The sequence below is a fragment of the Lethenteron reissneri genome, chromosome 16 (assembly GCF_015708825.2).
Source record: "Lethenteron reissneri isolate LAM-NWPU_2019-01 chromosome 16, ASM1570882v1, whole genome shotgun sequence".
NCBI lineage: Eukaryota > Metazoa > Chordata > Hyperoartia > Petromyzontiformes > Petromyzontidae > Lethenteron > Lethenteron reissneri.
The window spans coordinates 14,660,252-14,716,853 of NC_083794.1; the positions used below are offsets into that span (position 1 = coordinate 14,660,252).

The window sequence follows — 56,602 nt, forward strand, 5'->3', positions numbered from 1 at the left end:
CTGCCCCCTGATGCTACCCCGTGGACATCTAAGTCGGGGTCACGGGGTTCATAGCGCAGTGCGCTAACCACTACGCCGCCGCTCCTCCTCCACCGCACAAGTGGGATAGAAGCTGACACCGCAGGGAGGAAGACAGTGTCGGCGACGTCGCTGCCAAGCAGCCGACGTGAGTAGCAATGGCCAAGGAAGAGCTGCCCTGCAAGGTGGACTCAAGACGACGGCATTAGCAGCAGCAGCAGCAGCAGCTGTCCCTCGTGAAGGCGAGGTCACTGCGCAGCGCTATAGCGGACAGCCGGGGACAGACACTCGGCACGTTCGTCAATAACACTGCGTGACCGTAAACGGAAGGTTGTATAATAGGTGTCGTTTCGGGCAATGACCCTTCTTTATATAGCGCGTAAATAAAAATAAGAGTTGTAGACTGCACTTGGTGACAACGTGGGCCTGATAATAATGCACGTACATACAGATACAAAGATCCCCCGTGTAGCCTCCAGGACACAGTCGGAGCAAGTGCTGTTATCGAGCAGCTGTGATGGCCGCCACGGCACACGACCACGCCCCACGGCCTTCGTCTCCACAGTCGTGATGTTCTCCACACCGCACCAGTTGCTCAGTTTATACGGCAGAGCCGACCTAGGGGAGGCCCAGGACTGGTGCAGATAGTTGTCACTTATATTGGGTCCTGAGCGGGAATCGAACTCGGGTCGCCGGATTCGTAGCGCAGTGCGTTAACCACTGCGCCACCGCTCTCCACTTTGCAAAAAAAACAACACGCGCACAGGTAAGTCTGCAGCGCGGGCCATCAGTGCAGGTGAATTCCACCCCCCACCCCCCACCCACCCCCACAGGGTGCATCACCGCTTCCGGCCGCAGCTCATTGGAGGAAAGTTTCTCCGACTGCGGGGTAGGAGGGGGGGTGTGTGGGGGGCGGGGGGCAGAGGAGGCAGGCAGAGGAACTCAGTCTCACATCACCGATGCGCGCACGTGTGAGTGTGAGCGTGCAAAGCGAGCAGTCGGTGCGAGTACACGTGTGTGTGTGTGTACACACGTGTAGTTGAGTACACGTGTGTGTGTGTACACACGTGTAGTTGAGTACACGCGTGCCCTGTGTATGCGTATGCACTCGCGTGTGTATGTGTGTGTGCGTAATAATTGCGTGTTGCATAACTTGAACACACTTTTAAATCAGCGCTCTGACCGCAATAAACCTCAACCACATGCTACGAAGCATTCTAAACGTCAGATCTTGAAGTTACGAGAGAGAAGGGGAGAAGGGGAGAACGCGCGTCACACAAGGCGCACGGGTGGAGGAAGGAGGAGAGGGGATCCATGGACGGGTCCGGGATGGTTCTGACGGGACCCGAACCGATCTTGGCGCAACTGCAGCCCGTCAAGGTCCTGCCAGATGACCTGGCCGGGCTGGCGGGACTGCCCGGCGGGTGTCCGGATGACGCGCCAGTCTTCGAGGAACTGAAGAGCCCCACTGCCAAGATGATGCTTCACGCGAGCGTGGGCGGAGACCTCGCGCAGGTGAGCGGCGCGCGCGATGCGGGCACTGGAACGTGGAGTTGTCTCCGTGTGCCACATTCGCTTGATCCGAACGCACTGGCTCATGCACGCACTCCAACACTCGCTCGTTCACGATCACTCACGTACTCACCCGTTCACCAATCGCGTATTTGCCAAAATCGATCGCTCAATCGTCCAAATCAACTCGCTCACTCGTCCACTCACTCATCCTCTCGCCCGCTCACCAACTCACCCACCAACTCGTTCATCCCAGGGACATCGCGCTTGGTCACACACTATACATGGACGCAAAGATAGAGATGCAACGTGTAGCCTCGCAGACCGTTGAGTCAAGTGCTGTTCACGAGTACCTATTGCACACGCACGCACGGCGCACGAGAGGGCGGGAGGTGGTCTGGGCCAGAACCACGCCCGACCGCCTTTGTTTCATTTGAGGCTGATTCGACCTAGGGGAGGCACAGGACCGATTCTAATATTCGCCACCGTTATCGGTCGTGAGCGGTGAGTCGAACTCGGGTGAGGTTCGTAGCGCAGTGCGCTAACCATTGCGCCACCGCTCCGCGTAAACACACACGTATACGCCTCCACGTGTCCACCGCCTTCCATCATTCGCGTGGTCGAGTTCATGTTGTGCGTCGTTCCATGTCGACCAGGGAGGGATGGTTCTTGATGCCTTCTAACATCTGGCAGGTCACCAGCATTGGGTTGAAGCAGGCCTCTGGCTCTGCTGATGAGCCACTGAAACGTCGAAACCGGTCAAGGGGTTTAAGCTCGTGTCGAAACCACTGCTGCAGGAAGTGTTGCACTCCCGAAAGTAAAACCGTGTGGCTGGTTGATGGGATGTGTAAAAACAAGCATACATATAGGAGAATAGGTTTTCCCCTTTTTTCTGGCAACAAAACAGGTGTTAAGATGTTAAAATAAAAACCTGAAACCTTTTATAAGGAATCATGTCTGCATTAACCACAATACTTGTGGTCAGAATGCAAACAAAAAACACACTCATAATATATGCATTGTCTTTTAAACTGATTGGTCCACACCAAAGACAGCTTTCTTTTGAGCCTCGTCTCAAATGGTGTTCGACCAGAGGACGCCAAAAAGCGTACAGCTCAAAGACAAACAAAAACCACAGGAAAAACCTCTTCTCATATTTTGGTACTGGCAACGGAGGTCCCATGAAGTATACATATTTAAATGTCGTATTTTGTGGGCTTATTCATGTTGTTGCGTACACGATATGATCAACTACCAACAAGTGTGGGCCCTGTTGAGTCCAACCCCGATGAATCGGCGCCACCTTCGGCCTCCGTGAGTTCCCGACCACCCGCGAGACGACTTCTCGCAACGACTCCTCGCTGCGGCCGAGGAGTCGTCGCCAGTCGCGGCGTCGAGCGATGTCTCCATCGCATTCCACGTTCTGAGCCAACGCCGGGGAGCGCTCCGAGTGGGGGGCGACTTCTAAAAATAGCGCCGAGTGCCGATCGTGAGTCGCGGCGCTGCTCAGGGGCGTGAGCGGTGTCGCTCTCTCGCTCTCTCGCTCGCTCGCTCAGCTCACGGGGTATCAGGAAGCGAACTCACCTTGCGTATCTCACGGTGGTGTGCGTGCCCAGGTGTGCTCAGCCAAGGGTTGTACGCGCTCAGCTGTGCGTGCCCAAGTGTGCGTGGGGAGCGGCGGTGTAGCGGTTAGCGCTACGCTGCGCTACGAACACGGCGAGTTCGATTTGCAGCGACGATTATTTGAACTGGTCCTGGGACTGCCCTAGGTCGACTCAGTCTCAAATGAGTACCTGGTGCGGTGCGTAAACATCATCACTGGGGAGATAAAGGCGGCCGAGCGTGGTTGCTGGCAGCCACCCACTCGTGTGCCGTTCTGGCCTTCATAGGTGCTCGCTAACAGCACTCGCCCCAACAGTCTGTTAAGGCTACACGGATTATCTTTGTCTTTGTGCCCAGGTGTGCATTTCCCAGATGTGCACAGACCAGGTGTGCGTGCCCCAGTGTGCATGGCTCAGGTGTGCATAGTCCAGGTGTGCGTGCCCACGTGTGCATGTCCCAAGTGTATATGCCGAGGTGTGTGTGCAGACTCAAGCATTCTACGATCACGTCTACTAGCCAGGCGGGGGTGTGCGTGGCGAGGTTGAGGATGCTCACCGACGCGTGCAGTGCCCGCGGGTGATTGCACAGGTGTGCGTGTGTGCATACCTAGTTGTGTGTGTGTTCGTGTGGGGAGCGGTGGCGCAGTGGTCAGTGCGCTTCGCTCAGAACCGGCGGCGACCCAAGTTCAATTTCTGCTCACAGTGGCAGCGATGATTTGAACCGATCCTCGGCCCCCCCTAGGTGGACTCAGCATTGCAAATGAGTTACCTGACGCGCTCTGTAAAACATCAGCGCTGGGGAGACAAAGGCGGCCGGGCGTGGCGTTGGCCACCCCACCTCCTCGTGTGCCGTGCCGGCTTGCTAAGGGCACTTGCCCAGTCAGTCTGTTAACATCTATACGGGGGATCTTTCTCTTTTATGTGCGCTCAAGTGTGCAAAGATTAGGTGTGCTCGCCCGGCGTGAGTGCACCTTTACAGGTGCGTGTGCACAGTGTAGTTCCGCAGGTGTTATGTTCATGCGTGAGTGTGGTTACCTGGGCATGCACGCCACGACATGCCCATGTGTGCGTACCCAAGGTGTGTATGCTCAGTTGTGTGAGCGTGCATACCCACGTGCTCATACCCACGCGTGTATGTCCGGGTGTGAGTAAGCATACCCAGGTGTGCATGCCCAGGTGTGCGGGGCGCCTCGCGAGGTGCACGCGACACCTGAGTGGAATGTGCCGCTCTGTTGTGGTTCGTGGCTTTAATCTGAGTGGAATGAAGTTGGGGGGGGGGGGTTATTATAGAAGGGGTTTTACGCAACTGGCAACATTGTGCCACCGCGGCCTGTTGCTCGCGCGCACACGTAGTCTCAGATTCGACTTACACACGCACACACGCACAGACAAAGATCCCCCGTGTAGCCTGAACATACTGTTGGGGGAAGTCCTCCTAGCCAGCGGTGTCGGAGGCACGCTGCTGTCAGGAGGTCATGGGACGGACCCAGTTGCCACGGGTTGATTGACTGATGAAACGCACACGCTCACACACACTAACAAGACGAAGGTCCCCCGTGTAGCCGATACAGGCTGCTCTGAGCGAGTGCTGTTTGCGAGCACTTATGAAGGCCGGCGTGGCACACGAGGGGGTGGGTGGTCAGCACCTACGCACGTCCGCCTTTGTCTCCCCAGTGCTGATGTTTTACACACACACCAGGGAATCGAACTTTGGACGCCGGGGTTGTTAGCGAAGTGAGCTAACCGCAACAGTGCCGATCCCCACACACAAATACACCCCGACTCACACACACACACACACACCCCGACTCACACACACACACCGACTCACACACACATAGACACCGACTCACACACACACCAACTCACACACACAAACACACACCGACTCACACACACACACAAACAACACGCACACACACACACCGACTCACACACACACACACCGACTCACACACACCGACTCACACACACACCGACTCACACACACACCGACTCACACACACACCGACTCACACACACACCGACTCACACACACCCCGACTCACACACACAAACGCCCACGCGGCCTTCAAATAAGGGCCACACGCGGGAGTCCGTGCAGGGCTGGCAGGGCTGTTGGAGGGTGGGAGGCGGCGATCTGCCCAACCCCCCCCACTCACCCATCACCCTCCCCTGGCGCTCTCCTCCATCACCCCGCGCGTTTCCCGGCACGCCGAGTTTGCGTGGGGACATGCGTCTGAGAACCGGAGATGGTGCACGGTGTGGGGAACGGGGGGGGGGGGGCAAACCGGGGGGCAGGGGTGCTCGTGTCCGGCTCGCCGCGGTGTCAAAAGCCAAGCGGGAAGGCGCGCGAGGGCGCACGCGCATTCCCGCACGCAGACGCGGGGCCAGAGAGAGACACGCGAACAGGGGGGGGGGGGCAGTGCTAGAAGGTAGTGAGCCGGGGGGGGGGGGGCGAGGGAAAGAACGCAGAGGTTTTTTCATCCGTGAGACAGACAACTCGTGCTCCCCCCCCCCCCTTTCTCTCCCGCCCGACCCCCCTCCCGCGCCCCGGTGAGCCAAGATGCGCGGGCCGCTGTCTTTCACAGGGTCATCCAGAATGTGGAGCGTGAGAGCTGTTAGCACGAGCCTGGCAGAGCACAAGCTCCGCGTCCACGCGCCACGCGTGCGGCCTCACGGCCACGGGGATGAGGCCCACTCGCTCACTCACTCACCCACTCGCTCACTCACTCACTCACCCACTCCTCCATCACTCACTCACTCACTCCATCACTCACTCACTCACTCACCCACTCGCTCTATCACTCACCCACTCGCTCCATCACTCACCCACTCGCTCACTCACTCACTCGCTCACCCACTCGCTCACTCACATACCTATCCGCTCAACCATCCTAACACTCACTGACTCACTCAACCCCGCAAATACCCACGTACTCACCCTCTCACCGCCTCTCACTCACCCAACCACACACTCACCCACCCACACAGCCTCTCACCCACACACTCACTCACCCACACACACACTCACCCACCCACACACTCACCCACCCACCCACTCACTCACTCATTCACTCACCCACCCACACACTCACACACTCACTCACTCACTCACCCACCCACACACTCACCCACCTACCCACCCTCTCACTCACTCACTCACCCACCCACACACTCACCCACCCACACACTCACCCACCCACACACTCACCCACCCACAAACTCACCCACCTACCCACCCTTTCACTCACTCACTCACCCACCCACAAACTCACTCACCCACACACCCACCTACACAGCTTCTCACTCACTCGACCACTCACTCACCCACACACTCACACACCTACCCACCCTCTCACTCACCCACCCACACACTCACTCACCCACCCTTTAACTCACCCACCCACCCACACACTCACCCACCAACACAGCCTCTCACTCACTCGACCACTCACTCACTCACTCACCCACACACTCACACACCTACCCACTCTCTCACTCACTCACCCACCCTCTCACTCACGCACCTACCCACCCACTCACTCACTCACTCACCCACCCACACACTCACACACCTACCCACCCTCTCACTCACTCACCCACCATCTCACTCACACATCTACCCACCCTCTCACTCACTCACCCACCCATACACTCACCCACCTACCCACCCTCTCACTCACTCACCCACCCACACACTCACCCACCTACCCATCCTTTCACTCACTCACCCACCCACACACTCACCCACCTACCCACCCTTTCACTCACCCACCCACACACTCACCCACCTACCCACCCTCTCACTCACCCACTCACACACTCACCCACCTACACACCCTCTCACTCACTCACCCACCCACACACTCACCCACCCTCTCACTCACACACCTACCCACCCACCCTCTCACTCACCCACCCACACACTCACCCACCTACCCACCCACCCTCTCACTCACTCACCCACCCACACACTCACCCACCTACACACCCTCTCACTCACTCACTCACCCGTGCACCCGGCCCGCAGTGGGCGCTGGCTCAGCGCACGGAGCCCGCCACCCGATCCCCGCTATTAATGTCGCCGAGGCTTTAACCCCGCGCCTCTGCGCGCCTCCGCTCGGCGCCTCCGATTACCTCTAAAGCTGCGCCAAGTGCCGCGCCGTGGGGCGCGTGTGCATGGGGGGGCAGGGGGCGATTGCCGAGAAGGGAACGGGGGGGGGGCATGAGCTAAAATCACAGTGCTGAATCTCGATCACGGTGAACACCAGGGGGTGGGGGGCAACATCAACCTATGGGGGTCCCCGTACCCAGCACGCTCAGCGTAAGAGCGTCCCAGGTGTCGCCGCAGTGGAATCTGGCAGCAGGAAGGAAGCGATGGCGACGTGCCACCGGTGGCTTCGACGACTCTGCTTGGGCGTGAGGATATCTTCTTCAATTCGACCTCGAACGTCTCTGGCATCCACGCCGAGGAGCTGCTTGTAGATTGGGAGGGGGTTCGTGAAAATGGGGGGGGGGGGGCAGAGTGCGTGCCCCCCCCCCCCCCCCCGCCGCCTTCCACAAACCTCTAAAATCGCCCCTGGCGGAGAGAGGGCGTTAGGTATTGGAGCTAAGCTCGCGTTCCCGGCTGGTGAGCCTGAGGATTAGGGTTGGATTCCACTCTGCGGGCGCAGTTCAGACCCCGAGGTTTAATGCAGCCGCGACTCCGCGGAGCGGTGAGCCGCAAGAGCCGCAGAGAGCCGCGGAGCCGGCCCGGAGCGCCGCCCACAGCCCCGGGAACGGCTGTGCTGAGCTCGCGGCCACAGTACGGGCCCCGTAGAAATCCCCGTTATCGCATCATCATCATCATCATCATCGTCATCTGCCATGATCCATCCACCGCTGGATGAAGGCCTCCCCAGGCCGTCGCAAATCTCTTGACAAATCCTGCGATGTGACAGTCACCATGCACGCGAGCTGACTTGCCAAATAAGAGTCGAACTATTATAGTAGTGGGAATTACCAGCGCTGCGTCCTTTATTTAGAGAATACATAGCCCTTGTTGTTGTTGTTGCTGGTCAAGGCAGACCTGTGTAGATCAAGTAGAAGACTTGAAGCCAACCGCGGTAGTCCGCGCTCCTTCGACGGAGGAGGATGAGGAAGAGCCAAACGACGCGAACTCTCCCTCCCTCCCTCCCTCGCTCGCTCGCTCTCCCTCTCCGCTGAAGCATTCTCAACGTGGACAGCAGCCCCCACATTGATATTCAGCTCCTGAACATATTGCTCATGCCATCATTCGGGGGGGGGGGGGGGGGCTTTCATCCAGCAGTGAATAAATCATGACCGGTGTAGCTGCTGCTGATGATGATGTCGATCTGGTAGTGAGCGTGGAAGGAACTCGATTTTTATTTATTGATCAATAAGTTTGGTATATGCATTGTTATTGTTTGTGATGTTGTTTTCTATATAAGCCCACTTGGGTTTCCACCCTCACCTGCACTCCCTTCTATTTGCACTCTTTGTCTTTCGCTTGTTTTTTGTATGCGAATAAGCAAATTAAATATATAAATATATATGTTTGTTCACGGGAACAGTGCCAAGTCGGAGTTGGAGCGTGCGGGGGGGGGGGGGAAGATGGGGCGAACATTTTTTTTAATCTGTTCGTGTTAATTTCCCTCGAAAGTAAAAGCGAATTCATTAGAGAGACGCGAAATTAGCGTCGTGCGCAGAGTCCACGTGGAGGCGTCCATCAGATGTGCCCTAATCAACGACCCTCAACGCGTGGCGCCCCTATGGATGGCCTGGGCCTGGGCCTGGCCGTGGGAATGTGGAAACGAGCGACGTCCCCACAGCTCCCAGTCAGAACGTCGTGCGGAATGCCGGGAGCGCCGACGGCCGACTTGACGCGCGGCGATTCGCGGGCGAGGGAGGGGGGGTCGTCAATTGTTCGCTGCTATTGGTGTGGTGAAGTATGGGTGGGTAAAACAAAAACCACGTGGATCGACCCGCCGTGTTTTTCTTTAGTGATTGTTAAATGTTGTTGTTGTTGTTGTTTTGCTCAAACTCGGCCCGCCGCTTTGTCCCGTCGCCCAAACCAAACGGTGGCCCGATCCTCAAACAGTCGGGGGGCCCGCGCGGGTCGCTCCGTGAGTGCGTGAGCCAATTCCTCATCTCACTCCGAGAGCTGGGCACCTCGGCCGAGAAGAAACGGAGCGCGACTTCTCGGTTAAAGCCCACGCCCCCCCCCTCCCACCACCACCACCGTCCCAGGTCTCACCTCCCACCCCCGCGGTCTCGCCGTGGTCTCCCGAATTCCCAAGACGACAAAGGCTCAGTGCTTAAACAACATTTAGCATCGCTCGAGTTCAAGGGCGGTCGCCTCTTCTGGGCTCCGGCTGAGAGGAGAAGTTCGCTGGGGGGGGGGGGGGGGCGAAGGGGGGGGGGGGCAGACCGCCCATGACGCGAAGTCGTTCAGCTGGGGCGGTGGCTGACGGCGCCCACGAGGCTAGCAGAGACACGGGGAGCGTCGAGAGAGACTCACGGGGAGGGAGTGAGAGAGACAGAGAGAGAGAGGCGGGCAGATAAACACACGCGCAGAAACGGAGGCACCCATACAGAGACGGACACCAAGAAACTGGCCTTTCCCCCGCACCTCCGATTAGCTCGGTTGGCTACGTACGGTGCGACAAAAGTTCAACATACACGCGTCGAGAAACATTGTGAAATCTTGACGGGTCACATGGAGGGCGGACGACAACATAGGCAGAGGGACAGCAACATACAGAGGCAGACACGGACACAAACACGCAGACGAGGAACTGTAAAGAAATACACCGAGAGAGAGAGAGAGACGCGCATTGAACGTGACAGCCAGAGGACGTGGAGAGACAAAGAGACAGAGAGAGAGATAAAGACGACACAGGGGAGAGACAAAGACGACACACGGGAGAGAATGAGATAAGAGACGAACACGGCCACAACCGCCCCGTGTTAATTCCGTCGCTCATGTCGCCCCCACGACAAACGCGACGCGGATCGGAGAGGGGATCGTAGAGACCGCGCAGTGCCCTGGAGTCGTGGGGGGGGGGGGGGCAGGGAGTCGGGAGACTGCAGAGAGAGAGGAGAGAGGAGCAGCGAAGAATCGGGGGAGGCAGGATGCAGCGACATCGGAACATGCAGGGGTGTTGGGGGACATGGGGGGGGGGCTAGGAGGGGGGAGCATGGAGAGGACATGGGGGGGGGGGGGCATGGGGAAACATGGGGGGCATGGGGGGGCATGGGGGGACATGGGGGGGACATGGGGGGGGTTAATTTCTCGCGACATATTTTCCGGGTTGGCTGGTGGACTGGAATAGGCGGACGCACGCCGCTGGCAGCTGCATCCATAGCGAGATATGCATACTAGATGTGGTGTGCCGGGACGTCAATGGCTCTCTTTCCCGGACAGACGCCCGGCTGTGATTGATCTCCTGGTTGGTTACAGCCGTGAGGTTGCAGCGGGTTGGCAGGCAAAGTCGAGCGGAGCGAGCAGAGTTCTGAGGCCAGCAGAAGGAAGCGGTGTGGGATATCGGAGCGGAGAATCGGGGGAGCAGGGAAGGAGGGGATGGTGGTGGGGGGGGGGGGTGCGGGGGCGGCGTTCACGACGGGGTTTGCGGTGCGCAGGGAGAGCTCGGCTTGAGTTGCCACGCGAATGTGGAAATCAATCGCAGCGCTAAATTTACCCGGGCGCCCCAGAATAGATCTCGGTGCGAGCCGCGTGGAGCGAGCGTGGCTGACCCCCCCCACCTCCACTCCCGCAACCCGCGCGCTGGAGATTAAATGAACACGCGACCCAACGACACCCCGAGTGGCTCTTATCTTGTAGCTACTGCTCGTGCAACGAGTCACCCCAACCTCCACCCCCACAACTCCGGTGATACGACGACTTGTCACGATTCTCTCTCTTGGTCTCGTTAGATTGTCTTCAATTACTCCGCAGACTCGCGTTCTCCTACCTCTCCCCTCTCATCTCACTCTACTCCCCTCGACGCACTCTCCTACCTCTCCCCTCTCATCTCACTCTAATCCCCTCCACGCGCTCTCCTGCCTCTCCCTCTCATCTCACTCTAATCCCCTCCACGCGCTCTCCTGCCTCTCCCTCTCATCTCACTCTAATCCCCTCCACGCGCTCTCCTGTCTCTCCCCTCCCATCTCACTCTACTCCCCTCCACGCACTCTCCTACCTCTCCCCTCTCATCTCACTCTACTCCCCTCCACGCACTCTCCTACCTCTCCCCTCTCATCTCACTCTACTCCCCTCCACGCACTCTCCTACCTCTCCCCTCTCATCTCACTCTACTCCCCTCCACGCACTCTCCTACCTCTCCCCTCTCATCTCACTCTACTCCCCTCCACGCACTCTCCTACCTCTCTCCTCTCATCTCACTTTACTCCCCTCCACGCACTCTCCTACCTCTCCCGTCTCATCTCACTCTACTCCCCTCCACGCACTCTCCTGCCTCTCCCCTCTCATCTCACTCTACTCCCCTCCACGCGCTCTCCTACCTCTCATCTCACTCTACTCCCCTCCACGCGCTCTCCTACCTCTCATCTCACTCTACTCCTTTCCACTCTCTCTGCTCCAGCAATCAAGGCTCAGTGGGAGTTGGCTCCTCTCCTGCGCTGCCCCCGTCCCTTAGAACTTTCTTTTCACCCCCCCCCCCCCGCCATCCGTGCTGTCGACTCCCTGCGCCTGTTCGAGTACAGCATCAATCCCATCCTCTCCTCCTATGAGACCCATCATAGCCTCACACAGAGACCCATAGACACACAAAGAGACCCATGACGGACTCACACAGGGACCCATACACTCACAAAGACTATCGAGATGACACAAATACGCACCAACTGTGTCTGCACGGCGTCTTCAGTCGAGGTCTCGTGTAGATGCTCCAGAGACCCACATCGCGTTGTACTCTACTCTCATTTGTTCCATTTCCCAGCGTTAAGTCTCGTTTGTTATTTTGTGTTCGCTCCGATAACCGACACGTGACCAAGCTCCCAGCCCCGCCCCATTCCCCGTTGCTGACGTTGATCTCTGATCGTCACAGTCCGCCGTGGCGATCTCGTCACAGTCCGCCGTGGCGATCTCGTCACAGTCCTCCGTGGCGATCTCGTCTCCCCGTGTCCGTCTCGACTCGCTATCAGAATCGTCCTGGTGCTCTCTTCGTGTACTAGACTCTCAGTGTTCTAGTCGCGCGGCGGTGGCTATGCACGTGGCCTGTGTGGATGGAGTTGAGGTTGGTGGATCACCGCACGAATGTCGTGATAACCCCCTTCATGTTGGGAGTAGAGGAGGCGCCATACCCTTGGCTCGCCAGGAGAAGGCGGCACGGCAAGTGTGACTAATAGCCATCTGTTTCATCTGTACGGGGATAGAGCGTTGTCCCCTCGCGCAATGCGTGGGTGCATTCCGGATGCTCCGCTTGTCTCCAAAACGTATAGACACACTCATCATTATTTGGCTGAAATAAAAATGCAATTAAAACCCCAATGTAGTGGCAAGATTCTTCTGACAAATGGTGGCTCCAGGTGCGTTCCAGACGGCCGTAGAAGCGCACCTGAAAGCGCGTGATGCAGTGACTGCCTCAGAGTATATACACACAACCTCTCGATTCCCACCATCACCACCACCATCAGCACCACCACCACCATCATCACCACCGACGTTGATGTTGTACACCCGCCCCTCCTCTCTCTCTCAGACGAGGACGGAGATGGAGCGCTACCTCTCCCCGGAAGCATTCCTCTTCATCACCACTACCACCACCGCAACCACCGCAGCCACCGCCTCCACCACCGCCATCACCGGCATGGCCGCCGCCGCCGCTGACTGCGCCAACCCGGGCCACAAATACCGGCGCGACAGCGCCTCGGTGGTGGACGAATTCTTCGAGGAACAAACCTGCGACCCCACTGTGGGCCACCACCACCACCAGCATCACCACCACCACCAGCACCACCACCACCAGCACCACCAGCAGCAGCAGCCGCAGTTCTCCTCCAACGTGAGCGTCGCTCAGGACCTGAGGCACCTGCGCATGGGCCTGTACCGCAGCGGGCACCGCTTGCCGGCCACGTCGCCCGTGTCCTCGAAAGGCGGCGGCGGTGGCGGCGGGGTGGTGGTGGCGCCTCCAGGGGCCCCGCCACCCCAGCCGTTGTCCGCTCGCAGCAACAGCGGCGGTGACGGCGACGGCGCGGGCAGCATCGTCAGCAATGGTCACCGACTGCCACAGTTCAGCCAGGTGTTCAGCACTCCGCAAGCGGTGGTGGTGAGCAACACCCTGGGCACCTTCATCAAGCAGGAGCCCGGCGAGGACGTCGCCAAAACCATCACCACCACCAGCAGCAGCAGCAGCGGAATCAACAGCAACGGCGGCATCAGCATCAATAGCAGCATCAGCAGCGGTGTCGGAGGGCATCTGCACGTGAACCTGCTGCCCCTGAGCACGTCCGCGTGCGCGGCACGGGCCCCGCAGAGCCCCCTCGTGCTGACCCCATGCTCCCCGCAACCGCTTCTCTCGTACCCCTCCCTGCACGGCGCCATCGCCACCTCCACCGTGGACGCGTCGGCCCTGGGCGGAGGCTTCCTCACCATCACCGACCTCTCCCCGGGCGGGAGCGGCGGAGTCGGGGGCACTCTGCGTGGCGGCGTCTCCGCGGGCGGGGTGGCGATGACCTCTCACCTGACCCCCGGCTCGCGCTGGCAGCCGCTGCTCTACCCCTACCCGGGGTGCCAGGCCTCGCCCTACCTGCCCCCGTCGCCGCCCAGCTCGCAGCCGGGCAGCCCCGACGGGGTGGCCGCCCTGCCGCCGCAGCCCAAGCAGCCGCACCACCCGGCAGACCTGCGCATCACCGTGCTGTCGTCGGCGCAACCCCCGCCGCCCTACTCGGTGGCGGTGGCCACCAAGGGGGTGCAGCAGCAGCAGCAGGGCGGCTCCGGCGAGGGTGGCGGCTCCTCCTGCTTGTCCTCGACGGCGGCTGGCAGCGATGGGCCAGGTCATAACCAAGTACAACCGCAGGAACAACCCCGAGCTGGAAAAGAGACGCATCCACCACTGTGACTTTCCAGGTGAGCGTGGCGCTAATCGTGAATTGCCATTGTTTAAAAACAAGATGTGTATACATCTATAACGAGTTGTTGTCCTCGTGGTGCGCAGCACGGGAAGGGGGAAATTAGAGTCAAGGATGCAAGGTACGGGGAGAAAGAGAAAGAGACTGGGAGGGGAGACATGGCTCGGACCGACAAATTGGAGGGTAGCAGGAAGACAGAAGGAGCAGCAGTGCAAGAGGGGGAGAAGGACGGGGAGAAGGACGGGGAGAAGGAGGGGGAGAAGAAGGGGAAGAAGGAATAACCGGGCCCAGATAATGTCGGGGATGATGAAGAGTGGCGATGAGAGGGGAGACAAGAGAGAGAAGGAGCCAGCAGAGTTGCACGGAGGAGAAGGAGTGGCGATTGTTTTCACAGGGGGCGGCGGCGAGAGGGGAGGGGCTCAGAGTGGGGGTGGTCACACCGAAGTCACGTGGTTTACGGGAGGCTTGACCTAATTTCGAGAGATTTGTCATCATCCCCCCACCCGTTCCCAATTGGCAATCCCAAGTCTCCTATCGACGCCACGTCACGAGACGGTGTACCTTTTAAGGATCTCTCACACAGAGCAGTGTGGCCCTTCATGTTAGAAAACGGCCCATGGAAGTGGATCTCACTAAACTACCTCTTGTCAAGAGCAAATCCTTAGACTCTTTGTAAAAATAAAACCTTAAAAATTCTAATAATAATAACCTGATGGGTTTGTTTTTAATGTGTGCAGTCACTGGTGACCGAGTTGAGTTCACATGAACGTCGGTTTAATCGTGGGATGGCTTAATCCTGGCATCTAACTCGTGATCCCACCGGTGCCGCTCCAGCGCTCTGATATGGCATCGTCCCACCAAATCGGCCGGCCACCTTTATCTCTCCGCCCAATCTCGACCCACTCGCCTGTGCCAAGATATGTGTGGCATTCAGAACCGCACTGTGAGTGGGCGGTGTTTGTTATGACAGATCGGATGACAACGTTCTACGATGCAGCCCTCAATCTGCACACCGCAGTGACTGGGCGACTACTCTTGACACGAGCTCACAACACGGCCTGCTCATGCAATCATCATCATCATCATGATCAGAAGCGGCAGAGGCAGCCATGGTCTATCCACTACACTGCTGCATTACATCCCTCCCCCCACGCTGTCCTTATCCACACCTCCGATTAACACGGTGGGGGGGGGGGGGTCACAGCGGATAACAGGGGACACCGCCTCCCCCCATACTTGCTGTACGTAGGGGTCGACGTGAATCAGTCTCCACTGCCGAGCCTGCGACTTGCAGCCGCTACGTTTGCATTTTGCGCGGAGCAGAAATATCACTGCCATTTCCATTCCCCGCGTCCTGGACGCGCTCGCTTGAGGGCAAATGTTTGCAGCAGTTTCGAGCGCGAGACGGTTTTGTTCTTGACGCAAATCCGCGCGTTCTCGTGAGAAAAGCTATTAACTGAAAAACATCACATATTCACGTTGTACTAAAGATGCAACGGCCTCTTTCACCACGTAAAATAATAAAGAGCACGTTGGTCCGTCAGCCTGTCGGCCTTTGAACTGCTGGGTCTGAAGATTATCGTTTTTACGCGAGACCCTTTGCCTGCATTGGGATGTTTGGCCAATTCCATTTTCATGGCGATGGCTTTGCGTGGGAGGAAACCGGAAGTGCCCGGAGATAACCCAGGGGCAGATATTCCTCGCTCTGTGCAGGAGTAGCAGCAGTCGTGGTAGTCGATGCGTTCCAAAGAAAGTGGGGGGCGCACAAAGCGAAACCGCGCGAGGACAGATGCGTGTCGAGGAGCGCACACAGCACACAATGTTGTCACACGGCCAACCGCATCACCGCATCTGAGTGAATTCAAACCGCTGAATATGGCGTATTTTGGCCAGAAGTAGGTGAGCCATATACACGGCGCGAAATCGCACAAAGCGACCCCGCGTAAAACGAGGGAAGCCTGTAGACGATGGAGAATATTCAGAGCTCCGCACGAGACGGATTCAAGAACGGGCCGCGTTGCTGCGACTCCGTGGCTACCGTGCGAGGCTCACCGCACAGCCCCCAGGGGAGCCCTTCCATCCAACAAGCACTAGCCAGGCTCAACGCTTGCTTAACTTGCGGACTTCTCATGCCGATGCAGAGCAACGACTGTAACCTTATATTGGGGTGGCTGAATCAGAAAGTAGCGGAGTGGTGTGCATCGCTCTGACGACGACGATGATGCCTCCTCTTTCGTTTTTGTGGATGGGGCGTTGAGTCATTAGACGTCCCATGGTCTCTGTTCGGGGTGATCACAGTCGTCGCACAATGCCCGGAGAGCTAAAACATTTTTATTTGTGCATCCTCATCCTCATCACCATCATCAGCGAGGATAACCCGCATCTGCCGATGCTGCTGCCAGGGCTTGTGCAGTGGATGCGCTTTAGGGTTTTGTGGCCAAGAAGGTTCACGAACGATCCGCCCTAGACTGGGCGCAAACTCTGATCTTGTTGTTGGTAGGAAAGAGCCACGCGGGGCCGTGTGGCACAGCTACCGCGTGTCCAGGTGGTGCGCTGGGGCTGCATGGATGGGAGAGGGGGTAGCAGGGGGGGCCGCGCCAATGCCACGCATCGCCCCAACGTCGGCCACGCAGCACCGTCAGCAGGACACCCCCCCCCGGGTGGGGGGGGGGGGGTGGAGGCGAGCGAGTGACGGGGCCACGATTGAGGCCCCGTGGGCCGCAGAGGAACTGGGGGGGGTCATTTTAAAGGGGCGATTTTTTTCGTTGTTGCTGTTCCTTTGCCGATAATGAAGCCTGCTCGTGTTTTTTTAAAGCTGTTTGGTCAGTCCCTGAAGTCTCGCCGTCCCTCGGGGGGGGGAGGGGGGTGTCACGGCGATCCTCGCTGACCTCGACCATTTCGTGCCCTTTAAGAAGAGGGGAGGGGGTGGGGCGGGGGCTGGGGTAGGGGGGCGGGGCTGTGTGTTTCGCAGGTGTGTCAATTCATCAGTCGGACAGGAATGACATTCGGCCAAATATCTTTTTAGCCGAAGCCAAACAAATGGCCTTAAAAACACACACGCACAAGACAAAAGATCCCCCCCTCCCCCCCCCGTATAGCCTTAACATACCTTGGAGGTGGGTGGCCAGCACTATGCCCGGCCGCCTTTGTCTCCCTGGTGGTGATGGCACTATGTACTTATTTGAGACTGAGTCGACCTAGGGGAGGCCCAAGACCGGTTCAGATAATCGCCGCTGGTGTTGGTGGCCGTGAACGGAAATCGAACTCGGGTGGCCGGGTTCGTAGCGCAGCGGAGCGCTGACCGCTACAACTACCGCGACAACAATTAAACATCGCGTTCGGAACATTTCATCGGATACATTGTGCTGAACACGCTCACACAATCACTCACACGCCCACACACATTCACACGCACTCACATACACACATACACACACGCTCACACACATACACACACACTCACATACACACATACACACGCACATAAACACACGGTCAGACACACACACTCACATACACACATACACACACGCACATAAACACACGGTCAGACACACACTCACAACAACAACCGCTATTCGCCACTAAGTGGCGGTGACGTCACCACGACGCTTGTGCCAGGCTATGTGCACCTTGAGGCCACGTGAAGTGTCACATACACACATTCACACACTCACATACATACACTCACATATATACATACAAACATACACAATTACACACATACACAATTATACAATTACACACATACACCATTATACAATTACACAAATACAACGATCCCCCGTATAGCCTTAGCAGATTGTTGGGGCTGTGGGCACCTATGAAGGCCGGCGCAGCACACGAGGTGGTGGGTGGCCAGCACCACGCCCGGCCGCCTTCACACGTCGCCCCAGGTGCTCATTTTATGCTCAGTCGACCTAGGAGGCGGCACAGGACCGATATTCAGATTTTCGTTGCCGATGTCGTCTGAGAGATGGGAATGGAACTCCTTGCGCAGGGTTCGTACCGCCACCGCTCCCGACACACAAAGACAAAGGTCCCCCGTATAGCCTCCGACAGACAGTTGGGGCAAGTGCCGTAAGCTGTCACACGCGCAGGCGTCAACTTCCCGCACGACAGCGGGCGTACGACGCGTCCTCGTTTGAAAGTCACACGCCACGAAGAAGGACCATTTACCGAAACGTCGCCTATTATACACTTGCTTCTTTGAAGGCTACGCAATGTGTCGAGTTGGTTGTTGTTGGGTTTGCTTGTGTGTATGTGTTGCTTTTGTGTGTTGTATGTGTGTTGTGTGTGTGTGGTGTGTGTGGTGTGTATGTGTGTTGTGTCTGTGTTGTATGTGTGTGTTGTGTATGTGTTGTGTGTCGTGTGTGTGTTGTGTGTGTCTGTGTTGTAAGTGTGTGTCTATGTGTTGTGTGTGTGTTGTGTGTGTGTGTTGTGTGTCTGTGTATTGTGTGTGTTGTGTGTGTGTGTCTGTGTTGTGTGTGTACGTTACAATAGTCAGTGGTTGTGTGTGTTACGTTGTTTTGTCAGTGTGTGTAGGTATGTCAGTGTTGAGTGTGTGTGTGTCTGTGTGTGTAAATGTGATACACGGATAACATCGCAGCTGCAAGTGCTATCGAAACTTACCATAGGGCGGCTTCTCATCAGCCTTAAACGAGTTGCCCGATGCGGTGCGTCTAAACACGAGCATTGGGGAGACAAAGACGGCCGGGGAAGGTTTTAACCACACCACCAATCTCGTGTGGCGTCCCGTCTTCGGGTTAAAGTTCGCGCTCACGGCACTTGCCCCAACAGTCTGTGAAAGGCTTTCCGGTGGATCTTTGTGTGCCCGCATGTTGGCAGGCGAATGCGAATGCGGTGTGAGCATTTAAGCGCCTTTTGTGAGCTTTGTGACGTGTGTGTGTGTGCTAGTGTGTGCGTGTGCTAGTGTGTGTCGTGAGTGTGTGGGGAGCGGTGGCGCAGTGGTTAGCGCTCCGAACCCTGCGACTCGGATGTGTGTCTGTGTCGAACCCGACGACCAGAGTTCGACTCCACTTCACGGTCACACCGGTGACGATTATCTGAATTGGTCCTGGGCCTGCGCTAGGTCGACTCAGCCTCAAATGAGTACCTGGTGCGATGTGTAAACATCACCACTGGGGAGACAAAGGCGGCCAGGCATTGTTCTGGCTACCCCCGCCCCTCATGTCCCGTGCCGGCCTTCATCGGTGCTTCGCTAACAGCACTTTCCCCTAGAAGTCTGTTAAGGCTATACGGGGGATCTTTGTCTTTTTCTTGTATGTACACGCGTGTGTGTAACTATGTGTGCGTGTGATCTTGTGTGTGTGTGTAACTATATGTGTGTGTGTAACTATATGTGTGTGTGTAACTATGTGTGTGTGTGTGTGTAACTACGTGTGTGTGTCACTATATGTGTGTCACTATATGTGTGTGTAACTACGTGTGTGTGTAACTACGTGTGTGTGTAACTACGTGTGTGTGTATCTACGTTTGTGTGTATGTAACTACGTGTGTGTCACTATATGTGCGTGTGTGTCACTATGTGTGTGTCACTATATGTGTGTGTGCGTGTAACTACGTGTGTGTGTAACTACGTATGTGTGTGTGTGTCACTGTATGTGTGTGTGTCACTATATGTGTGTGCGTGTAACTACGTGTGTGCGTGTAACTACGTGTGTGTGTCACTGTATGTGTGTGTGTCACTACATGTGTGTGTGTCACTATATGTGTGTGCGTGTAACTACGTGTGTGTGTGCGTGTGTAACTGTATGTGTGTGTGTCACTACATGTGTGTGTGTGTCACTACATGTGTGTGTGTGTCACTATATGTGTGTGTGTGTGTGTAACTACGTGTGTGTGTGTAACTATATGTGTGTGTGTCACTACATGTGTGTGTGTCACTACATGTGTGTGTGTGTCACTATATGTGTGTGTGTGTAACTACGTGTGTGTGTGCGTGTGTCACTATATGTGTGTGTAACTACGTGTGTGTGTCACTATATATGTGTGTGTGTCACTATGTGTGTGTCACTATATATTTGTGTGTCACTATATGTGTGTGTGTGTCACTATATGTGTGTATGTGTAACTACGTATGTGTGTGTCACTATATGTATGTGTGTGTGTAACTACGTGTGTGTCACTATATGTGTGTGTAACTATATATGTGTGTATGTGTCACTATATGTGTGTGTGTCACTATACGTGTGTGTGTGCCACTATACGTGTGTGCGTGCGTTGTTGGCTGAGCCCTCGAGACAGGAATCTGCTCCGACCTGTTCCCCGCTGATCCCGTGCCAGGGGCGACGTTCGCAGTCTCTTCACGATTCGTGTCGGCAGATCGTCTGCCGACACGGATCGGCCAATGCACCAGGCCTCGCGACCCACCACCACCAACTCGTAATAATCGACTCGTTCTACGCTGCACGCGCCTGATACTTGTTGAACTCGTCCCACGTGACGCCTGCTCAGCAATTATCGCCGTCTGCGTGAGAGAGAGAGATCATTCACATTCAGATTGAGATCTCGGTGTTTGCGCGCGCGCGCGTGTGCGTGTGTGTGCACGTGTTGTGTGTGTGCACGTGTTGCGTGTGTGTGCAAGTGTGCGTGTGTGTGCACGTGTTGCGTGTGTGCACGTGTTGCGTGTGCGCACATGTTGCGTGTGCTCACGTGTAGCGTGTGTGCACGTGTTGCGTGTGTGCACGTGTTGCGTGTGTTCACGTGTGCTGTTCTGCGGCACAATCATCAGGCGCGTGCAGCGAGTTAACGTTATATTTGAATGAGGCGAGTGAATTGGTGAACGCGGACAGACGGAGCGTGGTGGCGTTGGGGCCGCGGGGACTGGAGTGTGGGTACAGCCTGTTAATTAAATGACGACACACACGAAAATGTCCCTTCTTCATAGCATATAAATCAGAAGTTCAGAAGAGAGATGAAGCGAATAATAATAATGATGCAGTGTGAAGACCGCGCTTGCTTTCACGACGGCGCCTGATGTGTATTCAAGTAAAAAAAACACAAGTTTCATGATGATCAACGTGTTTTTAAATGGACGCGATATGAATGATTTGGCAACCCGCGGCTCCTAATGGACTGCTGCGTGACGTTGTTCACAATGCATCGCGGCCCTTGCAGCACTGTTGAGTTGTTCTTACCGAAATCGAAAACAAATGGCTCTGCTTGTTAGTGTTGGTTACCGACCCATGGGTTACACCCACAGAAGCTGTGGACAACCAGGGACGTCCTCACTCATTAACGGCAGCAGTGGGTGTGGAACGTTATATGGGATTACCAGGGTTTACCAGGGTCACCAGGGATTACCAGGGTTACCAGGGTCAAGATCCATTACCAGGGATTACCAGGATTACCAGGGTTACCAGGGTCAAGATCCATTACCAGGGATTACCAGGGTTACCAGGGTTACCAGGAATTGTGGATGAATTTGAGAAATCAAACGTAATTAGCAAAACGTATTTTGAGACAAAAAATAAACGCGCACGTGCGTGCGATGGCATCATCCTGCACGGAGGTCGCAGGCAACTTCACGCAGCAACCTCACGATCAGCAACAGCATTGGCAGCGGAGAGGCATTTCGATTAGAATGCCCAAAGCGAAACGAGAAGTAATTTAACTTAAATAGAAATGTTCATATTTCAATGCTCCGACGTAATAGTGGGGATGGTGAGGCATTGTATTCGGATCTCAGTCAATCAATCAAACTGCGGGCCCTTAAAGGCGCTTTTCATTAAAACCGAAGGCCCCTCCCTCTACCTGCATCATTATCATCCATTAAAGTTGTAAAACCCGTAATTAAAATCAATCTGCCACCGTACATCGTGTAACGTTGCTTTAGTTGTTCTCCGTGAACGCCAGGTCAAACAGGCGGTGCTTTGTAAACCTATTGACGGCCAGGCAGGCAGTCGCCCTCAGTGGGCAGGAGTCGTTGCGAGATGTTGACTACCTCGCCTGGTATACAGGAGGTTCGTGGGTTCGATCCCGACCCTGGCGCCTGCTGTATATTTTGAGTTTGCGGCTGTCTGTCTCCCCGTAGATGCGTGGATTTTTCTCCAGGTCCTCTGGTTTTTCCCTCCACATTTATAATCAACATCACGCGTTTAAAGTATTTGGCTGCTAGACATTTCCACACGGTGATAGGCCGCCTCATTGAGCTATCATTTGTGAAAGCCATGTCGCTTCTGAAAAAGAGATACATAGTTCAGTGGGGCCTAACCTGTTAAAACTAAATAAGTTTGTAATCACTCCATGGGGACGTCGAGCGATTCCTCATCGATGGATAATCGAAGCGGTCGGTGCGTGGCAGCACGAAAAATATCTTGGCATGGTGCACAGCGCCACTTGCTAACGACTGCAACTTCTCTCCCTCCGCAATAGACACACATACCCACGTGTACACACACATACCCACGTGTACACACACATACCCACGTGTACACACACATACCCACGTGTACACACACATACCCACGTGTACACACACATATAAAAAGGGCAAAGATCCCCCGTGTATCCGTAACAGACTGTAGGGGCAAGTGCTGTTAGCGAGCACCTGTGAACACCGGCACAGCACACGAGGGAGTGGGTGGCCAGCACCACGCCTTTGTCCCCCTAGTGGCGATGTTTACACGCTGAGTCGACCTAGGGGAGGCCCAGGACCGGTTTAGATAATCGTCACTGATTTTGGCCGTGAGTGGGAATCGAATTCGGGTCGAAAGGTTCGTAGCGCAGCGCGCTAACCGCTACACTACCGCTCCCCACAACACACATACACACACACGTGTACACATAAATATACACATATTTTGGGGCTGTTGTGGGGCTATGGGGCTGTTTGACGATGTCGGCGAATTGTCAGAGGAGAGAGTTCATTTGATGTCAAGCATCTAATCTGTGCGTGTCTGTCCGTGTGTATGCAGAGTGCACAAAGGTATATACAAAAAGCTCACATCTCAAGGCTCACCAGAGAACCCACACAGGTGAGACGAGCCACCGACAGCTGCCCTGCACACACCTGCCTGCACACACCTGCCCTGCACACACCTGCCCTGCACACACCTGCACACACCTGCCCTGCACACACCTGCCCTGCACACACCTGCCATGCACACACCTGCCCTGCACACACCTGCACACACCTGCCCTGCACACACCTGCCCTGCACACACCTGCCCTGCACACACCTGCACACACCTGCCCTGCACACACCTGCCCTGCACACACCTGCTCTGCACACACCTGCACACACCTGCCCTGCACACACCTGCACACCCCTGCACACACCTGCCCTGCACACACCTGCCCTGCACACACCTGCACACACCTGCCCTGCACACACCTGCCCTGCACACACCTGCCCTGCACACACCTGCTCTGCACACACCTGCACACACCTGCCCTGCACACACCTGCCCTGCACACACCTGCTCTGCACACACCTGCACACACCTGCCCTGCACACCCCTGCCCTGCACACACCTGCCCTGCACACACCTGCCCTGCACACACCTGCCCTGCACACACCTGCTCTGCACACACCTGCCCTGCACACACCTGCTCTGCACACACCTGCACACACCTGCCCTGCACACCCCTGCCCTGCACACACCTGCCCTGCACACACCTGCTCTGCACACACCTGCCCTGCACACACCTGCACACCCCTGCACACACCTGCCCTGCACACACCTGCCCTGCACACACCTGCACATACCTGCCCTGCACACACCTGCCCTGCACACACCTGCCCTGCACACACCTGCTCTGCACACACCTGCACACACCTGCCCTGCACACACCTGCCCTGCACACACCTGCTCTGCACACCCCTGCCCTGCACACACCTGCACACACCTGCCTGCACACACCTGCCTGACACACCTGCCCTGCACTCCCTCGTCTGTATTATTTATCATACAAAGCAATCGAGTGAATGGCGACATCGGTTAGAAAATGAATGCCAAATAATCCGCGATACCGATACCACCATAAGCCACGTCGACCATCATAACAAACATCACCAATACCACCGCTACCATCACCTCCAGTCTCCTCCGTCACGACAACCACCACCACCAACCCCTCCACCACCTCCACCACCACCAACCCCTCCACCACCACCACCTCCACCACCACCAACCCCTCCATCACCACCACCACCAACTCCACCACCACCACCCCCCTCTGCCTCGAGCCTTCATCCCCACCTGTGTGGGCACGTGCGCAGCTATGGAGTGGGGGTTGTGGTGTCACGCAATCAGAACGAAGGCCCAAGCCACTCGCCGCTCCGTATGGCACGCCACAGATGCGTGCACCTGCTTGGGAAATATCCACAGCTTCACGAGCAGATTTGTGAAGAGACGGAGGGGAGGGAGGGGGTGGTGTTGATTCCTCGTAAATTAAACAATGAAGTCACGCGGCAGCCACGATTACACTTGCGCAAGAAAATGTGGCAATCGCTTTCAAATTCTCTCACTTCTCCTTCAAGTTCCGAACGCTCATTAAACAAGGAGGGGGGGGGGCTGGAGGGGGTTTGGTAGAAGGAGCGGTGGATCAATGGTTAGCCCACTGTGGTCACCCACACAGCCGCACGAATTCGACGCGGCGGAGTTGATAGCCGAGCCTGGACTCATCCGAAGTGATCGAGCGTCTGGTTGTGGTGTTTCAGCAGCAGCAGCAGCGAAACTAATGTGCCCGTGCCTGATGCCGACCACAGCGCCTCGCTCGTGCGCCCTGCCGGCCTGTAATAGGTGCTCGCTAACTGCGCCCCCTCCCCCACCGCCGCCTCCACAATCGCGGTGACTGAATTCTTTCGCGGACCCACGGGTGTTTGACGAACACGCAACGCACTTTAGCAGCGTGGTCACGTATGGTCGTGCAACGCCGATAGGCGGCGTGGGAGGGTGGGGGGGAACCTTCATCCAGCAGTGGATTGACAAAGGGCTGTGGATACAAAGACAAAGATCCCTCGTATAGCTTCAACAGACTGTTGGGGCAAGTGGTGCTAGACGGTACCTATGAAGGCCGGCACGGCACACGAGGGGGTGGGTGACCAACACCACGCCAGGCCGCCTTTGTCTCCCCAGTGGTGATGTTTACACACCGCACCAGGTACTCGTTTTGGGCCGAGTCAACCTAGGGGAGGCCCTTGCCCGGTTCAGATAATCGTCACTGGTGTTGGTCGTGAGCGTAGCGCTTCACCGCTGCGCGTGCACTTACCACACTGCCCGGGAGAGCTGCCTCACTTATGGTGGAATTCAATTCGCATCCCATCCGAGCTCCCCTGAGCCGGCTTCCCTTCCACCCCGCACAGCGCCCGCCCGCCCCCGCCACCACCACCCACCTGCCTCCCCCATCGTCCTTCGCACCCCCACAGAAGAGACACTTGAGCTGGCACTGAGTCTCGGCGGCTGCTGCTGCTGCTGCTCTTGCTGCTGCTGCTAGTTGTTGTTGTTGGTGGTGGTGGTGTTGTTGGTGGTGGTGCTGGGATTGATATCTCGGACTTCAAACGCTACCGGGGGTTGTGCCACGGCGCCGATTAAAATCGCCTTCATTACACAAATCACAACACGGGGTGCCCGGTCACGCGGTGGAAGCATCAGCAATACCAGCGCTCTTGGGTCGCGGCCAGCAACAAGCAGCACTCATCTCAAAGCTGTGAGCCGCTGCGCCGGGAGTCCGACCGGGGCGACCGGTTCGCCGGTCTGGTTCGTCTAAGTGCAGCCGCGAAAAGCGCTGCGCCGCCACTCGTCGTGCGGTCTCACACGTGCAGAGGGACACGCACGTACACAGGGCACACACACACAGCGACAGACGCACACAAACAACACGAAGTAAATACAGAGATCCCCCTATCGCCTTGACAGGCTGGCCAGCACCACGCCCGGTCGCCTTCGTCTCCCTAGCGGCGATGTTTACACATGGCACCGGGTGCTAATTTGAGGCTGAGTCGACCTAGGGAAGGCCCAGGACAGGTTGAGATACCCACACACACAGCAACAAAGGCGCATTCCTCTCCTTGGCGGGAGAGGCGGCTCTGTGCCTTGGCTCGGTGGAGCTCGGGGCTGCCTTTCCCCCTCTTGCTTCGTGATTTCCGTTCGCGTTCTTGCAATCACCTTCAATTGTTTATTTGCTGATTCCTTTATCACTTTGTTGTACATTTTACTCCTCGCTCCTGATCTCTATCGAGACCTGGACCTCTCCACTCGGCAGCCATTTGCTCACCCACTCACTTACCCACTCACTCACCCACCCACCCACTCACTTACCCACTCACTCACCCACTCACTTACCCACTCACTCACCCACCTACCCACTCACTTCCACACTCGCTCGCTCAGTCACCCACACACACTCACTTACCCATCCACTCACCCACTCACTCACCCACCCACTCACCCACGCACTCGCTCCCACACTCACTCACCTACTCACCCAGCCACTCAATAACCTCTTAGTCAGTGTTTGCTCTCTTGCCGCTGGGCCCACGCGCGCTTTATGAGCCATCAGTTGCGCAACTACTCGATTTTATCGCTCGCTTTACTTTTGTTGCTTCGAGATTCTTGCATCAAGTTGAACAATTCGATTGCATCGAGTCGTGTAACTCTGTTGCATGCAACTCATCGCCGCGTGTTGCAGAAGTTCGCGGTTCAGTGTCAGCGGCCGCCCTGGTTATTACTGCGGTGTGGCGTTACCGTGGACATTAAAGATCCCGGCGTCAAGGTCCAAATTTGTAAACTTTGAAAATATCACACCGCAAAGTACTCGGATTGGGATCACATACAGCACACACACACACAGCACACACACAGCGCGCACACAGCACACACACAGCACACACACACACAGCACACACACAGCGCACACACACAGCACACACACAGCACACACACACAGCACACACACAGCGCACACAGCACACACACATCACACACAGCACACACACACAGCACACACACACAGCACACATTGCACACACACAGCACACACATACAGCGCACACACAGCACACACAGAGCACACACACAGCGCGCACACAGCACACACACAGCACACACACACAGCACACATAGCACACACACAGCACACACAGCGCACACACACAGCACACACACACACAGCACGCACACAGCACGCACACACACAGCACACACACAGCACACACAGCACACACACAGCAGCAGCGAGCACCGCCCCCTCGTGGCGGACTCTGTTGAGCTGCCATCGGCTCCAATCGCCGCTGTCCACCCAGCAGCACATTTGGGTGCACTCCGGTCAGGTTTTGAGTCTTTGGCTGCTGTAAATTCCGACGTGATAAGCCTATCACTCGTGATAGCCACGTTGCTTCTGCAAAGTAGCTATACAAGCTCAGTGGGCCTTCACTGATAAAATAATAATCGTTTAGTTTTATAGGTTCAAGTCGAGCGGTACAGTCGTGTGAGGTGGGGTGAAGTGTGGGTAACTCCCCACCGAGACGAGGCAACACGCTTTGCCTAGAGCCCCCCCCCCCCCTCCCCCCAACGGGAGTCGCCCTGTCCGCCAGCAGTTGCAGGCCTGCGCCTCTATCCGTCCAGAGCCACGAATTGGGCGTGAGAGTTGATTGTCGTACAACGACCACAACAATCCGTCTCCACAGCAAGGAGCGAGAGCGAAGTGACGACAACGACAACAACAACAACAATCCCCGGGCAGACGCAGTGAGAGCGAAGGTCGACTCAGCAATGAGAGTGGGGAGGCAGCAGCGCCGCAGAGGTCACGCCGAAGGGTCGTTCACGAGCTCCCTGACACGGAACCCCCTCCACCCCCTCCCCTCCGGCTGCCGTTGCGTGCCTCCACACAAAGCAGCTCCCGGGTAGGAACGCGAACCCAAGAATACAACAAAAACCCCAACTGAAAACAGAATTCTCCTGCCTCATTCCTTCCGTCATTCATTGGCTCCTCTTCCTCCAAATTCCCTCGCTTCTCTCCCCCCCCCTCACTCCACCTCCCTTCCTGCCCCCCGCCGCCCGCCCCGTCATCGCACCACTACGATCTTCTTTATTTCTGTCTCTGTCGGTTTTTTTTTACCTCGCACAATCATAAAAAATGAACACTCATTACTTCGACTGAAACAACACAATCATCTTCGTGTGTCGAGCTTGGGGCAGCGTGCAGGTAGCGTCGGCTCAAGCGCGTGAGTTGCGCCTAATTAATAATGTTGCACACTAAATATCAGACAAAACAACACCGACACGGATACAGCGAGCGGAAGAGTCTCCAAACCACACCGGGGTCACCGCGCGTCGAAACGCTGACGCCTCTCCTCCTCTCCCTCGCTCTCCTCTCTCTCTGCATCTCGTCCCGTCGATCCGTTCGAGACGCGCGCATCAGCTGCAATGCGCACGCGGCCGCGTCTCGACCACCAACTCTAAAGGCTACAGCGTTATTTAGTATTATTCTTACTTTAACAGACGACAGCGACGAGACAACTTGTTACATCGGTATAGTTATCTTTGCGCTACGCCATGTGCCCTCTTCACCAAATCGGCGCGATCTCCAAGGGTCCAATCCCAATCCGTCCCAAGCGCGCAATCCATCGCGGTGTTTTCTACCCCGGGCTTATGTTCGGGGGGAGTCAACAACAACAACAGCAGCAGCAGCAGCGGCGGCTTCTGCTGAGTTCCCTAACTCAGGTAGGGAGTGAGGGTGGGAGCGGGTCGAAGGGGGAAGGGGAACGAGGCAGGGAGCGAGTGAGCATTGTCCTTGATGTGTGGTCCAAACTTCACCCCCCGCCCCCACCTCCTCGCTTGCCATTCCACCGCACACAGAAAAATAGCCAGTGTTTAAACAGAACATAAACCGCCTGTTACAGCGCCTTTATTCCCCCGTGAAGTCTCTGAGCCGCCCTTAAACGGTCTCGCGCAGAGGTGAGGGGGGGGGGGGCATAGATCCGTGAACGCGGGGTTCGTGTGTGGACGAAGGGGGTAGGAGAGGGAGACGGGGGGGGGGGCGAGAGGACAGGAGCAGCGATGCATGGCCGCTCTGCAGGTGAGAAAGAAAAATGGGCTTCCATTTGAGTTAATCTGCGCTCATTGTGCAGCTGAGAGTGTCTCACGGGCTGCCCATTATGAAGCAGAGCTGGGAGCGGAGGCTGGTGGGGGGGTGGAGGACGTGGGGAGATGGAGGGGAATCGTGGGTAACGAGGAGGAGGGACGCACACCTGCACCCAGAGACGAGACAATGGATCCCGACGCGCACGAACCGACGCGCGGACTGAATCACGCGCGACACGACACGATGAATGCGCCCCTCGATCGCAACTCTTGAAAGGGATCGACCCGTGAAGACGCGCGCCTCTATAATGAACGCGATTCTGCGGTAAATGCGCCACGTGGCAAATGAATATAATCGTGGCTACGGAGCAAGGGAGGTTCCGAGGGGGGGGGGTCTTTAACAGACGAAATTAAAAATCCTCAACGTCGATGCCCCCCCCCCCCACGTCCTCTCTACCCCCCCTCCCCTCCCCCCCGGAGAAGTCCAGGACGGCGCGGGGTGGGCGGTAGGGGGCAGTTAATCTGTCCGCGGTGCTAACCAACCAGACCGGCTCTCAGCCCTCACCAATTACCTCGCTCAATTAATCATTCCTTCAGAGATAAATGGACCCGGAACCTGACACTGGGCCCTGCGGGGGGGGGGGGGGGGGGGGAGAGAATCGTGTGGGGTTGTGGGTGGGGGGCTGTTAGTGAAGGGGGCTGAGAGCGCGCGCCTCAGGGACATGTTGGAGCTGAATGGCCGCGCTAATCTCAGTGCGAGGCGCACAGAGAGCGAGGGGGTGCAAGCTGAGCACGCTGACCACGCCGTTCCGTTAAAGTACCCTCGATCTGGTGTGTTTTGGTGAGCGCGCACAGTCTTGCTCACACCACCGACTCATTGTGGCCGTGTTATGTTGAAGACCCCAGCAGCAGCAGCAGGACAATGGGACGACTGGAGCCCAGGGTTCATCCTCGCTAGGAACTGCGCCTGTCTCGGCACCCCACCTTCACCAGACGTCATCACACGACACTCTTGTTATTAACCGTGGCCGGGAATCAAACGCGGGTGGACAAGATCGTGTAGCGCAGTGCGCGAACCACTGCGCCACCGCTCCGCCTCCTACTCGCGTACAAAGACAAATATCCCCCGTATAGCCTTGAACAGACTAGTTGGAGCAAGTACTGTGAGCGAGCACCTATGAAGGCTAGGCACGGCACCATAACTCTCAAAGCGTTCAGAGTGGCCGGGAGGAGCGGATGATGACGAAGTTTGCTCGAGTGGATCACAGCACAGAGGAGCGCTGCTCAGCCCCAGCGTGGAGCCGGGAGGGGCGGGGGGGACGGGTAGGGACCAGGTGGGATGCGAGAGGAGGTGGAGGGGGGCTACGGGCAGAGGGAGCTGGTCGCTGGAGATAGAGTCCGGATTAAAGCGTTGGATTAAAGCGCCTTGAGATTGCGCGACTCCCACGCGCATACCTCGCGAAATCTCGGGTTTCTAGAATGTTCCTTAAACAGGTCGGACTCTCTCTCTCTCTCTCGCGCGGCGCTGCCTTGGCCTCGGGAACCTGCCGGGGCAGAGTCATCATTGTCGACGGGGAAGGGGGGGGGGGTTGAGGGGTGGGGGGAGAGGGGTGGGAACCCAGGGCCTGCGGGCCGGATACGACCCGCGACTTCAGTGACAAGGCGGACCCCGCGGCCGCGTCTTCTTAGCCGCACTAATCGGGTGCTAGGGAGCAGCGGGAAAGTATTTTCGAGTTGTTAACAACACAGTGCTTCTAATGATAGTGCGCACGGACAACTTATATTGTCTATTAAGTTGTTCTTCAGCACAGTCGGTGTATCTAGATCCAAGCATGTTTAAAGTTTAGTGACAACCGACAATTTATTTGAAAGTCATATTTCTTAAAGTTCCGCCATGCCTGATTCTACACAGCGACACCAGATATCACTCGGCACTCTTGTTAGCCTTGCCTACGGAATGGAACTCGGCGAATTGAACAAGTTTGTAAGCGTCGTGGGCTCATCACTGTGCCACCGCTGTCCTCACAAATACAAAAAGACAAAAATCCCGTCCCCCCGTATAGCCGTTCACACACTGTTGGAGTAGCATCTGTGAAGGCCGGCACACACTTAGACAAAGACAAAGATCCCCTGTATAGCCTTAACAGACTGTAGGGGCAAGTGTTGTTAGCGAGCACCTATGAAGGCCGGAACGGTACACGAACGAGGGGGTGGGTGGCCAGCACCACGCCCGACCGCCTTTGTCTCCCCAGTGGCGATGTTTACACACCGCACCAGGTGCTCATTTAAGGCTGAGTCGACCTAGGGGAGGCCCAGGACCGGTTCAGATAATCGTCACTGGGTGTTAGCCGTGAGCGGGAATCGAACCCGGGTCGCCAGGTTTATAGCGCAGCGCGTTAACCGCTAAAACTACCGCTCCCCACACTTAGACACACACACACAGACACATACTTAGACACACACACTTAGACACACACAAAGTGCGAGTGCGCTGATGATTAAACCAGAAAAACAAACATCCAGACCCCGCCGCAACTCTTAAAACATTTCTTAAAAGCCGGGAGCTTCCACAAAAACCATTATTACTACCTGACTCGCAGGCTAGGTCGTTAACGTGGCCGGTTTTGTGTTGGGAGGGGGGAGGGAAGGGGGGGAGACGGAGTCGGCGAGATAAAATATCGGCAGGTGAAGGCATAACTGGCAGCCCGGCGCCACACCTGCCCGGGGCCGTGCAGCCCGATCATTACCGCGCGCCTCGACAGATCGACACACACACACGCACACGCGTGTATGGCGTCATATGTCATTTACGAAATCTTTCTTCCGATGACACTCTTTGAAAATAGCTTCTTTCTATATAGCCCCCCCACCGCACCCAGTCCACCCCCTCCCCCCTTCTCTCCAAACGTTGAAATGTTTAAGCGATCGGTCGAGCTGGGATCAGCGGATCCCCACGTTGTGCTCGCGTCTCCTCCGCGTTCCGAAGCTGCCTGCGCACCCCACGGGGGCAGGTTCCACGCCGCGAGACTATCGCGAGAGTTCACTTTGTGCGCGTGTGTGGTGAGCGGTGGCGCAGTGGTTAGCGCGTTGCGATACGAACGAGACGACCCCGATTCTCGCTCACGGCCACCGACACCCGTGACGATCATCTGAAGCAGTCCGGGGTCTCCCCTAGGTAGAGTCGGCCAAAAATGAGTCCAGTCCGTTCTCCTATAACGCAGCGTGCTTGCAGAACGCGAATTGGATACAGCGCGATGCACTATTGGGGGACGCATTTTTATGACGCGGTAGCGAATTGGATATAACGCGGTTGGGAATTGTTTTATAACGCGATTGAGTGAACAGAACGACGTCGCGCGAGTAGGAATACGCGGTTGTGCGGCTGCTTCGGTGATGCGTCACACGAGGCGGGATACTGCTGGATGGCTCTACATGTGCTACTCATGCACGTCAGTCTTTGTTGAGCCAGCATACGCACCTCGCGTGCTATCGCAGACTGCGCTTTAACCGATGTCATTAATTGTACGCGGTGCGGTGTGTGAACGTCAGCACTCGGGATGCAAAGGCGGCCGGGCGCGGTGTTGGCCACCCGCCCCTTCGTGTGCCGTGCTGGCCTGCATAGGTGTTCGCTGACAGCACTTGCCCCAACAGTCTCTTAAAGGCTATACAGGGGACCTTTGTCATTTTGTGTGTGCGTGCGTGTGGCTGTCATCTGTACAAGCTCTATAATTATGATGATTAAAACAGAGCTAATATTAGAGTTTTGACACACCATTGAAACACACAGGCCTATGTAGAAACTTCCCAAGGGGTGGGGGCGAGGGTGGGGGGAAGGGGGGGCGGGGCGGGGGATCTGGCACGAAACGTCAAAGTTTGTTTTAAATAGGGGCCCTACATTATTCAAAAAAATGTCTTCGGATGCATTTCCTCAGTTAATTAGCAATTGAATCCCAATATTCCGGGGTGTCATGGGGGGGGGGGGGGGTGGTGGCCCGCGTCTCTGATGACAGAGATCGCCGCTGGCACCATCACCACGGGACTGGCCGGACCTCCCCCCCCCCCTCTCCTCGAGCAATCACAAGGAGAGGGTTGGCGGGTGGGGTAGTAGCATCGGATCACTCAAGAACGCCTTCATCACTCAGCAAAGGAATGAAGGCGGCTCGCGTAGTAAAGTGTTTTCTGCATCTCACGGCACCTTCGCATCACCCCTCATCCCACGTACTCCAAAGGGCCCCCCCCCCCTCAGCGGCAGCTGCCTCTGTGCCAACACACTATTCTGCTGCAGTATAAATGTTGCAGAACTGAGCGCAAACTCTCAATGTTGAGAGGGATCTAAAATAGCACGAAGCGTAACGACAACAAGGGACAATTACGCCGAGATGCATCCGGGACAGGTTACCGGCCAGATTACAAGGTTCGCGGTGAAGAATGGATGAACTTTGAATCATCTTCAGTCGCTTGAGCTCAGTCACAGGCGCGACATCCCCCCCCCCGCCCTTTCCCCACCTCTCCTTCATTGCCCCCCCTGGGACCCCCTCCCCCACCTCTCCTTCATTGCCCCCCCTGGGACCCCCTTCACCACCTCTCCTTCATTGCCCCCCCTGGGACCCCCTTTCCCCCCCCCCCATTCTCCCCCCCCCGCCCCTGGATTACCCTGTAGCTGATTGGTGGTGGGGGGGAGGAGGGGGAGGGGGCCGGAGCGATCCGTACATCGCGTGCGCGCGAGAATGACACCACAATGACCGAGAGAGACAAATGCGGTCGGAGAGGTGGAAAGCTGCGGTCTTAAGGGTAGGCGGTGTGGCTGTATGTGGGTGTGTGTTGTTGTCAGTGTGTGTGTGTTATTGTTAGTGTGTGTGTGTGCTATTGTTAGTGTATGTGTGTGTTACTGTCAGTGTGTGTGTGTGTTACTGTCAGTGTGTGTGTGTGTTATTGTTAGTGTATGTGTGTGTTATTGTCTGTGTGTGTGTGTTATTGTAAATGTGTGTGTGTGAGTATCGGTTAGCGAGCTGGGCTACGAACCAGGCGACCGGGGTTCAAATCCTGCCCACCGGCTAACATCAGTGGCGAGTGGTATCCAAATCGCCCCTAGGCTCCCTCCTAGTTCGATTGGGCCTTAATTTAAGATTGTACTTTGTGTGGTGTGTACACATCGGCGAGGTGGAAAACTGATGTGTTAAGGGTGTGTGCGCCTGTGTGTGTGTTATTGTCTTTGTGCGGCTTGTAAGTGTGTATGTGGGTAAACATCAGCACTCAAGAGACAAAGGCGGCCGGGCGTGGCGCTGTCCACACCGCCCATTCATCATAGGTGCGCCTTTTAGGCCGTCATAGGTGCGACTCGCTAACAACACTTGCCCGAGCAGTCTGTGAAAGTCTACACAGGGGAACGTTTCCTTAGTCTGAGTTCACCTGTCACTTCATGTGCAAGTGCTTGTGTGTGTGTGTGGGGAGCGGTAGTGTTGTGGTTAGCGCGCTGCGCTACGAACCCGGCCACCCGGTTTCGATTCCCGCTCTTGGCCAATGCCCGTGATATATATTTGAACCGGTCCCTGGCCTCTCATAGGTCAAGTCAGCCTTAAATAAATGTCCGATGCGGTGTGTATCAAACAAAAGCACTGAGGAGACAAAGGCGGTCGAGCGTGGTGTGAGCAACGCACCCCCTCGTGTGCCGTGCCGGCCTTTATAGGTTTCTCGCTGGCAGCACTTGCCCCAAGAGCCTGTTAAAGACTATACGGGAGATCTTTATCTTTGCATCTTTTGAACTCCGTCAAGTCGACAATGGACAACGAGATCTTTTGTCCCCACAATAATCGCATCAACGCGAATTGTGTTGGCCGTACGCATGTCTCGGAATCAAAGCTGTTACAATGCAATCCGCAAGCACGCCCGCCTCCCGCACAATGCACGCGACTGTCGAATCTTAAACTCCTGCGGACTCCACAGATCTCTTGATCCCTCCCCCTCCGCACCCACCACATTGTGTCCCAGACACAATGGGTCTCCGCTGAAAGACGTCGTCTCGCATTCGCGAGTCTCAATCTCAGCCGGAATCTTTACGAATGTCTCCAAATCCGACGTCCTCTGTGCCATTCCGGGATCTGCTCCACAACGCAGCGCGAAAACGCGCAGTGGGCTTTGATGCAGCGTTGCCGCTGTTCGTTGGGTCGAACCGAGGAGCCGTCGTGCAGATCGAATGCTTTCGCCAACCACATCTGGGAAAGCCAGCGGTGATGCTGGCTCAAACAAATGCTGCTATCTTCACATCCGATGCGCGTGAGACCGTGCGTCACGGCCCGCACCTGCCAAGCGGTGCGGGCGGAGATAGACCGGCAGACTTCTCTTGCCGAGGACGTTCTCGGAAAATGACCGTCAATTTACGACATTTCCCCACCCCCCCCCCCCCCCCCCCCCCCCAAATTTCGAAAACTAAAGACCAATACACACCAACATCTTCCAGAAGAGTGGCTCGCCTTTTACAGGTATAGCCGTCCGGAAGATCACCGGATGAATTGCACCTTAGAAATGTAAAGTATTACTTAAACCCGATGTTCAGACGTGACGTCATCGTCCCTGAAGCCACAGGTATTTCTTTGTCGCGGTGACGTCACCCTTTGTGTGGCCCAAGTGATGGCGTCATTGCACTTAACGCCGACCCCTCACGCAACGCGCGCGGATAAGGGCACGGTGGTGACGTCACCCCTGCCCCCACCTCCGCCCCCTCCCCCTGCCGTGGGCATTGGCAAGAGGCAGAGAGAGAAGCTGCCCCGCCACGCGCGTGCGGTGTGAGTGTGGCAGGATGTGTCCCACGTCGAGAGAGAGAGAGCTCGCCCGTGCCGGAAGCCTCTCCAGTTTGCCGGCGAACGCGAAGAGACCAACGGGGTCACGAAACGTTGGGACGCCGTGCCGCAAAATACGCGCGGCACAGCCCACCGGCAACGCTTCAGAACGGCCGAACAGAAATCACGAAGAAGCAACACGCAAGCAGCACGAGTGACGAACACCTCCCCCTCCTACTCCTCGCGAAAGACCAGGTGACGTGGAAGACGCCCCGGCTTCGATCGCCCTGCCGCAAAGCTTCTGGGGAGATTCTATCTGCCTCCGATGAGCACGGTTTGCTACGTACGGTGCGAAAGAAGTTCAACATACCGTACATACATATATACATGCCTCGCCTCGTATGCAGGAGGTCATAGGTTCGATTCCGAGCCTGCCGCCTGTATATTTGGAGTTTGCGTGTTCTCCCCCTGGTCGCTTGGCTTTGTCTCCGGACCCTCTGAGTTTTCCCCTCCACATTTAGAAACACGCGTGCAGAGTATTCGGCTGCTCTACATGTCCACACGATGGAAAGCCACTTTATGAAGCTATCATTTGTGGGCAGATCGCTTCTTAAAAAGAGCTACTACATAGCTCAGTGGGGCTTTGCCTGGCGAAATACAAAAATAGTCTCTAGTTGTTTTGAAAGTTTCTGGGCCACAACCCTTGAGCCGCATCATCCACTGCACCAGCCATGGAAGCGACAGCAGCAGGTGCGGTCATAGCGGCTGATGATCACCACGATGGTGATGCACAAATGGGAAAATGCAATAGCATAAAAAAAAACTCACTGGGCAGTGTGCGGCGACTGGAGTCACCCGAACAGAGACCGCGGAACATGGAACGACTCAATGCCCCGATTCACGAATACGAAGGAGGAGGCATCATCATCAATCATCGCAGCAGCGATGATTCACCACTACGCTGCTCCTGACGCAATCACCTGGCTCATCAACCACCTCGATGCAAATCCACAGCTGTTGCTCGACATCAAAATCAGCCGTGCAAAGCAGCAGCAGAAGCAGCAGCAGCAACAGAAGAAGCAGAAGTAGAAACAGCAGAAGCAGCAGCAGCAACAACAGAGGAAGCAGCAGAAGAAGCAGCAGAAGCAGCAGCAGCAGCAGCAGCGATTGCGCGACCTCTCTCTGAGCGAGGCGTCCACAGGGCTCGAGGTTTCACAACCCCGAGCCCCGTATTTACCGAGGTGTAGGTAACAAAGGTGAGCGCACTCGCCCCCCTCCCTCCCCCCACCACCATCATCATCACTCGTTATTTGTGTTTCAACTTCTCTTTTGCCAACTTGCACCGCCCCCCTTCCGATCGCAATATTTCATCCCGGCTCCTTTTGTTTGTCGCGAGCATTTTTCTCTTTGCGATGGAGTGGGGACCCCCCCCCCTCCTCGTCCAAAATGTCTTTGTGAGGTCGCCCACTCGTCAAACACCGCCCCTCCCTCGCTCCTTCCCCCTCTCCCCCTCTCCTTCCGCCCACCTCCACGGTCTTGCGCAACACAAAGCCAGCAGCAGCAGCAGCTCGCGTCCTCACATCAACCCAACCGTACAGCCACGCATCACTTTCACTCCACAAATAATTGCAGAGAATCCTGCTCATTTCATTATTTGTCCCTCCGCTTATCAAGATGCAACTATTGTTTTGCACGTCCCGTCAGCCACACGGCCTTTCTGAGGAGTGCATGATTTCAGCAGCATTTGTTCAACACAAGCAAACTCTGGACCGGTTTCATCGTGCAGTGTCTCATCGGCAGAGCCCCAGGGGGTTTGCTTGAAGCCGTAGCCCTGACTGAGACCAAGCAGCCGAGCAAGTGTGGTGGTGCCTGCCTGCAAGGCGTTTCTGCAACTTCATTCCTTCAAAGCCAAGATTTGGAAATCGTGGGAGGGAGCGGGGGGGGGAGAGAACCCGGCAAAGAGGGGAGGGGCCAACAAGCCCCCTACCCCGAACTCACCGCGGCCAAAATCTTAAGGGAGTGAGAGGAGGAGGGGTCCTCTCATGTAAACATCTGGGCAGTTCTCCAACGTCTGCCCAAGCAAGCGACTCTGCTGATGTAACACTGAATGTCGATACGGCTCCAGAGCGTCCTTGTGTTGAGCCAACGCTGCATGAGTGGTGCACTCCCAGAAGTCCATGCGGCCGATGGAAGGAGGGGGCCGATTGTCTGCCAAGTAATTTTGTACTCTCGGGGTGGAGCGGTGGCGCAGTGCTTAGCACAAAGCGTTGTGAACACGGCTCGCTGGTGGCGCCTAACATCAGTGGCTACGTTTTGATATCACTTGTCTAGGCGCGGTGTCTAAAACATCGGCCACTCCACCCCCTCGTGTGCCCTCCCGGCCTTAATAGGCGGGACTCGCGAACAGCACGTACCCCAACGGTCGGTGGAGGCTATACGGGGGATCTTTGTCTTTGTGCGATCGCGCGTGGGTGAGAGCGGATGCGGGGGGGTGGAGGTGCGGATTGATGTTGTTATTTATTGATGGAAGAGCGCGCAAGAACATCCGTGTTATGACAGAAGTTAAACTACATACGATTTAAAAAATTTTGTTTCATACCAGGTAAGGCTCACCGATCTGTACAGCTCTTTTTCAGAAGCGACCTGGCCCAACAAATGACAGCTCAACAAAAGTGGCTTATCATGTGGACATTTATAGCAGCCAAATACTCTAAACGCTTGATGTTGATTCTAAATGTGTAGAGGAAAACCGGAGGAGAAAAATCCACGCGACCACGGGGAAAACACGCAAATTACAAATATACAGGTCGGGATCGAACCCACGACCTCCTGTATACCAGGCGAGGTAGTTAACATCTCGCCACCGCGGCGCCCCAATTGCGCTGATCTGCGTTCATACTCGAAGCGGTTGCGAGCAACACCACTGATGTTGCTTGCAGTGAGCACAAGAGCACGATAAAAGCGCCGGACGCACGGGGGAAGATGCGCTAACCACTGCGCCACCGCTCCCTAAACTTTTCAATACCAGTCACAGGACAGACCCAGGTGTCATGGGCTGACTGTAGATGCACCACCTGTGTGCCCCACTCTGTCAACTTTCTGTGTTTTATCTGCCCGGCGCTCTGCTCGTTTGTGAGCGTCGCTCCTCTGTCCTCCGTTGTTGCTGGAGGCCGACTTCCTCCAACTGCCCAATAGCGTCCTTCACGAGCCTCCTCCATAGATGTTGATCTTGACACTGGTCATCGGCAATTCCAATCAACGCCACGTCCTCCTGTACCACATCAGTCCATCCCTTCTCGTGCCCGTGCCGCGCCCGTTTAGCTGGGTCCAGATCTTTCAAGGATCTGTAAGCTCCCAAATCCAGTCTGGTTTAATCCCAGGATGATTTGTAGGCAAGCTAGCTTTAATGTTTAAAACCGATGCAGATGTCCCGTTAAAATGGATCCACGTTTCGCAAGAATAGAGCAGAGAGGGCATAACTGTGGCGGAGAAGACCCGTAACATCGTATGAGAATATAAACCAGGCAGCGTTCACACATCGTTACGTAGAAGGTGAAAACATAATACCGCTCGACTGAGATCTCTCGCTGCCAAACAAACCGGAGCCGGTTATAAGCAACACTGCCAAGGTATGGGAACGCTTGCATCCATCCACTCTCTCCACACCTGCCCCGTGCAGTCATGGGCCAGTTGAGGGTCGGGGGTGTTAGATTGCACGACACACGCAGACTGGCACACACACCGCGCGTCCACAAACGCTCAACAGCCCCACACTCTCAGCCGGGAACACCCAGCACCGAATCGTCAGCAGAGTTGGGGTTTTCTGAGTGGCTGCATTAAGCCCAGTGCAGCTTGTTGGGTCCCAGCAGACACTGGGGGAGGGGGCTAATTGAGGTCATTGTTAGTCCCCTCGGCGCGTCTCGCGTAACCAGCCCACAGCTGGCACCTCGCCGGAGCGCCTCGTGCCAGGGCAGAACACGGTGCCTCTTAAGGCGGTGACACTGTCGTGGTGCCCGGTTTGTTTGCGCGGCTCTAACGAGACAGAAACTCGCCTCGTTCCAAGCGCTCAGTCGCACACGTCACTGGGATTGGCCGCGTGAAGATTAAAGCACCGCGGCTAATGCGATGCCACCACAGGTGCAACCCGATCGAACCGAATTAAATCGAATCAATGATCGATTCATTTGAATCTCATTCTCACGCGCCCTCTCGCAGTGGGCTATTATTATTATCATGTTCGATAAATATAAACCATCAGCAGAGAACCTCCTCTCTCCACATGCCCACTCCTTCACACCCCCCGCTCCCCCATCGCCCTCTGCCCCCTCCCTCCACCCACCCCAGCAGCCCCTCCCCTCTCCAACTCCCCCCGCCCCCCCCGTGTTTACTCAGGGGGGGGGGGGGCAAGGGGGGTGAGTGGAGTCCATTAACCACCTCCTGTGCGGAGTGATGATGGGGAAGGCGATGCCACAGCTCCCGCCCACCACTCACCCCCTACTCCCCACCCCCACCAACTCCCCGTCCGTCTTTGTCTCCCCAGTTCGCGGCGCGGTTTGCGCGGCGTGACTCAACAGGTCGCTACGCGGTGCAGGTTCGCAGCGCGTGTGTGTGGTGATTACACACGCGCGGGTTGTGTGTGTGTGTGGTGATTACACACGCGCGGTGTGTGTGTGTGTGATTGCACACGTGTGTAAATATGCGGGTTGATTGGCGGAGAGTGGTGGTGATGATGGGGGGGGGGGGGTGCGGGGTGGGTGGTGGTTATGTGGAGGGTGGGGGTTGCTGGGGAAGGGGGTTGCTGGGGGGGGGGATGTTGAGGAGGGGGGTGTGAATGATGATGATACTGGGGTTGTGATGCTTAATTACGAACATGGGGACAACGAGGATGATTGTTGAATGATGGTTGTGATGATGGTCAGGATTAATGATCGTGATGGTGACTCATCATGGTAATCAATTCAATTATTCCACCGGAGTAACCCCCCCCCCCTCCCCCGTTGAGATGGACCACGGCCTGGTTGACAGCGAGTGTCCTCGCGATTGAAGCAAACACGCGCTGACACAAACACACGTGCACAGCGACGATACGATGATGCCGATCATCACTACAAAGGTGGAAATGGTCATTAGTGTAATAAAAAAGCAACAGGCTGCAATGCTCTGTGTAATGTCGTAAGCCATTCTACGTCTTCCGGGATGATAGCTGAGTAGAGCAGTCCGCTCCTTTCGGCGGAGAACGCGTGTTTGTATCGGGGTCGCCGAGCGGATATTCGCCAGGTGGTTTGCACCTCCCCACATTCCCGACCTGTTTTTGCGAGTCCGTCAAGGCTGATGGTTGAATGACGACGAGCACGATGAGGATGACCACGACGACGAGTCCCCTACTAACCCCCTCTCCCCTCTGCAGGCGAGAAGCCCTACCGCTGCACGTGGGAGGGCTGCGACTGGCGGTTCGCGCGCTCGGACGAGCTCACGCGGCACTACCGCAAGCACACGGGCGCCAAGCCCTTCCAGTGCCACGTGTGCAGCCGCTCCTTCTCCCGCTCGGACCACCTCGCCCTGCACATGAAGAGACACCAGAACTAGGAGACCCTCTTCTGCTTCACCACCACCACTATTCCTATCGGCGTCATCATGGGTATCATCAGCATTAGCAGCCGCATCGTCGTCACATCTCCCTTCACCGTGATGGTGGTCGTGGTGGTGCCACTGATGGTGATGATGACGATGTCTCGGCTGTCAACTCTACAAACTTTTTCCACCGCGAACTCGCCCCCCCCCTACCCCCTGCCGTCCTGCAAAATGAAAATCGCATCACCAACAACAGCAACAGCAGCAACAGCAGCGCAACAACGGCAGCTGAATACATTTGCCACTCAATTGTCGCCGCTGCGCGCTTGTGCCGAAACAGGCGCGCCATTGCCGCGAGGACGACGGCGACTACAGGGACACTGGCCGACGTGAGCCTCTGATGGGCAGTGACTCCACCGCGGAGCTTGTGCCAGGCTAGGTGCACCTTGCGGGTTGGTTGCATGGTCGTTGCTTTTGGCAGTAGGTCGGTGGGTAGGCAGAAGTAGCACGAGGTGGTGGTCACGGGTCAATGGACGCCGTTCATCGATCGATCACAATAACGATAACAATGACCCCACACACGCAACTATAAACAACCATGCCAGCAGTCGCGCCGGTGAACATGTAAACAATACACACACGAACACCTAAGCAGCGCGGCGACGGGGAGATTTTATTTTGGATCAACCCAAGAGGTCATCGCCTCTCCATCGTATCCTTCTGCCAGATTTCACAGTTGTATATATTTTTTCAACCTTTGAGGTGGTCATAATTATCACTGCCGGATGGTCGCTCCTACAGGGCACCCGGGGGTGGTAGTGGTGGAGCGGAGAGGGGAGGCCGAGGACCCTGCCGGCTCTGCTCGGAATGCGCCGTGGCCTGGAAAGGGCCCAAATTGGGGGGAGTGAGTATGGGTGCTTGGACGTTTTTGTTGCCAAACAAATAGAGAAAAGACATCACACAGAGTTTGTACGACCCTTCGTCTCACACAGTGAGACGGACGCTTTCCAACGGGCGTAAGACAAATATAAATATAGATTCTGACCATTTCAACCATAACCCTGCACGCCATCCCCAGGTGCTTGTCTCGCCGTGGGATTTTGCTCGTTGCGTGGACGCCACGTGGTGGTCACGAACGGGAGTCGCGGCGTGGTGGTGGCGGTGGCGGTGGTCACGGGAAGGACACTCAGGGGGAGAGAAGAGAGAACTTGCTCCGGCAATACAGATACAAAAATTGGAACGTTACAGAGAAGATTAGCATGGCCCCTGCGCAAGGATGACACGCAAATTCGTGAAAGAACTGTGCCACGTCTCGAGTCGCCCAGAGAATCCGAGTGTCGGGTTCGGTGAAGGCGCAGCGGTCCCGCTCCCGTGGGACGACTCGCCACCCCTCGCGGACGCACGCACCAACAGAACAAAGACACAGATCCCCCGGACAGCCTTTAGCAGACTGTCGGGGCAAGAGCTGTCATCGAACACTCGTGAAGATGCTGCACGGCGCACGAGGGGGTGTGGTGTGGTCCTGACCCACGTCCGGCCGCCTTTATCTCCCCAGTGCTGGACCGCTTCAGCTATTCGCCACTAGCCACACACAATCACGCGCACACGTTTTCTCTCGTATGCAAAGTCTCTTTCGCTCTCACGCGTAAACACTCGCACACACACAACATCAACAATCACAGAGATCCCGCGTATAACCTGTATCAGACTGTAGGAGCAAGTGCTGTTAGCGAGCACCCATGAAGGCCGAAACGGCACACGAGGGGGTGGGTGGCCAGCACCACGCCCGGCCGCCTTTGTCTTCCTAGTGGCGATGTTTGCACACAAACATACGTACACATTATCTCAGACATTATCGCAGTAAACACATACTGACACACACTCTCACCCCATTTAGTCACTGATATTTGACTCGTGAGCGTGAATCGAACTCGGGTCGCCGGGTTCATACCGCGAGTGCGTTAACCACTGCGCCCACCGCTCCACACACTCTCTCGCTCTCATCCGTAACACGCGTAGTGGATGTCGCGTGAGATTACGACTGCTTTGTTGAAGTCACTGTAGAACAGAACAGAAGAAGGTGAAACCGACTCTGTGTAAAAAATATAAAAAAATCCCAAAACAAAATCAGTGCCCAAAACGCCACTGTTGGGGTATCAATGACACTTAGTGCCACTCGCGCGCGCGTCGGTGTATATATATGTGCGTGTGTTTTTACTTCTAGATCATTTTTAAATATGTATATAATTCTTACTGGTTGTTATTATTGTTGTTTTGTTATATATTACCCCGCCCGCTCACTCAAAACAACAAGATCTGAGTTCACTTGAAGGCGCATTCAAATGCAGTTCCGTCCCAACGTCATCATGCACCACCACCAACCACCACCCATCACCACCACCACCAACCACCACTACGAACCACCACCAACCACCACCGCCAACCATCACCAACCACCACTATCAACCACCACCATCAACCACCACCAACCACCACCAACCACCACAATAAAACACCACCAACCACCATCACCAACCACCACCAACCACCACTATCAACCACCACCATCAACCACCACCAACCACTACCAACGCCGTCACCGCCGCAGCCGAAGCGTCACTGTCGCCAGATATTTTTTTTTTGGGGGGGGGGGATACAAAAGTCCAGATGTTGACTTTGTTGTTGTTGTTGTCGTTCTTGTGTCCCATGTCCACCAATGGGAAAGTGTAAATACATCGGCCATTTTTCATCAAAATATCATCCACTCCGTCTCCGGAGATTCCCCGCTCTTCATTCATTCAGCCGAATTCACTCCTCGCAAAGAGGGGGAGGCTAGGGATCGGTAAATCTTGGGTAGAAATCAGCCAACCCCCCCCCCCACCCCCCTCCAAACCTATAGCGCGTCCCACGTAAACCCTCTCCTCGATCCAACCTGGCAGCACAACAAGACAGACAGACGAGACGGCAGCCACAATCTCTAGCAGAGAGAAACAAGCCAAGAGGGCCGCGAGCCAGCAGCTCGACACGCCGGAGACGCGTTATGCAACTCAGCGCAACCGCTGGGGGTTTTACGAATGGCGGTGGGGGTTCGTGTGTGCGTGTGACTCTGTGTGTGTGTGACTGTGTATGTGACTGTGTGTGTGTCTGTGTGTGTGTCTGTGTGTGTATACGCGCGTGGTAGTGCAAAAGTTAGCGCGCTGTGCTATGAACCCCCGCTGGGCCTCTCCTAGGTCGACTCAGCCTCGAATGATTATCTGGTACGGTGTGTAAACATCACTACTGGGGAGAAAAAGGCGGTCGGGCGTGGTGTGCCGTGCAGGCCTTCATAGGTGCTCGCTAACAGCACTTGCCCCAAAATCCTGTTAAGGCTACACGGGGGATCGTTGTCTTTGTTCGTGTGCGCGTATAATGTGGGAGCGGTGGCCCAGCGGTTAGCGCGTTGCGCTACCAAACCCAGCGACCCGAGTTTGATTTTCGCTCACGGCCACCAACACCAGTGACGATTATCCGAACCGGTCCTGGTCCTCCCCTAGGTTGACTTGGCCTCAAATGAGTACCTGTGTGCGTGTGTAAACATCGCCACTAGGGAGGCAAAGGCGGCCGGGCGTGGTGCTGGCCACCCACGCCTTCGTGTGCCATGCGGGCCTTCATAGGTGCTCGCTAACAGCACTTGCCCCAACTCTATGTTAAAGTTATACGGGGGATCTTTGTCTTTGTGTATATATGCGTGCGTGTGAATGTTCTGACGGTTTGCGTAAGATGCTACTTCGTGTATATACGGTTATTTGTATAAGACACTAACGTTGTCACACATTTTATTTGATCTTATCATGGGTGTTTACGGATTTATAGAGTATTTTTTTAAATATACTTTTTGTTGTTGTTGCATGGTTAATTAAATCAGTTTAAAAGGTTCTCACTTCATGATTTTTTTGTGCGTGAAATGTAATTTTAATCGCCATCAACTAATGCCCGTGATGATGGGTGTCAAAGTTGTTGTTGTGTAACTGGGAGCGAGTATGCCCGGTACTCGCGTGCGTACCCCCGGTACATGCTGTATATGTTACTTAATTAACCCCTAGTGGCCCCATTAGCGGCAATCAATTAATTTAAAAAAAATCATAAATAAAGGAAGGGGTACAGAGTTAGGGGTGGAGTGAGATAGCCAATCAGACACACCACCCCTACCTAGCCCGAACCATAACCACACTTACACTAGACAGCCAGACCCTATCCTTAACCCGAACTAAACTCGCCAACCTGACACTCAGCCCTACCCTTAACCATCTGATTGATGGTATATTGATCAACATCGCAATACAAGGCGGAGCGGTGGCACGGTGGTTGGCGCACTGCGCTCTAACCCCGGGGCCCCTGACTTTGATCCCCGGCCATGCGGCTCCGACGTCCGTGGCCGAGTGGTCTCCGAAGCGAGGAACCGGGGTAGCAGTCGACACCGAGCAGCGATGAGGTCGGGTCAATACTCTTAGGTTTTGTCGGTAAAGTCACGTAGGTAAAAAATAAATAGTAAAATAAGTAATAAAAAATAATAGAAGAAATAATAGAAATAAAATAATAAATCACGACGTTTCGGAGACAACACAAGCTTCCGTCTTCAGGTGGAACCGCCACAGCACAATTGCTGTATCAAGTAAAGAGAAATCCCAAGAGACCCGACCTTATATATATACTGGTTGAGGGGGGAGGAACCAGGATGGGCCGCGAAAGAGGAGTTGTTATGAGATGATTCTAGATTCGTGACTGCAAGGATTCATAACTCTTAGTTTTTTCGGTAAAGTCACGTAGGCAAAAAATTAAATTAAAATTAATAATAAAAATCACGACATTTCGGAGGCAACACAAGCTTCCGTCTTCAGGTGAAACAAAATATCTTGATACAGATTTTTTGCTGTGACGGTTTCACCTGAAGACGGAAGATTGTGTTGTCTCCGAAACGTCGTGATTTATTATTATTTTATTTTTATTAATTTTTATTTCATTTTTTACCTACGTGACTTTACCGAAAAAACTAAGAGTATGTTATGAGATGGTTAGTACGGCTGCGGCTGCTGCTGCTGCTGGGACGTCAGGCAAACCGCCCACGGTGGCCACGGCGGAGGATGCGACGTCTTCATCCGGCAGCGGATTTCACCGACCGATTGAATATGAATATGGCCGTACGTAATTATGGTCGATGGTGAGGATGCCCCCCCCCCCCCCCCCCCCGGTAGACCCCCACCTGGAGCGGGCAGCCCAGGACCACGCTGTCGCTCGGCTCGCCTGGGAACGCCTGGGACTTCCCCAGGAAGATCTCCAGTCTGTTCATAGTTTATAGTCGTGTGTAGTAGCGTATAGTGTAGTAGCGTATAGTGTAGTGTGTAGTAGTGTGTAGTAGTGTATAGTAGTGTAGTGTATAGTGTAGTACTGTATTGTATAGTAATGTATAGTAGTGCATAAAGTAGTGTGCAGTAGTGTAGTGTATAGTGTAGTGTATAGTAGTGTATAGTGTAGTGTATAGTGTAGTAGTGTGTAGTAGTGTATAGTATAGTAGCGTATAGTGTAGTGTGTAGTAGTGTATAGTGTATAGTGTAGTAGCGTATAGTAGTGTAGTGTATAGTGTAGTAATGTATTGTATAGTAATGTATAGTAGTGCATAAAGTAGTGTGCAGTAGTGTAGTGTATAGTGTAGTGTATAGTGTAGTGTATAGTGTAGTGTAGTGTGTAGTGTGTAGTGTATAGTGTAGTGTATAGTGTAGTGCATAGTGTAGTGTATAGTGTAGTGTATAGTGTAGTGTATAGTAGTGTAGTGTATAGTAGTGTAGTGTATAGTGTAGTGTATAGTAGTGTAGTGTATAGTGTACTGTATAGTAGTGTATAGTGTAGTGTATAGTGTAGTGTGTAGTGTAGTGTATAGTAGTGTATAGTGTAGTGTATAGTGTAGTGTATAGTGTAGTGTATAGTGTAGTGTATAGTGTAGTGTATAGAGTAGTAGTGCTGGAGTCCAGGGAGAGGGAGGTGTGGACCGCCACTCCTCAGCGTGCTGCCACCGCGACCCTCGCCAGGACAGCGGCTTGAGAAGCGAGCGAGTGAATCTTGGTCGACTCGTCACAGTGCGGAGAGATGCCTCTGTGCCAGGGGCTCGAGCAGGGAGAGAGGGATCGCGTGGGATGGAGCGCGCGGGTGGCATTCTACGGCGATTCATGATTTACAACAGCCACGATGATGTCGTTCGCCCGAACACCAGATATGGTTGTCACGGTGATTGCAATGATTACTACGCTATAAGCAAAGCCGACGGTTCGGTCATTGCATATAGCTGTTGCCCAAGAGAGTATGTGTGTGTGTATGAGTGTATGTGTCTGAGTGTGTGTATGAGTGTGCGTCTGTGTGTGTATGAGTTAGCGCTACGCTGCGCTACGAACCTGGCGACCCGACTTCGAATCGCGCTCACGGTCCCCGCCACGGACGACAGACATCTTGAACCGGTCCTGGGCCTCCGCTAGATCGACTCGGCGTGAATAAAGTGCCTACCAGGTGGGGTGTGTACAACATCAGCACTGGGCGGAGACAAAGGTGGCCTGCCGGGTCTGGTTATGCGCACAACCACCCATCCCCTCGTGTGCACTGCCTGCCTCCATAGGTGCTCGCTATCAGCACTTGCCCCAACAATCTGTGCAGGCTATAGGGGGGGAACTTTGTCTCTGTGTTACATTTGTGTTACATGTGTAGGCTCTCTGCAGCGCCACGACGCTCGCGTGATCGTAAATCCGTGCAAAGAGAGAGAGATAAATAAATACAAGTACACTTTATTTTGGAGCGCAAACAAAACACGTGCTGTAATCACGAAAGAGATCAAATGCCTCCGCGTGAATGGAACACGTGGATTCAATAGAATGAAGGTGGATAATCAAAACGGACACAAAACAAACTTTGGGCGGAGGGCGGAGGGGGTAACCTTTATTATTTTTGCCAGCTGCTTTTATGTCGATGACAGCCCTGGCATTTTGTTGTTGTGGCGTGCATCACGCCGGAGAGAGTGACAGGAACAGAGAGAGAGCCGAGCAAATGCGATACAAATCACAATACCCCCCCCCTCTCTCCAGTCCCCCCACCTCACCTCCTCGAATGAATCGCAAAGTTCGGGGCGAGTGGAGAAGACGCGGGGTAAATGTTTACCCGAGCACGCAGTCGTATTTGTCATTCTCAGCTTTCCAACCAATACCATCAGCCCCCCCCACCCCCCATCAATCCGCGGGGGACTTTTGTTCGCTGGCGTAGCTCGTGCCTCCGTGCAGGCGGCTCCCACAGGTATGTTGGCGAGAAAAGGGCGGCGGAAGGAGGGGGGGGTCGCGTCGGTGGGGGTGAGGGAGGTTTAGGGCTCTGGATGTGGTGGGCGGGGGGGAGGGTGGGATGGAGGGTGGGGGAAGGATGGAGGAGCGAATTAGAGAGTTCAGTGAGTTTGACATTCTGGCACGGCGCCACCGCCAGGTGGAGGAGGAGGTGTCACGCACGATGCCTTATCCACACCCACCTGGCATCACACACACCTGGCATCACACACACAGACAAGGACCCCCGTATCGGCTTCAACAGACTGTTGATGCAAGTGCTGTTTGCGAACACCTATAAAGGTCAACACGGCACGCGAGGGAATGGGCGGCCAGCACCACGCTCGGCCGCCTTTGTCTTCCTATTCGCGATGTTTATACATCGCTCCGGGTACAATACACACTTGAGGCTGAGTCGACGTAGGGGAAGGCCCGTAAGTGTTTCAGATAAATAATCGCTGGTGTTGGCCTTGAGCGCAAATCGAACTCTGGTCGTCGGATTCGTAGCATAGCACGAAGTTCAACATGCATACATAACTGCTGCATCACCGCTCTCAGCCGCCATGCGATGGGGACGTTTCCACGGCGCTTGCGTGCCAGACTAGGAGGCCATCACAGGAAGTGTGACAAGCCCCCTGGTAGGAGGTCACGGGACACACACCCCCAGGTGCCATCATGGGCCCACCGACCGAGATGACCGGCAGATGCACCACCTGTGCTGCACACTGTGCCACCTCGCTGCGCTTTATCTGCCCGGCACTCTTCCGCCCGTTGTTGTGAGCGTCGCTCAACCGCCCTCCGTTGGCGATGGGCGGCGACTGCCTGCAATTGCCCAGTAGCCTCACACCGCACCTAACCAGGCAGTGCCCAGTAGCGTCCTTCGAGAGCCTCCACCTTCGATAGAGGCAAATCCTGACCCCGCGAGTGAACACGACGCGAGTTCAAGGACCGAGTGACAACACCAGGCCAGGCTGCGAGATGACCAGGAGATGGCAGCCCAGCAAGTTGATGTTTGTTGAGTTTCTGAGCGAGCTGTAGGTTCGTAAAAGCTGTCTGGGCGTACCTATCCTACGGGCCGTGGAGGCAGCGAGAGCTGGTGGATCACACACACACACGTTGTGAAACTCCCATTCCGTGGGTGCCGAGGAGAAGCCCGTAACGTGGCTCTGCCAGGCGATAGTGTGTTGCGGTGTGTAAACGCCCCCCATGTAAACACTCATTCATTGGTACTTTCATATGGAAAATAACACTTTCATATGGAGAGGACCGCATAGCTTGGGCTAATCGTTTGCGGCGACTCATCTCGTGGCTGCTGCCTTCCGACTCGTCTGTGGTTCCTACTCGCGCCTCTGAGTCACTCTCCTCTCCCTACGAGAGCGAGCGAATGTTATGTTGAATGAAGGCCTCCTCATGTGGTCATGGGCAGTTGCTTTGACCATACTTGACCATGCTGCTCGGTGTGGGTCGGTGGAGGGAGCAGGGGGCGGGGAGATGTTGGGGTAATCCCCGGTTTAGACATCACTTTCTACTAATTTTAGCCGTGGCGGGAAATCGATTTCAGATCACCAGAGTTTATCAGGGGGTCGTGAGAGGCGGGGGGTTGTGAGGAGTGGGGGCTAGTGCGCTAACCATTGCGCCACCGCTCCGTGCACGTGTGCCACACGGGATATGGTCAATGACGCCACATCGGGGAAGATGACTGCGCGTGCTGACGTCAGCAGCTCCCAAATTACAGGGGGCGTGGGAGAGTGGGAGGGAGAGTGGGAGGGAGAGCGCTCGAAGGGGGGGGGGGCGCGTGGGCGTGTGGAGCGCGGGACCGCCCTGAGCGACTCGCCGCGGCGCATAGAGACCCAACAACAAAGGTAAACACAGCGGGGGAGGGGGGCGGGGGGCACACAGGTAACCTGGCACAGTCTCCGGGGACGGATCACACGCAGCGCACGTGCGACGCGCAGTCGGGACGCTCCGCTCAGATCCACACTCTCGACACGATCGTCTCGCGCGGCGGCCGTCTTCATCGCAAGGCCACCAGGAGCCACTGGCGGCCCCTGGTGGCCTTTAGTGCGGGCCCCGACACGACACACAGAGTGACATCACTCCACCCCCCCCCCCTTGTCGGCGGTGTGGGGGCCCTCGCGCTGCTGATGCCTTGTCGATGAAAGTCCCCCCGCCCTCTCTGTAAATGAGTGAAGAACGCCGCTCGAGAAGACAGTGGCTCACAGGCGCGCCGGGCATGTAAAACATGACATACACAAACCCTGCAGGGTAAACGCACATAACTGGGGGGGGGGGGGGGGGGCGGTTAAATACCAGGTCAAAGAGGTGAGTTTGTAAGAGAGACTTAAATATAGCGAACGACAAGAATTATTTTATTAGCAAAAGCAAGAAGCGTTCCCAAGCTGGTGGGCTTGCACTCGACGAAAGGGCGATCGCCCCAGGAAAATGAGCCTCGGTCTCGGAGTCCCGAGACGAAGGCGATGCGAATGGCAGCCAAGGTAAAAGGAGCAGGCGCACAAAACAAAGAGGGCCGAAAACCACCCGCGGAGATGGAGCGATGAAATTCGCTCGCGTGTGCAGGCGGCGCGCGCTGGAGGTGGATTTGCGGGGAGGAGGAGGAGGAGGAGTGGGGGGGGGGCAGGTTGGGGGGCAGGTTGGGGGGCAGGGGGGGGGCAGGGGGGGGGAGTTTTTCGGATGGAACTTCGGCGATAGAAGTTGCCGGACGAGTCGAGACTCAACGCAACACACCAACTTGCGCCGAGAAGCGAATTGCGATATGATCATTTCGCAGAATCGATTGTGAAAGCGAAATAAGAATTCTAATAAATGAATTAAACGTAAACACCCCCAAACCTTGCAGTGAGCTGGAGGAATGTGGTGGGGCACCTGGTGTCAGACTCTGTAAATGAAAACTAGACCAGCTCGATGCCAATCTCAGCTCATTAAATACCGGAACTCACTAACCGGGACTACGACCGCGATTTTATAACCGAGTGCTTCTCAGTCGCGGCGTGACGATGGTTTGGGGGTTGAGGGGGGGTGCTGATGATTACGAGGGGGGGGGGGGGTAGCTCTTTCGACCAGGCCTGGAATCCTCTCCAACTGAATAGGCGTTATCCTTTCCGGCAATACTACAAGAGGTGGCAAGATGTTCAACACCAATAGACATCTCTTGCAAGGCATCCTAAATAAGGATTCCCAAAGCCGCAAAAACAAATGTCCCACAGATATCTCTCCAACGGATTCTACAGCGACTCCACGCCCACGTTGGCGTCCTTATCCCGCACCTCTGACGAGGGCGGTTGGATGCGCAGGGTGCGAAATAAGTTCATCGTGCGTACTATTCTCGTGTTCACGTCCAGGGTTAAGAGCATCACGTGTCTTGTCCTCTGACCGGCTAACTTATCTCTTGGCGAGGTCTTCATTCGCATTTTAAGAATTTACATCCATTATCATAATCGACATTTCAACTCGTAACACGGCGCTAACCGCCGCTACACAATGCTCGTTCTCGTAGAGACAGAGAGAGGACGACTCCGAGGCGCCATGAGGAGGAGCCACAGACGAGGAGTAAGAAGGCAGCAGCAGCCACGCGGCGAGGAGCCGGCACCAGATCCACTCCCCAAGCTCGACGGCCCTCTACATATGAAGGTGTTACCGGCCAACGAATGAGTGGATTGCACGTGGGAGGAAACCCGAGTAGCCGGTGAACACTCACGCGTGCGAGGGGGCAATACGCTATCACCGTACAGATGGAACAGGTGGAGTCCACACTTTGCTGTACAGCCTCCTAATGGCGTGCCAGGCTATAGCACCTTCTCGACCTCCACGGAAGGAAAGTTGGAAGAGATGGAAAGATTAGTCCGCACTATGCCTTACCTCCTCCAGGCGAGCCAGGGTACGGCTCCTCCTGGACCCTCGCGCGAAGGGAGTTTCACAACAACATCTGCGCGATGATCCTCCAAACCTCTCTGCTGTCTCCGCAGGGCTGGGGTCACAGGTCAGGCGCATCGCCAGCGCAGCCACCAACCTCGCGGCCACCCATCAATCACCCTCGAGAGTCATCTCGGCGCGCACGTGACTCCACTTTGTATGTTTAAGGTCTCGAGATTGCAGTCGCATTCAGAATTGTAAAGCAAATCCGAGTTGTATTGTTGGGTCCGATTTCACGCTCGATAAGAACTCACAACGGACTCGTCGTAATGAAATAAATAAATAAAAGTATAAACATTCTACTGTGCTCGTGTCTCTGACGCAACACGTGCCAACACGCCCCGTGAAGGCCACCGGTCCGTGTGTCGGCCTCCCACACTCGCGGCAAGCAGCAGGAACATCTCCACCAGCCCTTTGACAACGAATCTTGGACTGGTTTTTATTTTTGGCGATTTTTATTTTTTAATCACGAAAACTTTGGGGCAAGGAGCGAACCGTCGGGCAGGCTTCGCCCGGGAATGGCGTGGGTTGGTGGGGGGGAGGGGCCCAGGGCGTAGCCCGTGGAAGGCAGCCAGGCAAGACCCCATTCGCCGTGCCGGGGACTGGGCGTCTGTGTGTCACCGCGACCCCTGAGCGCCTCTGGAAGCCCACCACACACTCTTCGCCCGTCTCAAACGCGCGACTCGTGCTATTGTATTCATGCGTATGGGAATGTACTTTTGTACTTATTTAAACTCAACGAATTTTTTTATTTATTTTACCAGGTAAAGCCCCACTGAGCTATGTAGCTCTTGTTCAGAAGCGACCTGGCTACAAATGATAGCTCAACGAAGTGGCTTATCACGTGGAAATTGCAACCCACATACTCTTAACGCACGTCAATTCTAAATGTGGAAGGAAAACCGGAGGACACGGAGACAAATCGACGCGACCACGGAGAGAGACACGCATACTCCAAATATACAGCAGCAGGCGTCAGGCTTGGGATAGAAGCCACGACCTCCTGCATACCAGGCGAGGTAGTTAACATATCGCCACCGTGGAGAGCCGTACTGCGTTGCAGGACTCTACGTACGGTGCGAGAGGAGTTCAACATTCATATATATGCATAGATTATTTATATATAAAATATTTTGAGATAATTCTTGATGGAGTTTTATTTTATTTTACAAGTGGGGAGGAAACCAGAGCGCCTGGAGAAATCCCCACGCCTTGGGTGTGTGGACTTCACTCCATCCCGATGGAGACACGTGGCGATGAGTCTGTACTGCCTTCTGCGGGCGAGCCAGGGTATGGCACGCAGATCCCCTGAACGGTGCTCTCACTCACGTCGACGAGCGCGCGCGTGTGTGTGTGTGTGTCACGTGCTGACATCTGTGAAGACCTTCATAGTTCATCGGATTCCTACTGCAATCTAAATAAAGACAGATTCTGATTCTGTGGGATGGAGGTGGGACATCTAAGAAACGTTGCCCATTGTTTAAACTGCCGCGCCTGGAGATCGCCGCATGGAACTTTGTTGTCATGATCCTGGCATTAACCACTCCCTTCTCCGTAGCAGCGGTGGTCCACACGTGGGCCGCCACCCACGGGTGGAGGATGGTAAACATCTGCGACTAACAATTCGTGCGCTTAATAAAATAACAGCCTATGCCAATAGATGGCGTTGGGACGTGTAATTATAATGATATATATAATTACATGACGGTCGTGTACAGAACACTGATTGAGGGGTTAGCTCGACGGTGGACAGCTGAGCTGGGCGAGTGCTTGTCGAGTGGTGTGGGTCTGTGTGATTGTTGAACTTCTGTCGCACCGTACGTAGCCAACCGTGCTCAGCGGAGGTGCGGGCGGAAGGACAACAGAGCAAACACAAAATTATGTTCTAAAGAAATGAGTTCACAATCTCGATGATTAAAAAGTGCATCATTGTATTGATGGGAAAGGGTGGGCAAAGGTTAAATAATTGGCGGGGGGGGGTGCAGAAAAATTATAGAGGAGGGGGGCAGAGCGTATCGGTGATGATTATCGGTGATGATATCCCATGGGGGTAGGGGGGTAATTACAAACTACATTGGGCCCCCCATTTCAATTGCATACAAACCCTCGCGAGATGATGACAGAAGAGATATAGAGAGGAGCTAGCGATGCAGTGAGATAAGAGGGGTGTAGTCAAAAGAGGGATGTAGAGAGAAGGGGGCTAGAGGATGTTGTTGTTGTTTACCCAAGAAACTGGCTCGCGGAGTCTGAAGGCGTCTTCTCAAAAGGGTCCTGCTGCTGGTATACAGTCAGCATGTCTCATCAGAATGTCTCTCAAGCGAGTCCTGCTGCTGCTGGTCAGTTGGTCTCATCCAAACTGAGTTATTTGACAGGCACTATTTAAGCACTAGGATGTTGGCCAATACCAGTTGCCTTTATATTCATTCATTTGTATTTTCATCTCAAGTTTATTCTGGGTTTAAGGAGCTCATATGAAACCGGAACTCCTTTGGGAATCTAAGCTTTTGCACTATTATTATTATTGCTTACTCCTACGCGTAATTACCCAAGAAAGCCTCAGCCTCATGCCGACTTTTCAAGAAGGTCCTGACCATTCCTCGCAGCGGGGGTGCGCGGAGCGAATAATAATCACAATCCACGTGGAGCCCTTTGCTGTTATTGCTTCAAATGTGGAACATTAGGAGCGAGAGGCGGGCACGCGCGCCACGCCAGCGGGCCACGTCACGGCATCTCGAGCGCACTCCGCGAGCGCAGCGGACGCGGCGAGAAGTCGCCGTCGTCTTGTTGTGCGGTGAATACACCACACCAGCACCACCAGCACCACCAGCACCACCAGCAGTACCAGCACCACCACCACCAGCACCACCAGCAGCAGCACCAGCAGCAGCATCACCAGCAGCACCACCACCAGCACCACCAGCACCACCAGCACTACCAGCACCAGCACCACCACCAGCACCAGCAACACCACCACCGCAGCAGTGGTAACCAGAGGTCACCCAATGGATTATAACCACGAAGTTCTGCAGCAAAGCAGCGAACGCGCTTCCGCTTGACCACCGCGTCACCCGCCCTCGCCTGCTTCTCACGTCCAGCGCCGCCACAAACACCTCCTCATACTCCTCCTCTTCCTCCTCCTCGTCAGTCCCGACGACGCAGCAGATCCCTCTGGCTTCGATCTCCCACCCTGAAGCTTCTGGGCCGCCACCCCTGAACCGCCATCATCCACTGCATTAACTATGGCAGCAGTAGCAATGCTGATGATCGTGATGATGTTGATGCAGAAATGGAAAGTTTAACACTTTCCGGGCAGTATGCAGCGGCTTTGCTTGTCCAGAACAGAGACCATGGAACTCATGACGACTCAATGCCCGGTTGGCAAAAAAAACCCGGAGGCGGCATCATGAGTGACGCAATCGTCTGGCTCAACAACCACCTCGATGGACAATTACAGCTGTTGCCCTTACATCAACATCGGCCACACAGCGCAGACGTACATAGACTCACACCGAGACCCATAGAGACCCACTCGCACAGACATACATAGATTCGCAGAGTCCCACAAACTAACAAAGTGACCCACAAACCCACACAGAAATATATAGATTAAAAGAGACCCACAGACCCACACTGAGACTCAGACTCAGTCCCATATACTCACACCGAGACCCAGACCCATATACTCACACCGAGACCCAGACTCAGACCCATATACTCACACT

General features: G+C 55.3%; 1 protein-coding gene and 1 non-coding gene across 2 annotated transcripts; both read left to right on the forward strand.

Moving 5' to 3' along the window:
* Positions 1-956: 956 nt before the first annotated feature.
* Positions 957-45,537, forward strand: LOC133343056 (Krueppel-like factor 5). The gene is given in 5 exon segments (XM_061552515.1): positions 957-1,533; positions 12,857-14,133; positions 14,135-14,223; positions 23,165-23,224; positions 41,459-45,537. Coding segments are annotated over 5 exon segments (1,806 nt in total). The 5' UTR covers positions 957-1,332; the 3' UTR covers positions 41,638-45,537.
* On the forward strand, positions 42,827-42,935 carry LOC133343122 (U6 spliceosomal RNA). Its single transcript, XR_009755216.1, has one exon. It is a non-coding gene; the product is annotated as a U6 spliceosomal RNA (small nuclear RNA).
* Positions 45,538-56,602: the final 11,065 nt, after the last annotated feature.